The 72,089-nt window shown below is 42.0% G+C and overlaps 1 protein-coding gene across 1 annotated transcript; it reads left to right on the top strand.

The window, feature by feature from the left end:
• Positions 1-9,358: 9,358 nt before the first annotated feature.
• On the top strand, positions 9,359-56,719 carry LOC136886662 (hemolymph lipopolysaccharide-binding protein-like). The gene is made up of 6 exons (XM_068230518.1): positions 9,359-9,379; positions 17,950-18,075; positions 34,477-34,612; positions 37,927-38,052; positions 46,605-46,832; positions 56,545-56,719. Exons 1-6 carry the CDS (start codon positions 9,365-9,367, stop codon positions 56,688-56,690), a joined length of 777 nt encoding a protein of 258 aa, XP_068086619.1. The 5' UTR covers positions 9,359-9,364; the 3' UTR covers positions 56,691-56,719.
• Positions 56,720-72,089: the final 15,370 nt, after the last annotated feature.

Below are 72,089 nucleotides of genomic sequence, written 5' to 3' on the forward strand. Positions count from 1 at the left end.
GTCATGAAGCCGCGTGTAATGTAGCTTCATCGGGAACAAAATACAAAGAGCTCAACCATATTCCAGCGAACACTGATTTATATTTAAAAAGTACACCTCTGCGAGAGATTTTTAATTCTCCCTTGTTGTCTAGGCCGCTGCAAGTTCTGTTACTAAGCACAAACTTCAAGATAAAGAGAGGCAAGATCATGATTATGATAATAAGGATAATGATGTTGATCGAAACAGTAGTAAAGGGAAAGTAGAAGAAGAAGAAGAAAATCTTAATGTTTCATTACCATTACAGCTTGATGATTTTACTTCATTTCCTAAGCCTACTACACGTTCTGTCGCAGTGCAAACATCTCAAGAAGAGATGCAAGGTAAAGAAGAAGGAAATTTCAACGCTTCATCGCTATCGAAACAAGTTAAGTTTGTACCTAGAAACGCTACTGCTGAAGCACGTATTACATCAAAACAAGTCCCTACACATCAACTGTCTGCATATAGACTCAAAGTTCACAACAAGCCTCTGTTACCCTATGTAGATATAAGATACTGTAAAGACCCCAACGTACTCGTAAAACGTTTACAACTGCTAGAGCCTATCATGATGCTGGTTACACACAGTACAAAGAAGATATTTTTGAAATAGAGCATGAATTACGTCGTATAGGTATTATTAAGTAAGCGCTTACCCTCACCTAAGTCATCCATCTGTAGTATATAGTCGATCGAGTAGCTATATTCGTATAGATTATTTCCCAACATTCTACCTTCCTTAGGGTTTTAACTCCGCCTCTAGTTGTAGAGCCGGTCTCAAGCCTGGATAAAGGGAGGAGAGGCACCCTAGCCCTTTAGCCCTTTAGCCCATTAGCCCTTTAGCCCTTTAACCCTTTTTCCCATTAGCCCATTAGCCCTTTAGCCCTACAAGGAATGTACGGTAACCTAATCTTCTTAGAACAAAGGTATCCCCTGACATGTTCTAAATACATGTTGTATCGAGTACAGTGTTTGGTTCTACTTATTTAGTGTTCTAAACACTTCAATCAATGTTCCGATCACATGATAAAGTTAACGGCATAGAGTGCAGTGTTCGATTCTAGTCTTGTTATGTTTCTTTAGTGATTTGCGAGTCTAAACATGCATAATGACGTCATCACTGCAGCACGTGCTTACTCTAGCTATCCCGATGCAGGTTTAAACTTGACATCAGAGGAGGCCTTAACAGCTTATGTATAGCCCCTACTGTTTAAAGATAGCTGCTGTTAAGAGAAAATCACGTAGAATTTTTCAAATTACCCGCCACCACATTTCAAAGGTATGAGGTTTAGTGCTGTAAAGATACCTGCACGATGCAAAGCTAGCTTTCTTCATCAGATCAGCCACCATCTTGTGTGAGCACCTCTAGGCCGTATCATAAGGAGCTGTGTATAGTCACCGTCTTGTCGCTGCTACCTTGCGCAAGCACCCCTAGGGCGTCTCATAAGAGCAGCAGCCATATTGTACAAGCGCTCTTAAGCTGTCTCATAAGAAGCTATGTATACCCGTCATCTTGTAGAATTAGATAGCTGCCAATGCCAAAGGGCCTAAGTAGGGATCGAACCGTCGATCTCATCATTAGACTATGTTTTTCTTGTTCCTGATACTGCAAACCTAGGTATCAGGTGGAACAATTTTATCCGTTTTGCTCTACGATGCACCGTTTTCGAGATATTTAACATTTTGTATTTAAGCCCCAAATTTAATGAATCGAACCTGCACGGCACGTTATACTCTCTACCATAGCTAGACCTGATCATGTTGCGAAGACTTGCTTCAATGCAAACTAAAACAGAGCGAATGCCAAAGGGCCTAAGTAGGAACCGAACCGTTGATCTCATCATTAGACTATGTTTTTCTTGTTCCGCATACTGCGAACCGAGGTATTCGGCAGAAAAGTTTTTGTCCGTTTTGCTCTACGAAGCACCGTTTTCGAGATATTTAACATTTTGCATTTAAGCCCCAAATTTAATGAATCAAACTAGCATGACACGTTAGCCTCTAAGCTAGCTTTCTTCATAAGAGCAGCAGCCATTTTGCGCAAGCACCCTTATGGCGTCTCATAAGGAGTCGTGAATACCTGCCATCTTGCGTCCGCCATCTTGCGCAAGCATCCTTATTGCGTCTCTAGTCATCTTGTGCAAGGACCCTTAAGCCACCTCATAAGAGCAACCGCCATCTTGCGCAAGCATCCCTAGGGCGTCTCATAAGGAGCCTTGTATAACCGCCATCTTGCGCAAACATCCCATGGGCGTCTCATAAGAACCTATGTATAGCGGCCATCTTGCATAAGCACCTTTACGGAGTCATGTATAGCTACCATCTTGTGCAATTAGCGTCGAGAGATGGCTCCTGTACAATTTTTCTTTTTAAATTATCCGCCACCATATTTCAAAGGTATGTACATAAAGAGTGTAGCACCGAGGTTTGCGATGAAAGATGGCGGATGACAGCTGACAAAAAAGCGCGTGAGTTTGTTTACTAAACAAGAGCACGTGGAATTTTTCAATTTGCCGCCACCACATTTCAAAGGTATCAAGCTAAAGATGGCAGCACGGTGCTCTCTTGATTAAAGATGGTGGATGACAGCTAACAGAACTTTTCAAATTGCCCGCTACTACATAGAGGGCAGCACGATGCTCTGTGGATTAAAGATGGCGGATGACAGCTAACGAAATTGCCCGCATGATAGCAGCACAGTGCTCTATTGATTAAAGATGGCGGATGACAGCTGTCAAAAAAGCACGTGCTTCGTTTACTAAACAAGAGCACGTGTAATTTTTCAATTTGCCGCCACCACATTTCAAAGGTATCTAGCTAAAGATGGCAGCACGGTGCTCTCTTGATTTAAGATGGCAGATGACAGCTAACAGAACTTTTCAAATTGCCCGCTACTACATGTCATAAAGAGGGCAGCACGGTGCTCTGTAGATTAAAGATGGCGGATGACAGTTGACGAAATTGCCCGCATGATAGCAGCACAGTGCTCTATTGATTAAAGATGGTGGATGACAGCTGTCAAAAAAGCACATGGCATTGTTTCCAAACAAGAGCACGTCGAATTTGCCACCACCACATTTCAAAGGTATCTAGCTAAAGAGGGCAGCACTGTGCTCTGTTGATTAAAGATGGCGGATGACGGCTGTCAAAAAAGCGCGTGAGTTTGTTTCCAAACAAGAGCATGTAGAATTTTTCAAATTGCCGCCACCACATAGAGGGCAGCACGGTGCTCTCTTGATTAAAGATGGCTGCTGTCATGTGGAATTGCATGCCACCACATTTCAAAGGTATCAAGCTAAAGAGGGCAGCACGGTGCTCTCTAGATTAAAGATGGCTGCTGTCAAAAAGCATTTTTCAAATTATCCGCCACCACATTTCAAAGGTAAGTAGCTAAAGAGGGCAGCACTGTGCTCTATAGATTAAAGATGGCGGATGACAGCTGTCAAAAAAGCACGTGGATTTGTTTATCTCGCGCTACTGAGGTTAAGTTGGTAGCACTGAGTTTTAGGCCCGTTAAGATGGCAGCAATGCGGATGACAGGTGACGAATTTGCAGCTACTGCGATATAGAGGGCAGCACAGTGCTCTGTGGTTTAAAGATGGCGGATGACAGCTGTCAAAAAAGCACGTGGCTTTGTTTACCACGCGCTAGTTAGGTTAAGTTGGTACTACTGAGGTTTAGGTCCGTCAAGATGGCAGTACTGAGGTTAGCGATGCGTTGTTGTCTGTCAAAAAGCACGTGGCTGTCAATAACACGTGGATTTGTTTACCTCGCGCTAGTTAGGTTAAGTTGGTACCACTGAGGTTTAGGCCCGTCAAGATGGCAGCAGTGAGGTTAGCGATGCGTTGTTGTCAATGACAGCTGTCAAAAAGCACGTGGTTTTGTTTACAAATTCAAATTTCCCGCGGGAGGCGGAGGAGGCCTCTGGGAAGGACCCCCGGGAGGCGGAGGCGGAGGAGGCCTCTAGGAGGGCCCCCCGTGAGGCGGAGGCGGAAGGGCCCCTGGGAGCCATGAGGCGGAGGCGGCGGCAGAATCCCTGTATTATACTACTTAGATAGAATTTCAAATTACCACCACCACATGTTAAATGTATGTAGCTAGAGATAGCAGCACGATGCTCTGTTGAATAAAGATGGCGGATGATAGCTAACGGAAGGTTCTTTTCAAATTAACCGCCACCACATGTTAAATGTATGTAGCTAAAGATAGCAGTAGGATGCTTTGTTGATTAAAGATGACAGATGATAGTAGACGGAATTACCCGCAAGATACCAGCACGGTTCTCTCATGATTAAAGATGGCGAATGTCAGCTGTCAAAAAAGCATGTAGATTTTAGATTTCCCACCACCGCCACCACGATAAGGTTCAGTACCGTAAAGATAGCAGCACTGAGGTAAGCGATGCAAGATGGCAGATAACAGCTGACGGAATTTTTCAAAATTATCCACTACCACATGTTAAATATATGTACCTAAAGATTGCGGCACGATGCTTCGTTGATTAAAGATGACAACTTGTCAAATATAATTTTTCAAATTGTCCGCCATCGCATTTCAAAGGTATGTAGGTAAAGAGGGCAGCACGATGCTCTGTAGATTAAAGATGGCAGCTTGTCAAATAGAATTGTTCGAATTGCCCTCCTCAGAGGTATGTAGCTAAAGAGAGCAGCACGGTGCTCTGTAGATTAAACATGGCTCCTGTTTTCCCGCTACTACGATAAAGTTAGCAGCACGGTGATCTGTTGATTAAAGATGGCTGCTGGATAAAATTTCAAATTGCCGCCACCACATTTCAAAGGTGTCTAGATAAAAGGGTGCCGCACTGTACTCTATTGATTGAAGAGGGCAGCACGGTGCTCTCTAGATTCAAGATGGCGGATGACAGCTGTCAAAAAAGCCCGTAGCTTTGTTTCCCAACAAGAGAACGTGGAATTTGCCGCCACCACATTTCAAAGGTAAGTAGCTAAAGAGGGCAGCACTGTGCTCTCTTGATTAAAGATGGCGGATGACAGCTGTCAAAGACAACATGGGTTTGTTTCCAAACAAGAGCACGTGGAATTTGCTACCACCACATTTCAACTAAAGAGTGCAGCGCTGTTCTCTCTGGATTAAAGATGGCGGTTGACAGCTGTCAGAAAAGCACATGGGTTTGTTTCCAAACAAGAGCGCGTAGAATTTGCCACCACCACGTTTCAAAGGTAAGTAGCTAAAGAGGGCAGCACTGTGTTCTATAGATTGAAGATGGCGGGTGACAGCTGTCAGAAAAGCACGTGGAATTGTTTACCGATTCAAATCTCCTGCGCTAGTGAGGTTAAGTTGGTACCACTAAGGTTTAGACCCGCCAAGATGGCAGCACTGCCGATGACAGGTGACGAATTTGCAGCTACTGCGATAAAGAGGGCAGCACGGTGCTCTGTAGTTTAAAGATGGCGGATGACAGCTGTCAAAAACACGTGGATTTGTTTATATCGCGCTTGTGAGGTTAAGTTGGTACTACTGAGGTTTAGGCCCGTCAAGATGGCAGCAGTGAGGTTAGCGATGCGTTGTTGTCTGTCAAAAAGCACGTGGCTGTCAAAAAACACGTGGATTTGTTTACCGATTCAAATCTCGCGCTAGTTAGGTTAGGTTGGTACCACTGAGGTTTAGGCCCGTCAAGATGGCAGCAGTGAGGTTAGCGATGCGTTGTTGTCGATGACAGCTGTCAAAGAGCACGTGGCTTTGTTTACAAATTCAAATTTCGCGCCAAAATTCAAATTTCCCACCAAAATTCAAATATCCCGCCAAAATTCAAATTTTTTGCGGGAGGAGGAGGAGGCCGCCGGACTGTCATATTATACTATTCACGTCACCATATCCAATTTCTATTCGATGCACCACCATGATCTGTTGATCATATCCATCATTTACTCATACACATATTCGTACTTCAGGCATCATTTAAAAATATATTTCTCTCTATGTAATTATTATTCTAAATTACCACACACAAGGTTTCACCTTACGTGGTATTTTACTGATATATACTCGACTCTGTTGAAGTTGGTGTGATTTTGTTATAATAATAATAACAGTAATAATAATAATAATAATAATATTTTATTTAATGTGTGCAACAGATAGTTACAAGTATAATTTATTTTAAGTATTAATATGTTAACAGTAATCCTACTATTTCTGTAATATATGTGGTTTAGTTTCAAGATTAATTTTTCTCAAGTAACAATGTTATTAGAAGAGTTATGTATATAAGACACAGAGTTCTGTAAATATGTTAACAACATAATGAGTGAATAAGTACTACTACTACTACTACTACTACTACTACACAGTTCTGTCGCCGAGATCTTACTGTTTCAGTGCCCCCTCAGCCGTTCGCCGCCGCACTGCAACTGAAGTGGGGTACGGGCCCTCTCCACTCCCGTGAAGGCTCCTTCTGAACGGCGTGCCAGAGTCCATCTCCCGGCAAATGCTGAAGTCGATGACACTACCGCCAACTCATCTGGGGACTGCACATATACTTCTAATCTGCGGCGAACATCACCACAACTACCCCTCTCATAGTAGCGGGAGAGGTGTATCTGAGGGTACCTGAGGGGTCCGGGCGACCTCAACTGGGTATCGGCAGCGGCGGAAGGTCCAGCCTCAAAACTGTCAACATGTTGTTAATATTCTAGAACAACAAGGACACTCTATAACTGAAGTTAAACAAGTTTCCAACTATCTACTTCAAAAACAAAAAGACTTAGAAATTTTCTTCAACTGGAAATAATTTTTTCAAAATAATTCTGGGTCACCCCAAGGAAGGACACTTGGGGGGGGGGTGGAGGTCTGTACCGGGAGGTACACCTCAACGGCGAGTATTCAAAACTAGAGCCTAAATGAACTTCTCTATTGGAAACCAGTGAAACTGAAACTACACCAACTTAGAACTTTACTCAGATGTCACCAGTAAAATAAGAATTTTGTTATTGTGCAATTTCCTTACCTGTGTGAATTTCTACTTGTTTGGTTTGCCATTCATCAAGAAGTTTGGACATTCTCCCATAGATGACACTACCCAAAAAACTATGATCATGCACCCCGGTGCGAAGTGAAAGAACTTTTGATTTAAATAAGTTATGTATTCATAAGTTTTTTTAATGGTTGATGGTCATTTAGTTTTGGGTTAGCAATATTTACCTTTTCTTTCCGCCAGTTTTTAGTCCAACCAATCACTAATTTCTGTAATTAATTTTCTACCAATCACAATCTTCTTCTTCGATTTTGAGTGTAACTTTTAAATTGACCAATAAATTGAGAGGGTGTGGCAGGGGTCATTCGTGAAAGATCTCGAACCTTCCCTGGGGGTTTATAAACTGCGGCTTTGCACGTCTCTTGGCCAATTGATTGTCATCTTACTAAGAGTGTGTGTCAAAGCAGGAGGCAGGAGGCCTCTTTCGTCAGGCAGCAGTACATCTACCAGGTAATGGCGATATAACATCTTTCTTTCTTGTTAACTCCGCAGCTTAACCCGAGGGAAAGTTCCGAATCATTAACTACGTAACCTTCTTTTCTAAAATGTAACTTTCTGCCGGCTAATGTAAAAACTTCATAAAATCTTCGACTGTAAATCGGGGATATAGAGTGATGTACCCTCTCGAGCTCCCCTTCATCTTGGTTTGAGGTGACTACGTTTTCTAACTGTTTTTCTTCCTTTACATAAGATATTAATATATCCTTATACGAGTCACTTCAGTAGTTTGGGAGTAGCCCATGTTTCATCGGCCTAGTGCCCTTTAGGTTTCAAGAGTTCATATCTAGGAGTGCAAGTACACGCCTCCATTCAGTTTGTGTTTCGGACCATTAACTTAACCTGTTCTTTTCCGCAAAGGCCCAATAGGTTGGGTACAAGATAACCCCGTTTCAAATTTGTAAGTTGTACCTTGATGGCGAGTGATTGTAATTTTCGGATATTGCCTTGAATAGGCTAGGAGAAACTGAGACCTGTTAGCTCTTGTTCAGTTTTGTGATTGTAACGAGTGCCTCTGGAAGGCTAGACATTGTATTTTGGGAGCAAGTGCTCCATGAATTTGGGGGATTTCTGCCCTTGAGTAAATTTGTGCTCTTTGTAAATTTGAGCTCGTAGCTCAGGAAATGTAAAGCTAGGGGCTTAAAGCTCAAGGTGTCAAGGTTCTGAATCTTGGATTTTTTCACAATCTTGTTTTATGTTTGCTAGTTGTACCTGTACAAATTGTTATTTTGAGTTCTGAAAATATAACCTTCAGTTTAAGTTCTAAATTCAATTCTTGACATTGTAGTTAGATCCATTCACCCCAGCACCTTCTTTAACCTCTTTCTGTTCCACGGGTATTCCCAATAATAATAATAATAATAATAATAATAATAATAATAATAATAATAATAATAATAATAATAATAATAATAATAATAATAATAAATCGAACCCTCCTCTGTTGCTGTGGTTGTTGTCATTTAAACGCGGCAGTCGTACCTCAAAAACCTCGCCGAGAATCTCGGAAATGACATCGTCGGGCACAAGGGTGATTTTTTATGTGAACAAAATGAATTTAAGCCGCAACACGAGTACAACGGTCTAACCGAAATATATGAAAATGCTATCAAGATTTACACACGTAGAGAAAGCTTCAGAAAGTATTCACGTCTGTCGTAGCAACTGATATCATTATTACAGCCCTAGGTCTTCCCGTTTTGTGCCGTTGAAGATTCTCATCACAGGCCCTTCCGTTTTACGTGTAATATTAGCTACTAAACTCCACACGCACCTCTTCCTGTTAATGTTCCATAAACAGGTAATCAAGTCTCCAACTTCTCGTGGAACATCGACGACCTTGGTGCTTGTACCTGAAACTTACTTCACAGACAAAGACGCTGTTCGTTTAGGGTACAAATATTGTTTTGAGCCGCACTCTAAAACTCGTTAACAAGGCCACAAAACAGGAAATTTGCGAAAGAATGTCGACATTGAATAATTTTCTACCTCCTTTTCAGCTCACTGGAGGCCTACACAGTTATCGAACCAAACACAAAGTTCAACTAACTGTTACCTCATTATTTAATAAATGTAACATTTCTGGTCACAAAATGCAAGAGATTTGTTAAAATCTGGTCTTTATGCATAGTTTTTTGTTACAGGCTCGCACAGATAGTTTTTTTGCGTGATAAATCTCCGCTCGGTTATCGGAATATGACGTCGAAGGTTGGAGAGGTCATCCAGTCGGCCAACGAGCTCTCTGTATTCAGCATGCGGGACTTTCTTAACACTCAAGTCAATGAAATAAATAGCAAGCCAGAGCGAATGATATCACTGTCAGAACTCGTAAGGATGTCGCTTCTCTTGGTGAGTGTTTGTTTATTTCTCTGTAGCTGATAACAAGGGGTCAAGGGAGAGTTGATGTCAGGCTTGGAGTGGAAATTTAATGATAATAATAATAATAATAATAATAATAATAATAATAATAATAATAATAAGAGGACGCATCGTGGCCATGATCGTTAAGGCGTTGAAGTCTAAATCGCCCTGACAACGTGGTTACCGGGTTCGGGTCCCGTTGGTCGAAAGAACGTTCACCATCAGAATGTTGGCCGGTAGGGTAGGGGAATTGCTGGTATCCTACTTTTATCACTAGATAAGCCTTGATTAAATTCCAAACGTCTCCGCAGTGCTCATACGGAGTGAGAGCATATGACGCCGCTGCTGGTGATCCGACCGTCGGATGGTGACGTTAAGCCATGAGCAGTCACCTTGCTGCTGTTCGACAGGAGGAAGCGTAGGCTATGTGCCGGCACTGGGTCTCACCCTCTCCTCTCTAACTATCATATTTCATCTCATTAACTTTTCTGATAAGAAAGGGCATTCGGTCATAACAAAACCGCCTCGACAGATTCATCTCACCTCATACACGACCCCGTAGAGAAAACGGTACAGGGGTTGGACTAATAATAATAATAATAATAATAATAATAATAATAATAATAATAATAATAATAATGGCGAATGTCCTCCGAGCAGCCCTGGGGTAGGTCTTATAGGCGACCTGCATGTCTCTGTGGATGCGGCTCCTACTTAAGAAGACATCACAAACACACGGCCCCCGATTAACCAATTAACGTTAAAATCCCGACACGGCAGCTAATCGAACCCAGTACCTATTGTACCAAACCATTTCACCACTTAAGGAAGAAATATCTCAATATAGTAGTGGAATTTTCACAGAATTTGAGTGGAATATTTGTGATTGATGAATGTTTAAACAAGGGAACGTGATGTAACACAAAGGTGTGCTGTCAGTGGTAGAGACAAGTCGAGGGAGAGAAAAGAGAGACTTTCAGGAGCTCATTTGCAGCAGGCACCAAGCTATACAGTTAAGTGCGGTCAGTAGGCACCAAGCTATACAGTTAAGTGCGGTCTCTCCACACGAGCTATAGAGAGGCTTTCAGGAGCTCATTTGCAGCAGGCACCAAGCTATACAGTTAAGTGCAGTCTCTCCACATGAGCTATAGAGAGGCTTTCAGGAGCTCATTTGCAGCAGGCACCAAGCTATACAGTTAAGTGCGGTCTCTCCACACGAGCTATAGAGAGGCTTTCAGGAGCTCATTTGCAGCAGGCACCAAGCTATACAGTTAAGTGCGGTCTCTCCACACGAGCTGTAGAGAGGCTTTCAGGAGCTCATTTGCAGCAGGCACCAAGCTATTCAGTTAAGTGCGGTCAGTAGGCACCAAGCTATACAGTTAAGTGCGGACAGTAGGCACCAAGCTATACAGTTAAGTGCGGTCTCTCCACACGAGCTGTAGAGAGGCTTTCAGGAGCTCATTTGCAGTAGGCACCAAGCTATTCAGTTAAGTGCGGTCAGTAGGCACCAAGCTATACAGTTAAGTGCGGTCAGTAGGCACCAAGCTATACAGTTAAGTGCGGACAGTAGGCACCAAGCTATACAGTTAAGTGCGGTCAGTAGGCACCAAGCTATACAGTTAAGTGCGGACAGTAGGCACCAAGCTATACAGTTAAGTGCGGACAGTAGGCACCAAGCTATTCAGTTAAGTGCGGTCAGTAGGCACCAAGCTATACAGTTAAGTGCGGACAGTAGGCACCAAGCTATACAGTTAAGTGCGGTCTCTCCACGCGAGCTATAGAGGAACAATCCGTTATTAATAGTACATTATTCTATGCAAGTAGTTCCACTTTTATCCTCCCGTCTCTTTGGCCGCTCTGCCTGCCGAAATATTTAAATCACACTGGATAGAAGTGCCGTACCCGTCATTGGACTCTGGATCTTAGTTTTGCTGTTGGCTGAACTACAGTCGAAGGTTCCCCTTAGCCAACACGTGCGGGGTCTAGCAGATCCCCTCTTTTCTCGATCTTCCCTTGTATAAACATTTGGAGGCGGGAGCCTAATGATATGACCGGAGTAGGAGAGCTGCACATTTCTATTCATCCTGGTTAATACAGTAGACCCGCATTTCAAACGCTCCTAATCTTCTGACGATGGCTTTCCTCACACCAAGATATACTGCACTTCGGCAGTCTATTTGTACAGCATTCTTTCCTCAAAGAATATGCGTGTAAAGTGTACTAAGAGGCCACAGAACCAGGACTGTGATGGTGCTTAGGTCATGCGGACATAAAACTTGAAAGTATATCCCTGATAATGTCCATGTATAGAGTATTGTGTGTGTAGTATGAGTGTCCGTGAGGTGACGCATTACAGCTCAGCTGTTTGTCTCCTTACTCCCAAGTCTTCCCAGACCGAAGTTTCCAATATTTTCATTACACTATTCCTTGACAGAAGCCACCCAGAGCAAATCACGCTGCTCTCCTGTGGATCTTTTCATGTCGTTCTTGAGTCAAGTAATCTTGGTGAGACCGAGCTCGATAGCTGTTGTCGCTTAAGTGCGGCCTGTATCCAGTAATCGGGAGATAGTGGGTTCGAACCCCACTGTCGGCAGCCCTGAAGATGGTTTTCCGTGGTTTCCCATTTTCACTCCATGAAAATGCTGGGGCTGTACGTTAATTAAGGCCACGGCCGCTTCCTTCCCATTCCCAGGCCCTTCATCTCCCATCGTCACCATAAGACATATATGTGTCGGTGCGACGTAAAGCAAATAGCAAGGAAAAAAAATTCCTGGTGAGTCTCTCACACGCTGAAAGGGTCTTACCAATAACTTATACGGCTCTGGTTTACATCCTTACTGCGACCCCTAAATACACCCATAACTATATGAAGAGATCTGTAAAGCTCACGTAGGTACTTGCAGTGAACCACATGTACTACTTTCACAGCATCGACAGAGTAATTAATATACAAGGAAACACCGCCGTCCAGTAACACTGCCTTGCAGAATTCGCTCTTAATCATAACATGACGAGACAATGCTTCACCTGTTCCATTGCAATGGTCTTGCTTTCTTGACCTCCTATTCTAGTCCAAAAGTCCTCTCTTACCTGTACCGCCCTGTTGATACGCCCTGCAATGGTAAATAGCGATGCAGTCCATTTGGCCTCCTGAATATAAAATATCTGCTCTATCTTGCTTGGGCCCTGCTAGTTGATCCTCACGGAAATGAATTTTCCTAAACAAAAATGTTCTTCTATCAGAACAGTTTGATATTTTGAAGATGTGTCCAATATAGCCATAAAGAATACTTTCCTCAGTTTCCGCTTATCACATTTCATGCCGGGGATACTATAGACTCTGAATTAATTTGGTACAGCTCCTTCATGCAAACAGCCAAGTAACTGGGGAAGTGCTCAGAGATAAATAGGTAGTTATGTCCAACTTTGTCACATTTAGAGAATATGTATGGTAGAATACTAGAGAAAAGTCGTAGGTATTTTATGTTCACTGTATCGTGGCCTCGTAAAGTTGTATATGCTGTCACCTGTGTGAAATACCTTGAAATGTCAGATATTCTAGTAGTTTGTCTTTCTGGGACAAATGTCCCTATCATCGATTTTGTATTGCTCCCTGTTGTTGAAAGGACATTATCAACCTGAAGGAAAATTGGTATTTGGAGCTTGGGTGAGCTATCGCCAGTCAGTTTTCGTTCAATCATTCAGTAGTTCAACAATTTAATCAGCCTATCAATTCATATAACATCAAATAGATTGTCGAATCGAAATGTATAAAAATAAATCCTTCCAGAAAGAGCAGCTGTTTCTCTATTTAAAGAGTGAATTTTTGAGCCAAGGTTTCTTGTACTGATTGACTTTCGTGTGTATCATCTGATGGCGGATTAAGGGAGAGGAAGCGACTCAGTACCCTGAACATGAGCTAATAGGGATGTATAGAACTAGCACCGATAGAGCGCAGTGCTGTTGTACTGGGTAAGCGCAAGGCGCTCTTCATTTGTCTCCTGTGTACTCATGCCGCTAATATCCACGAATTTAAGTTGTTTAAATTGTTATTTTCGTGACTATGCCGAGCTATTGCAGTGTTCCTCTTTGTAAAAATCAGGGAAGATCGTTTTCGTTTCATCAGTTTCCACAAAATAAAGAAATGAGGAAGAAATGGTTACATACTATTAGAAGGAAACATTTCAGTGAGAAGAATCTGACCGAAAATATTAAAGTGTGTTCCCATCATTTTCAACCCGGAGACTTCACGAAAACTTTGTTGGGTAAGTGCGACTTACGAACGGAAATAATTCGTATTTTCTACCTATAAAGTGATTAGGCATTTCGATAACAACCACAGAATTTATGTTTCTATTTAAAGGTGAGAGAGCAAGATTAAAACCGGGCGCTGTTCCATCGCTTTTTCCATGGACCACGAACACAACAAAAAGAAGGAAGAGGCCATACACAAGAAAATCGCCGGATTACCACGATAAGCTTACAATATTGGAATCTTCAGAAATCATCCCCAGTGAAGTACGGGAAGAAATCGTGAATATACCCGAAGAAGTGAATGTAACATCTGTGACTCCCATTTTCATAGACGTCAGTACTCAGACAAATACTACAGGTAATTTGGTTGTTGAGCAAATAATGAATAATCCTGATGCCGTATTGCTTTATACAGGGTTTGCAGACGTCCAACATTTTAATTTGGTGTTTGCTGTTTTGGGAGAAAACAGATACAATTTACAGATATTCCCTCTTGAACCCAGACTGTGTTTCTTATTGACAGTTATGAAGCTAAGGACTAACAAATCTGACCAGGAACTAGGCCTTAACTTTGGAATCCATAAAACTACTGTTGGAAGAATATTTAATGTTTGGATTAATTTCATGTACTGCCAATTTAAAGAGTTGAACATATGGCCTGATAGAGAAACTGTCCTTGAAAACAGCCCCCTTGCTTTTAGACAGAAATACCCCTCGACTAGAGTAATAATTGATGCAACTGAGATTACAATAGCAAAACCTAAGAACCCTACAGCACAGCAAGCTACATTTTCTACATACAAAAATGCAAACACAACAAAGGTATTAATAGGTATAAATCCATCTGGTTTCATAAGTTTCATATCTGATGCATATGGTGGGGCAATATCAGATAGGCAGTTATTTATCAGATCAGGAATGTTGGATCTCTTGGAAGAAGGAGATTCAGTTATGGCAGATAGGGGGTTCAACATTCAGGATCTGTTATGCACTAAAGGTGTAACATTAAATATCCCACCATTTCTGAAAGGCAAAAGGCAGTTTACTCCATCAGAAAACATTGAAACAAGGAGGATAGCCTCTAAAAGAATACACATAGAACGGGCTATAGGACTTGCTAAAACATACAAAATACTGCAGTCAAAATTGCATGTCAGTAAAATTCGTCTTTCAGGGAGGATAATATTTGTATGTTTTATGTTATGCAATTTCAGGAAAACCATTATGTCAGGTTAGGATGACTGGAACAAAATATTCATGGTAAAACTTGTCTAATTTTGCCGCCATTTCATGAATGAAAATGTCATCTCTCTCTATTTCCAACACTAGCATGTCAATAGCAGTGTACACAAGAAAGCTACAATAATATCTGCCTGTAACAAACAGCTGGCCTTGCACTTGGAAGTAATGGTTGTGATTTTTCTTGAGTATCACTGCACCACTGCTCTCACCCAAGTATGGAACACATTTGATTGAAATAGCTTCATTTTTATTACTTGGCAACCCTTTAAGTTCCAAGACTCTATCGTGTCCAATTAATCCATCACAAGATGCTGCCAGATAATGTCTGATAGGATGAATAATGAGGCCACACTTTTGGACTACATGGCCGGTTAGCTGAGAATATCTGTCCCTTGCTGAGTCTTCCATTTGAAGTCCCCATTTCATATCACTTCCCTTGAATAAGGATTTTGCTAGGGCTTTAGGTGTTTTTGAGTGACAGATTTTCCCAAAATTACTTGCTGTCAAACGATATTTCCTCTCTTTGAACCATAGACTTTGCTGGGATTGTTGTCTAGTATTTTCCTCAATTTTCTTCCTTTCCTCATCATTGACTCTTACAAGATTTTCAGCTTGTGTCGCACATGGATCCACACCATAATGGTGGTCATGAATGACATCAAAGCAGCTGGTCTGTTCTTTTTTTAGAGCAAAAGAAAAAGCAAGCTTATGTTGGGAACTTTTCACAATACCTTCAACATATTGCTGATATCCAGGCTGATTAACTCCTGACAATGGCCTAACATCATGGCAGGGTTCCTGGAAAACTTGTTCCAAGGGCAAACATTCCACTTTCATAGGGCTAACTGGCCTCAACCGTTTGGAAGGGGGATGGTGAAAAGTTTGTAAATTCTGGGTGCATGTTTCTGAACACTGAACAATACCAGTCTTGGAGAAGTGCTCTAATGCATAGCTTACAGCAGCAATATGCTTACAACATGCCTTGGGGCCTGCTCCAGCAACACATTCACATTCCGCTCCTATAATGTCACCAGGTACTCCTAAAATAAGCTTCACATTATAGCTCTTATGTTTTGTGTACTCGGATTTCACAGCACTGCATATTAGAATTTCATTCGATTGAAAAAAAAAACATTTTATAAACAAAACAAACTTTTCCCTGAAAAGTCTGTATCCAGCATCACACAATGATTTGTAGTTGGAAACAGGTGCTCCATCTATTTCCGATTTTCTAAATACAAAATAATCCATCAAATGCACATTTGTGATGGTGATCTTCACCTTATGGCTGATAGTCAATTCTTCAAAGGAACCGGTACTAGGAAACTGAAGAAATTCACATGCCTTTGGTGGTGGACAAGGCTGTACCTGCAGTTTCATGTAAGCCATCAACCTAAAAAAATACGTGAATTGAAGACTATATGCAAGTAGAGTAAATGCGTATTTAAATCTCTATTTATGATTTAAGTCTTGTGGAGGTATATTTATATATTTCTCAATGTACAATAATCAAGTAATTGTATTCTTTAGGAAAAGGCATGCTGACTCCTATTTATTATTTAGATAATAAAGCGTGTTAGAATTTTGTAATTACCGCTGTACTAATTCTTCCTTCCTCCCGCTAGTTTTAGCGCCTCTGGTCCGTAGCTCATTTTGCAGATGTTTAACGCTTAAACGCTGAAAATCGTCCATAATATACTAGGGGATATACCTGTACAAATAATTAATATAGTCTTGGAGTAAAATTATAGAATATATAGTAGGCTTTAGCTTAGGAAACTCGGTCACAATCTGTATATTTCTCGCAGCTGACTGGGAGAAACATAAGACGATCGCCTTGCGCTTACCCAGTAGTACACGAGCGCTATCTGGCGCGAACTTTCTCCGCCTACATCCCTATTAACAACGTATGGCAGAACTTTAACTATGTGAATTTCGGGAGAGATTTCGATGTTTTTAGTAAGCACGCGACAGTTAGGGTGTCCGCATTTCTGTGAAATGTATGTAGGGCTTTCTCTGGTGTTTGGTTTCCTTAATATAGAGAGGGTAACCAGGTAATACTAAACTCGTGGGTAAAATACCCGTTCTGCGTTAAGGGTCTGTGATGTCAGGCAATCGTAAATAATGTATTATACTGCCCCGAAAACAGGCGTATATTAAAAACATTGTGAACTACAATCGAGGGTTCGAGCCCAGTCTGGTGTAAAACTAGAAACCACGGTTCCTTCCGATTCGGTTTACGTTTTGCAAAACCATTTACGAATTGGATATCAGAGTTCGAGGCCCGACCAATGTAATGTGCTCTGGAAGCTGCGGCTTCTCTACGTGAATTATGAGTTTTCCATTTGTAAAGACTAGCACGGGTCATCAGACTGTGACAGACGCGAGTCCTCTCCCCAGATATGTTGTTAAATATCAGAGCTTTCGAGATCCTAATTGTACATTTCTCGAGCGTTGAAATTCCATTTCTTGGTTCACGTTCAAAGAGAAAGGAAAGAAAAAACAATTCCGAATATATTGTATTGGTTAATATTACCTGTGCACCTCACGCTCTCTGCCCCGTGCAAGTAACTGCAATCAGTGTTCAGTGAGAAACTACCACAGGACGAGTTCCCCGCGCAATAGTTACTTGGACTAGATGGGGCTGTAGTCTTACTCCAGTATATAAATGTAGGCCAAGACAGGGAGAAAATGTAACAAGGGACGTGGAATTGTCAGATAATTTAACATACGTATATTCCTTTAACAAAGTTCATTAAGCTCTCATGATTATAATTAAAAAGTAGTTTGGATCAAGTTCATAAATCTTTCCAGAATACATAAAACTGCACGGGGAAACAGACGATTACATTACATAGGTAAATACTGCGCGCTGTTTTGTTAACTGACCATCAAAGTTGTCAAACTGGGCTGACAACTAAGGTAATGTGTTTGTTTGACTGACGTTGGATAGATGGAACCGAAATCAGTGTTCTGCATTGAACTACCAACTTTTCTGTCACAACCTCCTTTAGAATGTCACTTCAGTCATAGTTAACTGTTGAACTCTGTACCTTTTCCAGGTTCTCTTGCTCCTGATGCTAGCAGTTTCACTGGCGAGCGCAGATCACTGTGCATCGTCCGTTGGCTCTAAGTTGGACGTGTCTGTGCATGGCCGCAAGAACGCCAGTGGACATTGGATGATAACGGTACCGTGTGTTCTCAATTGCAGAGTTGTTCTTCTGTGTTGGACGGATAATATTTTATGTTTATGTTATAAATACACGTGTTTTATTTCTTTATATTCAAAATGTTTGCATGCGCCATTCGAATTTAACACAACTTTTAAAGTACAGTAATACGGTTTGTGGAATTAATCTGATAGGTACTTGGTATCGAACCGCTGCCTTCGTGATGTACAGGTTGTTCTGTTGCTCTTATGACGTCACGCAAAGAGGCAACGCAAGGACGTAATATTATGTCTCTACTTCTTAATTATGAAATATTCACAAATGTTGATTTAATATAACAGGCAAGATCATTACCAACTGTAATCGCATCACAATTCGTAAGTCAGGTCTATGTAATTTTATATAAGTAGGTTTGAAGTGTGATTTACACGTTCGAAGCTTGAGAGTTTTTCTCTTCAGTTTACCCAACAAAGAATTATTATACATTAATACAAATATGGAGATTATAAACGCACAAATGGTTCAGGGAGGACACGAAATGAGGAGTGAGGTAGTTTGATTATTTGATTATTTTTTATTCTACCATTAATCAGAGATATCAGGGTTCGAATCCATGTGTTGCATGTACTCGAGATATTTTATTCTAGAACTGAACAGAGAGAACAGGGAACGAATTCAAGACTACATTTTTTCTGTTAAGGTGACTGTTGTGTTTGCGTCATAAAGTTGATGTTATATTCGAGAAATAAGGAAAGAGAGGTACATTCCCGTTCAGTTTTTTCCGTGCAATCACCGTCTGAATGCGTGTCAATTTCTATCTTTTTTTACCAACAAGTTATCGCGCTCCTAACATATATTTAAAACCAAGCCAAGTTTCCCTGTTCAGAACACGGGCGAATGTATGCTGACTATTCAAATCGCTACAAACATACATTTATATCTGGAATGTATGAGTAATATAAGGTAGCAACAGACTGTATATGTTGCTCTTGGTAGAGGGCACAGCACAATGCATTGCCGGTCCTCTGTAACGGGGGAGGTCACGCGTCGGATGGAGACGTTAAGACTTGCACAAGATGGCGACTGGAAGGGGGCGCATATCACAAGATATGTAAGGATAGACCCCTCCAGGGTTCACATCGGGAAGGGGATCTGAAATATGGATTTGGGAAGGGGCATCTCTCCAACCTGTGATGTTAGATCTCTGTAAGGTGATGTCAGGAAAGGGCATGTCAAGAAGGGCAGCTAGCCTTAAAACTTGGGTCCTTTGAATTTAGGTCTCTCTAAAAAGGTGTCGGGAAAGGCGTATGTTAAGAAGGGCAGTTAGCTTTCAAACTAGGATCCTCTGAGGTTAGGCCCTTCTAAGGTGGTGTCGAGAAGAGTTACTTGGCTGTAAAACTAGTTTCTGTGTAGTTACGCCCCCAGTCGTTTTCTCTTCCTAAAATTCTGCGCCAGCACGTGGCTAAGTCCCGTCATGATAGCAGCTGTGAGGTTAGGGTCGTTCAATATTCCGCGCCCAATACGAGCACGTGGTTAGGACTTTTCAAGCTGACAGCAGTGAGGTTAGCCATGCACACTTATTCAAACTCCGCGCCAAACCAGTGCACGTGTTTATGACCTGTTACGATGACAGCAGTGAGGTTGGAATCGCCGACTTATTCAAAGTCCCCGCTATAACAAGTGCACGAGGTTAGGACCAGTTAAGATGTCAGTAGTGAGTTTAGCCATGAGCACTTATTCAAAAATCCGCGTAAGAAAACAAAAGTGTAGTTAGTGTCTGTCAAGATGCACGAGCACGTGGCCGTGACGTCATGGTCACATGACCGTGACATCATGGGTTCAATGACCTTGCCAGGGATAAATGACCTCGTGGGACATTGCTGACGCAGCACCCATTGTTTTTGAATCCGCGTTGTCCTACTACTACCAATAATAATGGTCATACGTACAGTAGCTTTCTTGTTTCGTTTTTTCCTTGACACTTGTGGCACTACCCTTCAGTCCCTTTCTTCTACACAACATTTGTATCAGTTTTTGATTAGGAATAGCCATGTTTTCCCAAATATTAATACGCCGACTTGTAAGATCTGTTAGTTACTTCCCACATTCACGGAAATTGCCGAGGAATAACTTCTTAATTAATACTTAAGTGTTAACTATTAAGTTACATTGCTTCAAACATCTAAACATTATCTACCAGCATTGATTTAAAGATGTTGAAAAGTATGCATAAAATGTTGCCGGGCTGAGTGACTCAGGCGGTTGAGCGCTGGCCTTGCGACCCTCATATTAGTGTGTACTTACTTGTATAGTTGTGTGGCAACTGCGAAACTCCATACACTTTTTTAAAATTTGCAACACATGATACTTCCGCCTAAAAGTGATGTAAGATAACAATTAAATAAGAAATTCCACGGGAAGTGTTACGTCCCTTGAGTTGATATTACTCAGCACGAGAAGATACCATACCTAACCTAAACTATGCGGTCTCAAGTAGAGGAGCAAGGACAGTTCAACACTCGGAAATGAGTCAGCACCCGAGGTCTAGTAGTGTAGCAGTGCAGGTTCCAATGCAAGGTCATTGAACCCCAGTATAGTAGATAAGCAATGTCGATTTGCGCATTTTGCATAAGAGAGCGAATCTAACCTTACAGTCGCTATGTTGAGGGGCCTAACCATACTTTAACGCCTAGCTGCCCATCCCGACGCCTAAGAGAGAGAGCCTAAACTTACATCCACCAACTGGAAGTGACTACCCTTAGTTTCACGTCAAGAGCCCTTCCCGACGCCAACTGAACAAGATGGCGCCCATACACATCATCTAATGAGACGGCCTAGGGGCGCTTGCGCAAGGTGGCACATGTTCTTATGAGACGGCCTAGGGATACGTGCGAAAGATGACGGCTACACATAGCCTCTTATCAGACGGCTTAGGGGCGCTTGCGCAAGATGGTGCCTACACATAGATGGCTTAAGCGCTCTTGCGCAAGATGGCGGCTATACAGAAGCTCTTATAGAGAAAGCTAGCTGAGAGGCCTACTGCTCAAGATAGCGGATGTACAGAAGGTCTTATGAGACGGCCTAGCGGCGGTTGCTTACGATGGCGGGTATACACCGGCTCTTAGGTCGAAAGATGATTGCTATGGGTGAATGCACAAGATGGGGGCTATACAGGGGCTATTATGGAGAAAGATTACGGCTATGGACCATTGCACAAGATGGCACACATGGGCTGCTATAAGAACGCCTAGTGCCATAGGAAATATATTGGTTACATTTAAACACCTAGCAGTCGATCAAATTATCGAATAAACAATGTAACTTGAAATTATGTTTGGGAATATACTAATTGAATCTGTTGGCATTGCTTATAAAAGCTTGTAGCTAATGCAGGAGCGATAAAGCCGAATAAATCGTGCTACACACATGATAGGGAAAGGAACTCAGGGGCCACATCTTAATAGAAGGACAAAAGGGTAAAATGACTCTTCCTCCTCCTCCTCCTCCTCCCCTTTCCTAGAGATAAAGGCCTAAATGGCTAATGGTCTGAAGGGCTAATGGGCTAAAGCGCTAATGATATCTTATTAGAAGTGCAAAAATGTAAAAGAACACCTTCTCCTCGTAGGCATAAAGGTCTCAATTTCTAAAGGGCTAAGGGGCTAAAGGGCTAATGGCCTAAAGGGCTAATGGGATAAAGGGCAAACCGGCAAAAGTTCTAAAGGGCAAAATTGCTTACATTTTTATAGTATTTAGGGAGCCTCTCCTCTCTTTATTAGGGCTTGAGTCCGGCTTTAAAGCTAGAGCGGAGTTAACACCCTGAGGAGGGGAGAATGATGGAAAAGAGTCTGTACCAATATAGGTAATCGTTCTACTATATGCTACAGAAGGATGACGTAGATGAGAGTGAAGGTGAGGGATGGGAATGTAGGAAGGTGTTTAGGCTGTTGTGCTGTCGGGAGAGAGCTTGCAGGAAAGTTCTTCACTTTGAAGAGCTATTAGTCAATAATACCTGCACAACGTAATTCTTGTTGTATTTCAAAAATATTTTTATACTCTGAGTAACCAGCATCTTGACTGGCTCTTAGAAGTTGCAAACGTTTTACAACTACGTTAGGGTCCTTACAATATCTTACGTCAACGTGGGGTAAGATAGGATTGTTGTTAATTTTGAGCCTATATGCAGACATTTGATGTGTAGGGACTTGCTTTAATGTAATACGTGCTTCATCAGTAGCGCTTCCAGGTACAAAATTAACTTGTTTCCATAGCATGAAACGTTGAAATTTTCTTCCACTCTATGTTGCATCTCTTTATTGGGATGTTTGCACTGCGACAGAACCTGAAGTAGACTTAGAAAATGAAGTAAAATCATAAAGCTCTAATGGCAATGAAATATTGAGATCTTCTCTTTCTTCTTCTCCTTTTCTTTTATTATCACTATTATTACCCTTATTTTCATAACTATGACATTGCCTCTCTTTATCTCGAAATGTGTGCTTAGTAACAGAACTTGAAGCATGCCAAGACAGCAACGGAGAATTAAAAATCTCACGCAGAGGTGTACTTTTTAAAAATTAATCAAAGTTTTCTTGACTACGGTTGAACTCTTTATATTTTCTTCTCGCTGAATCTACATTACACGCGGCTTCGTGACGTTGAACGTTCTATGCGTTCTTGAACTCTCTTCTACAATATTTACATTGGAAAATTGTCCTACGTGATATCTCCTGACGTTTCTTGTGTTAATCTCGGGAAATATTTTTCCACACACTTTGCAAATATAGCTAGAAATAGGTTTTTCAACGAAGGACTTTAATTTTTTGCTAACAGATTCTTCATTGAAAGATACAAGTTAAATCTACTAGACACTTGTTACTCTATACTTCGATGATGCGAACAGCTTAACGATTACCAGTAACCTAACAGAAAAGCGTATAAGCAAGGTAGTAACAGTGAGGTTTAGCCCCGTCAAGATGGCAGCAGTGGGATTAGCGATGTTCTGTTGTTTAAAGTTCGGTGCCCATGTGGTTAAATATGGCAGCTGTTATCTTGACAGGTGTCAAAAAGCACGTGGATTTTATATTCCGCTCCACGACGTGCATAAGATGGCAGCAATTAGGTTTAGCGCTATAAGGAGGGCAGCAGTGAGGTTTGCGATGCTATATTGTCCTTAAGAGTGAGGTTTGGGTCCGTTAAGATGACAGCTCTTACCCTGGCAGTTGTTACAAAAGCACGCGGCCAACACGTGAGTTTGTTTACACACAGGAGCACGTGGTCGCGACGTCACGGTCACGTGGTATGCTGCGCCTGCACCCGTAGTTCATAATCCGCGCGGATGTGGTTAGAACTTGTCAGAAAGCAGGTAGATTTTATATTTCGTACGCCTTCGTCGTTAAGATGTCAGCTGTTATCTTAGCATGTCCGATCTATGAGCACTACAAGCGCTACAAGTTCTGTTACTAAGCACACATTTCGAGATAAAGAGAGGCAAGTTCATGATTATGATAATAAGGATAATGATGCTGATAATAATGGAAAAGGAGAAGAAGAACTCAGTGTTTCATTACCATCAGACCGTATGGTTTTATTTCATTTTCTAAGTGTATTACACGTTCTGTCGCCGTGCAAACATCCCAAAAAGATGTCTGTCTGTTAGGTTACCAGCCCAGAGGCTGGTTGGATCCTCAAATAGCACTACCAAAGGTTATGCATTTATAAAGAGACCCCAAAAGCCAATGGCAGCACCAAAATGAGGCGTACTAGGCAAGATGAGGAGTGAGGTGGTTTGCTATTGCTTTCCTCACTGGGTCAGAAAGTACTACTATTGCAGCACGACTGGCCCTGTGAGCAGCACCTTTCATAACACTCAGATGCACCCTAGCAGCTTCCATATTGTCACAGCCATGGATGTTGACTGGGACTTAGTAGGAAGCTACATTTTACTCTGGCCTGTGCCAAGAGATGGATGCAAAAGTACTGTATCCATAAAGAAATGACAGAAGGCTACCCAGAAAGATATGCAAAATAAAGTAGAAGAAAATTTCAACGCTTCATTGTTATCGAAAGATGTTAAGTTTGTACTTGGAAACGCTGCTGCTGAAGCACGTATTACATTAAAACAAGTCCCTACCCATCAAATGTGTGCATATAGGCTCAAAGTTAACAACAATCCTACGTTAGCCCATGTAAGGACCACAACCAACTCGTAAAATATTTGCAACTTCTAAGAGCCTTACATTGCATTGGAACCTGCATTGGTACACTACTAGACCTCGGGTGCTGACACATTTCTGGGAGGTGAACTGTCTTTGCTCACCTACTGTCTCATTATCTACATCAATTCTGATGTGATAAGTGTGAAGAAGGAACATTCAATATACTTAAATTAATGTTAAGTTATGCCTTTCAACAGTCACAATTATCCATGGAATGAATTTCAATCGCAACTTGTAGCATTCACTTAGCTCATTAAATTGATCAGCTGATGGGTTTGGCGCGCTTTCTACAGTACGGCCTGTTTATTACGAAGGCAGAGATCAAACCAAAACCTCATTTACATGTGCTAACCACTAACGGCTTTAGGAAGAGACAATAAATAGCAGTGAGGTATCCCATAGCAGAAGTAATTACATACATGTGTAGTGTTATCGCTGGGACTTGGGCAAGCGATTTAAATTATATCTGCCTTCTTCCTAATCGGCTTGCCCCAAGACAAGCAGTCTGCTTGTTCGCGACATGGTCACCGGATGCGCTAGGACTTAGTAGTTAGCAGAATTAATACTCACAGACTCTACTCTAAGGAGGCTGTGGATTTGGCCATTGATTTCAGTTAAGCAATCTCCGTATTGATTGTGCTTCTTTTGGGTTCGCCGACTGTTTGCGAAGTTTGTTCGTGTGTTTTATATATGATTGTGTTGTCCTCCGTTGCTCAGGTTTTATGACAATGTTTCCCATAAATTCTTAAGTTTAGCTGTGAAGAAGACGACAGCCACCTTGTTATAGTTTCTTGTTTGTCGTTGATTGTAAAATTTCGCCTTGAAAGGTATACTGTGTTAGTTAACACCACCTATGTGTCCTTTACACCAACTAAGGAACGGTAGCCATGTTTTGTTAGTATTCAAGCATCGTACATTTTTCAGTATGATTTTCAACGTTTAAGTTACTTGTTCTTTGTTATTGTGTGTGTCAGACAGAAGATAACAAACAATTGTCTGTCGTCTATGTAGGAAACCAGGTGACGCTAGATCCAATGTATTACTTTTTCTGTGAGATACGTCATTCGAGGATTCACGGATTATGTGCTGGCATCTCTGATGTGGAAGTTCAGGATCTTACTTGCACTACTGACTCAAGGTGTGGGCTGCGGGTTAGAATTCACCCACGGTAACCTCTGTCTGTCGTAAAAGGCGACTAAAAGGGGACCGAGTGGCCTTCGATATAAGTGACCCGCCTGAATGTCAACAGCCTCCTCCGCGGGTGGATGAACGAATTGAGGTTACGGCACTCTCTTGTCCTTGGAGTGAGAAATTGCCCCTAAAGGCGGATGACCTACACATATTGGTCAACGGCATGGAATGGAGAAGGCAACGGGAAACCACTCCATTAAGGATCCTAAGGATATCCCAAGTAGAATGCAAACAATGGGAGCTGACATTAATGAGGAAACGTTGACTACTGATCATGGATTTCGGAACCCTAGATATAGCAGGAGAGGTAAGAGCGCTTCTCAGGTCATTAGCAAGCGAAATCGCACTAAAACCACCATGAAGATGGGAACATGGAATGTACGAACGCTATTGAAAGCTTGAAAACTGGTTGAATTGAGAGGCCAGATGAGGAAGTATGAGGTAGATATATTAGATATACGTGAAGCAAGATGGAAAGGAAATGGAGACTTCTACAGTGATGAGATTACAGTAATTTAAGTTGCGCAGAGAAAAGAGGAAAGCATGGAGTGGCACTTATAATAAGAAGAAAATGGTCAAATAATATTTTTAGTACCTACCATGGCAGCTACCGATTAAAGATGGCGAAAATTAATAGTGCACCTGAGGACTTGGTAATAATTCAGACATATTTCCCACCATCGGCTCATAATTTGGAAGAAGTGGAGACTATGTATGAGGTTACAGAAGTAATATTAAAACAAACTAAAGAAAAAGATAATGTCGCTATAATGGGCAATTTTAATGCAATAGTGGGATTCCGTACAGGCAACAAGACAGTAGGAAATTTTGGTCTGGGGGAAAGAAATGCAAGAGGTGAAACTTCGGTAGATTCCTGCAGTAAAAATGATATGGTTATTACAAACACATTATTTGAAGTTCCTCTTAGAAGAGGTACACGTGGAAGTCGCCTGACAAAAGACGATTTCAGTTAAGGGCTTAAAGTCAGATTAGAACAAAATACGGAAGAGGAAAAGAGAAATGGACCAAAAGCTTTGCTGAAGAGATAGAAGAAAGTATGGAAAAGGGAAAACAGGATCAAATTTATAAGAAAATCAGTGCCCTTCACTACAAAATTGGAACTAAATCTCCAGTAGTAAAAAATAAAGAAGGAATATTACTGGTAGACAACGATAAGATATGTGCTCGCTGGAAACAATACATGGAAGAACTGTACGGTGATTAGGACTTCAAGAATGAAAATAATCAAATTGAAGACATCAATTAGTGTGGAAGAGAAATGCAATGTCCTCAATCATGAGACATGAATTTTAACATGCCATTCGGGGTTTGAATGTAGGAAAACAATCGGTGTTGATGATATCCCTGGAGAATTACGGAAACATTTAGGTATCAACATAAAGACCAATTATTCAGAGTAATAACTGAATGCTACGAAAGATGAATCGTGGCAGAAGATTTCACACAATCCAGAGCCATTACCATACAGAAAATAGGAAGGGCAGGTGACCGCACCGATTAGAGGACACCATCAATATTAACACATGGCTCCAAGATACACATTCATATGGTCAAGAGAAGAATAAACAGGAGATAAGTATGTTGGAGAAGACCAATTTGGATTTAGAGAAGGCAGAGGAGCAAGAGAATCAATTCTGGCCTTACGCATGTTAGTGGAGAGAAGGATTGGAATGAATAGAACAACTTGTCTTACCTTCATTGACTTAGAAAATGCCTTTGACAATGTGAACTGGGAACTACTGTCTAGAACTATGAGCAAAATAGGACTGGACTGAAAGGATATAAGGGTGTTTAATCAACTGCATCTGAACCAAAGCACAAAAATAATCATCAAGCAGGCAGAAGAAAAGCCAGTATTAGAAAAGGAGTTAGACTACACTGGCCGCAGAAAAAATCTAACTGACTTGGAGGAAAATTTCTCCTCCAAGCCAGAGGAGGAACCCTTTTCACTGCTAAGTTGGAATAAAATGAATGTACAATCTAATAAAAGTAAAGAGGGAGAAGCTTTTCTTAAGAAACGGCTCTTTTCAGCGTTGAAGTTTGAGTTATTTAGTGAATTGTGGTGTTATAATTTGGAATAGGCCTAATTATCATTCTAGTCCAGGTCATACTACTACTGCTACTACTACTACTACTACTAATAAGTAAGCCTCTGCCTTAGGCCTAAGTGTGCAACTGCTCAATCAAAACAGCGCGTCATAGTAGAAATCGAACAGGTGGAATACTATGTTGAACCAGTGTGTTACGTATCAGCAGTATCAGAAAGGGGGTGATGCTGATTCCTCCCCGTGGTGCCCCTGGATAGGTACAGGTAACTGTGTTGCCAGTACTGAACTGAACGTCACCTTTTGGTTGCCAGACTATCACTTGTGATCTCCTGGCTAATGGTACACAAAACGAATGATACTAGCTCTTTTCAGAGCCAATCTGCAAAGCCCTTGGGAACTGTTCTGAGAGTCCTTCAAATCAACATCGAAGGAATCAGTAGATCTAAAAGTGACTACCTTTCCAAACTGGCATTAGAAAATAATGTTGATGTAATATGCATTCAGGAAACTCATGCCTCTGATCCATCTCAGCTTCGTTCAAGAGGAAACATTCCTGGATATAAGTTACTGGGAGCTACTTATCATCAGTCTTATGGAACTGCAACCTTTGTTCGAAATTCCATCGCCTGCTCTTATCTAGTCTCAGCTAATTCTGATGCAGGCATTTTCAACATCACTACAAAAGTTAATGATGTATCAATCATAAATATTTATAAACCTCCAGGAATTCAGTGGCCTAACAGTGTTCTTCAAACAATCTCTCACCCATCCATCTATGTGGGTGATTTCAATAGTCATCATACTCTGTGGGGTTATAGATATAGTGACCATTGTGGAGAAAAACTTATAGAGTGGGCAGAGCTTTGTAACATGCAACTGATTTTCAATCCAAAAGACAAACGTACATTCAAGTCAGGAAGATGGGACTCAGAAACCAACCCTGACTTGTGCTTTGCTTCATGTGATTCTCAGGGATCCAGCTTACCTGTGTTTCGTAAAGTTCTTACGAACTTTCCACATAGTCAACATCGACCTGTACTTCTGGAAACTGGAATGCAGATTCCTATTATAAGATTTTCTCCACTCCCTCGTTGGAACTTTAGTAAAGCTAGTTGGGAGAGCTATTCAGCTGATCTTGACAGTACCATACGATGGATTCCTCCTGAGGTTAGTAACTACTCTAGGTTTGTGAAAGCTACTCTAACATGCGCTAAAAGACATATTCCCCGTGGAGTGAGAAAGGACTTTATTCCAGGGTGGGATGAGGCTTGTGAAGTACTTTATGAGGATTTCCAGGAGAGTGGTGAAAAAGATGTAGCTGACGAGCTCCTTAATAAACTAGATGAAGCTAGACGAAGCAGATGGAAGGAAACCATAGATACACTGGACTTCAGACACTCAAGTAGAAAAGCTTGGAGCCTTCTAAAGAAGCTGGGAAGAATACCTCACAGTCCCCAGCTGAAACCAGAGGTTTCACCTAATCATATTGCCAGTCGCATTGCCAGTTTGTCCAAATCCAAGCCAGACAAATTACACAAAAAGTTTATAAAAAACGAACTGTTTCGTTTGAAAAAGGAGTACACTACTTCTTCCAACATTTCTGCTCCTTTTACTGAGCAAGAGCTTTTGCTTGCCTTAAATGAATTGAAAAATGGAAAATCCCCGGGTTTTGATGGTATACACCCAGAATTTTTGAAGCACTGTGGAAAAAATGTAAGGAACTGGCTAGTGCAGTTTTTCTCAAACATACTCCGAACAAGTCAACTCCCTTCAGAATTTAAACGAACTAAGATACTAGCTATCCTAAAACCTGGTAAACCTACGGATTCTGTCGAAAGCTATAGACCAATTGCCTTAATGAGTGTCTGCTTTAAGCTCTTGGAACGGCTTATCTACAATAGAATAAGTCCTCTAATTTTTAAAATCATTCCAATCGAACAGGCTGGTTTTAGACCTCAACGTAGTTGTGAAGATCAGGCGCTTGCACTGACAACACATATTGAGACAGGTTTTGAAAAGCAATTAAAGAGTGGTGCAGTGTTTATTGATCTAACAGCTGCATATGATACAGTGTGGAGAGAAGGTATTGTGTATAAGTTCTTTAAACTGACAAAGTGCAGTCAAATGTCGCGTCTGATTAAGAATATGCTCTCAAACAGAATTATCCAGGTAGTCATGCATACAAATCACAGCAAAATAAAGGTACTTAACAATGGTTTACCTCAAGGATCTGTTCTCTCTCCATTACTGTTTAACTTGTATATTGCAGACATACCTGTCACGAGCTCTCGTCAGTTTGCTTATGCCGACGATCTGGCAATAATTAGTCAGCATGTGGATGCTAATGTGATAGAGAGAACTTTAAATGCAGATCTGGATGTTTTGTGCACATACTTCAAAACGTGGTGCTTGCAACCAAGCCCTAGTAAAACGGAAACCTGCTTCTTCCATTTAAATAACCGGCAAGCGAATATCACCTTGAAAGTGTCACTTAATGGAAGTCTTCTCCCTCACAATGCCAACCCCAAATATCTTGGAGTTACTCTCGACCGAACGCTATCATACAGGAAACATCTAACCAACCTAGCAGCCAAATTAAGGTCACGCAACAACATCATTCACAAACTTGCTGGCTCCACATGGGGAGCCTCTGCATCTACTTTGCGTACTTCAGCTATGGCGCTGGTGCTTTCCACAGCTGAGTACTGTTCTTCTGTATGGATCAACAGCTCTCATGCTAAAAATGTGGACACGGTCCTGAATGAAACAATGCGTGTCATAAGTGGCACAGTAAAATCTACTCCTCTTTTCTGGTTGCCAGTGCTCAGCCACATAGAACCTCCTAGAATTAGAAGACTGAACAACTTGTTTAGAGAATACAGCAAGATATTAACCAATCCTGATCTCCCCATCCATGAAGATGCTAACGTCAGATTCAGCCGCCTCAAATCAAGATCTCCTCCTATTCAAACAGCACAGGAACTTGTTAGGAGGGATTTCAATCCAAAAGCAGATTGGCAACAAGAGTGGAACCGTGTAGCTCCGACTCAATGGCGGGCATTGTTCAATTATAAGAATCTTCCAGCTGGCTTTGATTTGCCCCGCAAGACATGGGTAGCCCTCAACAGAGTCCGTACTAACCACGGGAGATGTGGTTCAATGATGTTTAAATGGGGTATGAGATCTTCCCCAGCCTGTGACTGTGGTGCAGTTAAACAGACTATCGACCATATCGTCACCGAATGCATTGGAAGGGTATTCGCTGGATCTAGCCAGGACTTTGTGGTGGCTTCTGCTGAGGCCATACAATGGCTAGAGAATTTAGATCTAAATCTTTGAACCCTTTTGCTTGCATGATTGTTTTCAATGTTATGTGTATATCTTATAATTATGTATATAATGGTTTGTGCTTACTGTTCATTTATATTTAATCTTTGTATTGTTTTGTGTACGTTACCATACGCTAATAATAATAATAATAATAATAATAGTATCAGAAAATGGACGAACCAAAGGAATGGCATGCTAAAGGGGAAAGATTTCAAACTACCCAGCTATTTCCAGCCGATATTCAGTCAGTCTGTTATACTCGGTTCACAGTAGTAATCCCATCTATCGGATATGAGTGGCAGCATAAGAGACAAAGCAAACAATGGTCAATGTAATGATATTGCTGATCAATGTTATGCGCTTTCGACATTTAAGGCTTTCACATTTAGTTTTCTTCCGACTCTGAAATACCACTGTTATCACAGTCGGTAGGTAAAACTGAATGAAACATAAAAGATCGGAAATTGTACTCTCTATAACATTTCTTACGTAGTACGTTTCGACAGCAACAATAACATAGGTATTTAAAAATTAAATTTTAGGCACCTCCCCGTAGAATACATTTTCATCCAGCTTAGACTGTAGTTTTTTTATTCCCAACTATATATACCGATTTTCATTAAAATCTGCTAACCCAATTTCTCGTGGCTCGGCGTTGATATGGATTCAGTAACAAAAATACAAATTCATGAATATTTCTGTTATCACAGCGGGTACGGTAAAAATGTATGACAGAAATGATCGGAAATTTAATTCTATGAAACTTTAGTTATGTAGTATTTATCGATAGGACCAATAATAATATAAATATTTGAGAATTAAGTTTTGGGCCAACCCCTAAACTATCATTACTTTCACTCAGCGTGAATAAAATTATTTATAGCCTAGATTGTAGTGACTCATCCACGGACTTCTCGTGATGCGTCTACATACATACATACATACATACATACATACATATATGCATTCCTATCTTGACGAACGTCAACAATGTGTGAAAGCTAATAATGTAATCGTTCCCTCGTGGCGTTACGTGAATAGAGGAGTCCCTCAAAGCTCTGTACTCGGACCTTCTCTTATCGCACTCTTTGTGAATGGCGTATCATCGATTTTAAGACATTGTAAATACTGCATGTACGCTGACGACCTTCAACTCTACACAGACTGTACAGCGCAAGACCTTCAGGAAAATATAGACTTACTAAACATTGACTTACAGACTGTTAGTGAACGGTCTGCTGCCAACGGTCTTCCACTGAATCCTACAAAGTCACAAGTAATCCTTCTAGGCTATCAACATCAAATGGCAAGTATTAATAAACTTCCATTGCCGAGAGTAATCCTTCAGAATGTTGCAATTCCTTTTGTACCACAAGTGAAGAACCTCAGCGTTATCATGGACGAACGCATGATTTGGTCTGGACATATCTTACATATCTGCCAAGAGGTTTTATCTGCTCTTCATTCTTTATATAAATATTTATTTCCAATAAAACTGCCTGGATCCATAAGAAGTAGTCCAGCCAAGTCTTATCTATTACTACACAGCCTGGAGCCTTAAGAAGTAGTCCAGCCTGATCATATCTACTGCTACACGGAGCTGTAAGAAGTAGTCCAACCTGATCATATCTACTGCTACACGGAGCCGTAAGAAGTAGTCCAACCTGATCATATCTACTGCTACACGGAGCCGTAAGAAGTAGTCCAGCCTGATCATATCTACTGCTACACGGAGCCGTAAGAAGTAGTCCAGCCAAGTCATATCTACTGCTACACGGAGCCGTAAGAAGTAGTCCAACCTGATCATATCTACTGCTACACGGAGCCGTAAGAAGTAGTCCAACCTGATCATATCTACTGCTACACGGAGCCGTAAGAAGTAGTCCAACCTGATCATATCTACTGCTACAAAGCCTGGATCCATAAGAAGTATTCCAGCCAAGTCTTATCTATTACTACACAGCCTGGAGCCTTAAGAAGTAGTCCAGCCTGATCATATCTACTGCTACACGGAGCCGTAAGAAGTAGTCCAACCTGATCATATCTACTGCTACACGGAGCCGTAAGAAGTAGTCCAGCCAGGTCATATCTACTGCTACAAAGCCTGGATCCATAAGAAGTATTCCAGCCAAGTCTTATCTATTACTACACAGCCTGGAGCCTTAAGAAGTAGTCCAGCCTGATCATATCTACTGCTACACGGAGCCGTAAGAAGTAGTCCAGCCAAGTCATATCTACTGCTACACGGAGCCGTAAGAAGTAGTCCAGCCAAGTCATATCTACTGCTACACGGAGCCGTAAGAAGTAGTCCAGCCAAGTCATATCTACTGCTACACGGAGCCGTAAGAAGTAGTCCAACCTGATCATATCTACTGCTACACGGAGCCGTAAGAAGTAGTCCAACCTGATCATATCTACTGCTACACGGAGCCGTAAGAAGTAGTCCAACCTGATCATATCTACTGCTACACGGAGCCGTAAGAAGTAGTCCAACCTGATCATATCTACTGCTACACGGAGCCGTAAGAAGTAGTCCAGCCTGATCATATCTACTGCTACACGGAGCCGTAAGAAGTAGTCCAACCTGATCATATCTACTGCTACACGGAGCCGTAAGAAGTAGTCCAGCCAAGTCATATCTACTGCTACACGGAGCCGTAAGAAGTAGTCCAACCTGATCATATCTACTGCTACACGGAGCCGTAAGAAGTAGTCCAACCTGATCATATCTACTGCTACACGGAGCCGTAAGAAGTAGTCCAACCTGATCATATCTACTGCTACACGGAGCCGTAAGAAGTAGTCCAACCTGATCATATCTACTGCTACACGGAGCCGTAAGAAGTAGTCCAGCCAGGTCATATCTACATCTACGCTGCTTCGAGCCATAAGCCAGGTGATATATACTGCTACACTGCCTAGAACTGTAAGAAGTAGTCCAGCCAGGCTATATCTACTGCTAAACTGCCTGGAATGATAACAAGTACTCTCTGTTATCTGTGATTTGCTGCTGATTTCCTCCACTCCTAACTTCTAAAATTGGTATTTCCTGTGTTAAGGAGATATTATCGAGGACTTAGAGTACGTCTCCAGTCTTCTTGGTGAGCTTAAATATTTCACAGCTACGCAGAGCAACCGAACACCAAATGCTATTTAATGTTTAAAAGTTAATTCTCGACACAGTTACGAGTTACCTCGCAACATTGGTCATGAGACTTCAGAAGCGTCGTTGTTGGACATGTTATAAAATTTTACAGCAGGAGGATGATGCCCAGAAAACCCGACAACTCGTGCTTTATAAACACACGAACAATACACTGAATAAAATGACTCTGCGATTTTCAGAGTAATGTCTCAGAATAAGGAACAAACAACATGTCTCCAATTACCACTCTATGCTACGGCGAAACGTCGAATAAAACACCAGCCATCGTTGTGTGATGTGGTAGATGGGCATAATGGCATTTCATGTGACGTGCGAAAAAATAAAAAATAATCACGAGTGTGATGAGGCAGGATTGTTCCAAATGCGTGCTCCATATCCACCTTGGAATTACAGTGGATTGTCAACTAAGTGTAAGGTCTATGTCTAAGGTTTGCGATCTTCGTTACAGGTTGACACGCGGCGATTGACATCGACGGAGAACCAATGGGAATTAGCCGTGAATGTCCACCAAGAAAGAAGATCATGTGATAGCAGTGAAATTGAGCAGCTTGTTTCGGTGACTACTGTACATCGACCAGTACACGGTAAGACCAAGTGTTGTAATGAAACTCTCATACACACTCGGTATCCCTTAACTCAAAGAAGTAGGACCCCAGTGTTTGTGGGCGGTTATCAGCTAGGGAGCGTGCTCGTGTTAGTCTCCTACCTGTTCGATATAGGAGACTGGACCACGCGTTCTGATATTCCGGAGAGGATTGGAACTAATTACAGGGAGCGAAGAATAATAGAAACTGTACTGGTCAGAATAATGGAAGCAACAATCCGCCAGCGAGCGGGCAGGTGTGTAGTCTGCCTCTCTTACATCTTAATGTGTATATAGCGCAGGCAATAGTAGTCATTGTTCTGGAGGAAATCAAAGAAATACTAAATAAGAGCAGTGGAATGTAGTAGATAAAGTAAGGTGAAGCAGGTGATATTGGACTAGGGATTGTAGTGATTAAGGAGGTGGAGGAATTTGGGGAACTAGGAAGTAGAATAACCAATGACAGGAGAAGCTAGCAGGACGAAACCTTCTACTCACCATGAATATACTATCCAGGCCGTCGTTTGTGGAAGTATTTGTCTGAAACGAGAGACTGCATGGGATAGCAACATGCTAAGCAGAGAAAGTGAGTAGAGGCCTTTGAAATGTGGGGTTACAGAAGAATGCTTAAGGCAAGTAATGGAAACTCGTGTCCTTGCCTTGAGGGCGTGCAGTTTCTTCCAGCCGCACTCTCAATGGAGGTGAGCGTATTTAACTACATGCCTGTCGTCCTGCAAACATTAAGTTTCTCAAAGCAGTGGGTATAAAAGTGTGGACACACTTGAATTGCAAGTAATTGCGCTAACCGTTACACCACGGAGCTTAAGACGAGATTGGACGATCATAGCACAAACGAAGAGCAGGTGACTGGACGGCGATATGGGATCAGCTTAGGGTTTCGACGGAGAACAGGAACAATGTACAGGATGCGATGGGAGGGGAAGTTCCGAACGACAGGTACGCTAACTTTTTCAGGGGAAGGAAACTGAGGGAAAAGGGATCAAGACAAGGGGAATTTTCACTAGGGCATCCGTGAGGCACCGCTGGTAAAACACAGAGGGGAAGAGGGGGAAGTGAAAGTGTTACAGGAAGTAGGGAGATCAGAGAAAAGGGAAACGTAGAGTAGAGGGCGTGAAACAGGATCAATAGAAGGAGAAAATGGAGGATGAAGTAGGATCTGCGAACAGCAAAGAAGAATAGGGAGAGTAGTAAGGGAGGGGATCTAATGACGTGGATGGGGTCGAGGCTCTGGTCATTGAGGACTCTTTAGTTAGGCTCAGGAGAAGTGCGTGGAGGAAAGGGAACCAAGGTAGAGGAGTTACGTTAAGTCAGAAGTTGACGAAAGAGGAGTGTAAGGATTATGTGGTAGTTTCAATGCTGGTACGAACAACGTACGACAAGCAGGAATAACTACCAACACAGAGTGGGATCTTGTTATGAAGTTGAAGGGAGATAGGATTATGATTATTTGGATACATTTTAGGAGGGATATTGAATGAACGGATACTTTAGATGAAACTAAGGAGTAGGTATGTGTGAGACTGGGAGTGAGGTTTGTAGCTCATGTGTGTGTGTAAGTTAGGGGTTTGCTTATAAGAGATATATTGAGGACTAGGCAGCTGACGTGAGTGAACAGGGACATGGCAGTTGTAAGGAGAAGGATATAATGAAGTAAAGCAGTATATATTTGTTTATCAGATGTTATATAAGGAGTTGGATCGTGTCTAAGAAGTGACATAATGATGCGGAAATCTCTTCCGGAATTGGAGGGTTTATTGTTCAGATAGGATGCAATGGATACGAGGGGGAGTATTTATACGGATGAAAAAGTTAAACTTGAAGAACGTGTTCAGAAAGCGATATATTCGGGGTGTAGGCCTACTGACATGGTTGGCTTGATGCACACGAGAAAGTATTTGATCAGATGTGGATAACGACAGAGAGAATAATGTGATTGTAGCGAAAATGATAGTATGTACATTAATTGCAATTCACAGAGAGAGGTGGACCTCCATTGGTCTCTTGGTCTAGCGGGTCCTTCAGTTTCCTGTCCGTTGTGGCTCTTGCCTTCCTTTTGGCGGCAGCTGCGTTCGTTTTTTTTCCTTTGTGGTTAAAAATGAGCGAGGAGTGTTGCTCTGATGGAGAGCTGGAAGAAACAAACTGGCATATTGTTATCCCTTCGTCCCTGAACTTCTATACCCAGAAGTTTGAAATGAGCAGAGACCTTATTCCCATCTCATGTAAGACCACTCTACCGGAATTAAATGTGTTGAGTAAGATTTATTATTTCCTTTCACTTTAAGCTGTCCCTGACTTTCAAACAACGAGGAAGGTTTTAATATGGTACTTGGGCACTATCAAAAATTTAAATTCCTTTGAAGATGAAAATCTAAGAATGTTTCCTGTTTTTAGCATTCTGAGTATCCGTAAGCAACACTAAGTTGTGGGAGAGCCTTACATCTCGCTGCTCGGTGAATGCTGGGATGGTACCTATTTGTCAGGGTTCCCTCACCAAGTGTCAGTTCATACGGTGATCGTCTCACTACTGCAGGACAGCAAGAGCAGACCACATGTTGTTAGCTGTGTTCCAAACAGAATGGTTCACACGTGACTCTCCTACGGAAGACTTCCAATACACGCCACCACCAGCGAACCATGTCCTATAGTTACAGACATTTCCTCAGCTCAGAACTCGGAAATTTATGTTCCCATTTTCTTTCAGGCATGACCGAATATAAAATTTTTGATTTGATACTCATAACTTATTTACGTGGCATCAGTTATAACTGAGACGATTTAGAGCTTGCTGTAAAACCAAGGTTACTCTCGGTAAAACTGACAGCTGGAATGAATGCCCTGAGTGAAGGAGACCTAAGATGTAATATTCCCGTTGCTGTATAGCCAAGCTTTGAAAATACAGCAATATGTAGTGATATCAACTGAAATTACCTTCATTAGTAATCAAATAAACCTTATAGGTTTTAAGCTTGTCATTCTGTGTAGAAGGATCTAAGTTAAAATGTAACCTTCTTTCACCTTCAAGAATGATAAAACAAACCACATACACCGATCTGGAGCAGCATTATCATAAAGAGTAATGTTCCACACGATAACAACAAACCTTTAAAAGACAGGAGAAGCACATACTTTTACCAAAACTTGGTACAGAGCTGTTTTTATACATAACTGTATTTTGAAGCAGACATTGCTGTGACCGTGAAATAATTATGTCCGGATTTTACTTACAGAGACTCTGATAGATTTTCGGGATTTTCGTTTACCAGCAATTAATTAAATCGTGCGTTTTTGTTCCAGGTACTTCTTCGAATACTACAGCAGTTACTACTACACCAGCTATAGATACTACGTCCAAACCTACTACTACTACACCCACTACAACTACAACAACTACTACTAAACCAAAGTCATGCCCTCATTCAGGTGAGTTAAGCAGATTATCCGTGAATGGTGTAAGAGGGACCTACGCTCTCCTTGTAGTAAAGAGAATATGATAAACTTGTTGTAGGAAGAGAAATGAGAGTGAAGGCGAGACCCGGTGAGTGTTCCATAGCTGAGCGACGTATCGTAGCCCCACACGCGAACCGGTGATACTATCACGAGGAAACAACTGTAGGATTGTATTAGACAGGTCGTGGGTTCGACATCCCTCAAGGTGATTCCGTGGTTCCTTAGTTTTGCACGAGACAAATATCTGGCTGTGTACATTTAGTACCTTTTACACGTTTATGGCACTTTCCTATGGTGACGTTATCTGAGTTTGTGTCATGTTGTGTGGGAGGAAAGCAAACAAGAAACTACTCCATAGGAACCACCAGGGATCCATACATCCTTTCTTTTAGTTTCCAAGTTAAATGCAATACGTCCACAGCCTAGCAAACAGCCCCCATGATGTGCTGAATTCTGGATGTAGGCTCGTCTCTCTCTCCTCAGCTTCTAGATGATGTAAGGGAGCTGCTGACTCCAAGTATTTATTTACTAGCACTGTATCCGCTCCTCGAACAGCAGGTTGCAATGGAATACAAGTCTTCTCCAAGAATTTGCGGCTCCGTTCACATAACGGTGCTGAATGTGACAGAATGGTTATGGTAAGTAATTGAAACTCGTGTCCTTGCAGTTCTTTCCAGCAGAACTCCTAATGGGGGTGAGCATATTTAAATAGATATCGGCAGTCCTGTTAACATTTCATTTCTCAAAGCATGGGCACACTTGAATTGCAAGTAATTGCATTAACGCTACACTACGGAGCTTAACCCGGACAGAATGTCAACTACGGTACAGTAAAACACTGTGACTGTGACTGTAATATCCTATTAGAATTTAGTGTGCTTATTTTATTATTGTAAAATATTTGTGTAGTAGAGTTATCTGTAGAAACTCATACTGAAAATTCTGTTGTTGTAATTAGGATAGGCTTAATTGCAGTTTGGAATTGTGTAGTTCTTGTGTATCACTTTCGATATTCAGTAATTAACAGCAGTTTTTATCCTGTTACGGCTGTAGGATAAAAAATAGAGTAGTATTGTAGTGTAGTCGTAGATTAATTACCTTATTGTTGTGTGATCTTAGAGTACTATCCCAGACAATACATCCCTCCGTTCATTTATTTTTTGTAAATAAGTTATTTTAATTTTTAATTTCATTATTTTTACGTGAAGAATGGCTAAGGAGCGCGTGTGTACGAACTGTGGGTGTGGCGAGGCATTGAGGGGTATGAGGGAGGAGTTGGAAAGTTTGAGGGAGATAATTGGGATTCTCACAGAAGATAGGAAGGAAGATAGGACTCCCTCAAACAATGTACAGGTTACAGTAGGTGTACAGGAGGGAGGGGATGGAAAGGGGGAGTTGTAGAAGACAGGTGGTCTAATGTTCTAAGGGGAAGGAGATTGCAGGCTAAGGGCTCTATTCAGGATCAGAATTCAGGACAGGTGTCTGTGCGAAATCGGTACGAGTCACTCCAGATAGAACAACAGAGGGAAAATGACGGAGTGGGAACTGTTGGTGTGATGTGTTGAAGTAGGAGGAAGGGAAAAGATAGGAAAGGGTAATGTAGAGTAGAGGATAGGAAAAGACAGGTGGAACAGGGTCATGGGAAGGAGAAAAGGGAGGAGGAAGTAGCTTCTGCAGCTATCAGGAAAGATAGGGCTGACCAGGAGGGGAGGGGATCAAATGAGGTGGGTAGGGTTGAGGCTCTGGTCATGGGGTATTCCATCGTTAGACACGTGGGGAAAGTGTGTGCAGAAAAGGGAACCAGGGTAGAATGATATCCAGGAATTAGGTTGAGGCAGATGTTGAGGAAAGTAGAAGAGAGGGAGGAGGGGAAGGAGAAGGTGGTAGTGTTTCACGTTGGTACCAACAACGTAAGGCAAGCTTATATAAGTACCAACATAGTTGAAGATGTGTGGGATCTGGTAAATGCAGCACGGGTGAAGTTTAAGAAAGCGGAGATTGTTATTAGTGGAATACTGTGTAGGAGGGATACTGACTGGAGGGTGATTGGGGATTTAAATGAGACTATGGAGTGGGTATGTGGGAAACTGGGAGTGAAATTTCTAGATCCTAATGGGTGGGTAGGAGATAGGGATCTGCGCTCAGATGGCCTTCATTTAAACCACAGTGGTACGTATAAGTTAGGAAATTTGTTTGGAAGGGTAATAGGGAGGTATACTCAGGGAAACAGGGTGGCCTAGGGAGCGGTGATAAGGGAACAGGGAACTGTAAATCAAGTAGGGATGACATAAAATTGTTAGTGTTGAACTGTAGAAGCATTGTAAAGAAATGAATAGAATTAAGTAAATTAATAGATATATATTTACCAGATATTGTAATAGGAGTTGAATCATGGCTGAGAAATGATATAGTGGATGCAGAAATTTTCTCACGGCACTGGAGTGTGTAACGTAGAGATAGGATAGGAATGGTGGGAGAGGGAGTGTTCATGCTGGTGAAAGAAGAATCTGTAAGCTACGAAAAAGTTAAAGATGAGACACATGAAATTCTAGGTGTAAGGCTCATTTCTAAAGATAATAGGCAACTTGATATATTTGGGGTGTACAGATCGGGAACGGGTAGCACTGACGCGGATATGGAATTATTTGATAGGATAGTCAGTTACGGTATGTGGGAAACGACATGGAAAGAAATGTGATTGTAGCGGGAGATCTAAATTTGCCAGATGTCAATTGGGAAGGAAATGCGAACCACAGGAAGCATGACCAACAAAGAGCAAATAAGTTAATATGGGAAGGACAGCTGACTCAAAAAGTGGTGGAACCAACCAGAGGGAAAAATATCTTGGATGTGGTGCTGATAAAACCAGATGAGCTCTATAGGGAAACTGAAGTAATAGATGATATTAGTGATCATGAAGCTATTTTTGTGGTAGTTAAAAATAAATGTGATAGAAAGGAAGGTCTTAAAAGTAGGACTATTAGGCAGTACCGTATGGCTGATAAAGGAGGCATGAGGCAGTTTCTATAAAGTAACTATGATCGGTGGAAAACGGTAAATAAAAATGTAAAAAGACTCTGGGATGGGTTTAAAGAAATAGTTGAGGAATGCGAAAACAGGTTTGTACCTTTTAGGTTGGTAAGGAATGGTAAAGGCCCACCTTATTATAATAGAGAAATAAAGAGACTAAGAAGGAGGTGCAGACTGGAAAGAAATAGAGTTAGAAATGGCTGTGAAAGTAAGGATAAATTCAAGGAACTTGCTAGAAAATTGAATCTAGCAAAGAAGGCAGCTGAGGATAACATGATGGCAAACATAATTGGTAGTCATACAAATTTTAGTGAAAAATGGAAGGGTATGTACAGGTATTTCAAGGCAGAAAGAGGTTCCAAGAAGGACATTCCAGAAATAATTAATGAACAAGGTGAGTGTGTATGTGAGGATCTTCGAAAGGTAGAAGTATTCAGTCAGCAGTATGTAAAGATTGTAGGTTACAAGGATAATGTCGAGATAGAGTAGGAGACTAAGACCAAAGAAGTAATAAAATTTACATATGATAACAATGACATTTACAATAAGATACAAAAGTTGAAAACTAAAAAAGCGGCTGGAATTGATCAGATTTCTGGGGATATACTAAAGACATTGGGTTGGGATATAGTACCATATCTGAAGTACTTATTTGATTATTGTTTGGTCAGAGGAGCTATACCAGATGAATAGAGAGTTGCTATAGTAGCCCCTGTGTATAAAGGAAATGGTGATAGACATAAAGCTGAAAATTACAGGCCAGTAAGTTTGAGATGCATTGTATGTAAGCTTTGGGAAGGCATTCTTTCTGATTATATTAGATATGTTTGTGAAAATAATAACTGGTTAGATAGGAGGCAGTTCGGTTTTAGGAAAGTTTATTCCACTGAAGCTCAACTTGTTGGATTCCAGCAAGACATAGCAGATATCTTGGATTCAGGAGGTCAAATGGACTGTATCGCGATTGACCTGTCTAAAGCATTTGATAGGGTGGATCATGGGAGACTACTGGCCAAAATGAGTGCAATTGGACTTGACAAAAGAGTGACTGAATGGGTTGCTATATTTCTAGAAAACAGATCTCAGAGAATTAGAGTAGGTGAAGCTTTATCTGACCCTGTAATAATTAAGAGGGGAATTCCTCAAGGCAGTATTATCGGACCCTTATGTTTCCTTATATATATAAATGATATGAGTAAAGGAGTGGAATCGGAGGTAAGGCTTTTTGCGGATGCTGTTATTCTCTATAGAGTGATAAATAAGTTAAAAAATCGTGAGCAACTGCAACGTGACCTCGATAATGTTGTGAGATGGACAGCAGGCAGTGGTATGTTGATAAACGGGGTTAAAAGTCAGGTTGTGAGTTTCACAAAGAGGAAAAGTCCCGTCAGTTTTAATTACTGCGTTGATGGGGTGAAAGTTCCTTTTGGGAATCATTGTAAGTATCTAGGTGTTAATATAAGGAAAGATTTTCACTGGGGTAATCACATAAACGGGATTGTAAATAAAGAGTACAGATCTCTGCACATGGTTATGAGGGTGTTTAGGGTTTGTGGTAAGGATGTAAAGGAGAGGGCATATAAGTCTCTGGTAAGACCCCAACTAGAGTATGGTTCCAGTGTATGGGACCCTCACCAGGATTACCTGATTCAAGAATTGGAAAAATCCAAAGAAAAGCAGCTCGATTTGTTCTGGGTGATTTCCGACCAAAAAGTAGCGTTACAAAAATATTGCAAAGTTTGGGTTGGGAAGAATTGAGAGAAAGAAGAAGAGCTGCTCGACTAAGTGGTATGTTCCGAGCTGTCAGCGGAGAGATGGCGTGGAAGGACATTAGTTGACGAATAAGCCTGAGTGGCGTTTATAAAAGCAGGAAAGATCACAATATGAAGATAAAGTTGGAATTCAAGAGGACAAACTGGGGCAAATATCCATTTATAGGAAGGGGAGTTAGGGATTGGAATAACTTACCTAGGGATACATTCAATAAATTTCCAATTTCTTTGAAATAATTTAGGGAAATGCTAGGAAAACAACAGATAGGGAATCTGCCACCTGGGCGACTGCCTTAAATGCAGATCAGTATTGATTGATTGATAAACAATCAGGAAACACGTTGTTAATGATGTCTCCCTTTTTGCTGCGCTATCAAAAAAGTAAAATGACTGCTTTGTTCCTTCTGTAACGTCTCCGCGATGTGATATGGACATAGCATCTCTCAGGACTGCAACTAACAATCACTTCCACTATTATCCTTTGTAAGTTGTTAGCCCACCCACTGTGAATTCTGAATCCCCGATGTCTGTTTTAATATCCACAAACATTAGATTATCCCCGACGATCCTAGATGGAACTAGAGGCAAGTATTCCAATATGGTGTTTAAGTTGTTACTCTAGAGAACATAGCCCTTTGTCATGGCCAACCATGATGTTCCTTGGAGATGACATTCAGCTGTTTATCATGTGAAACTTACAGTGGCTTATAATCACAGCCGTCTAACGTTTTCTCAAATAAAATAACTCTTATTGAACGTAACGAGTATTTAAACTTAATGTGTTGCCTCCTGGACTGAAGTTGGTAAAAAAGAATGACATTTTGTCCCTGCTCAAATTTATGACTCCTGAAAAGTTAGAGTGGTTGAGGAAAGTTGTAGATGACTTTAGTGACTTAGAGGAATATGTAAGTGACAGTGGAGGAAATGAATCACTTTGTAGTGAACACTGAATCTGTATGATATATCATTTACAAACCAATTTCTCTATAATGTTTAAAAATCTATTTTAGTGGTTCGTTATTTCACGCACTGAAAAAGGAAGTAAATGTGAATGTCCTGCTGCAGAAGTGCATTGTGTTATGCTTTGAAGTTCTTTTAGATAAAATATGCAGTTAAGAGTTAGAGCAAACACACATTAACTCGGAACATAGGTTTGACGTGTCTTTTGTGATTAAATATATGTACTAAATAAACAATGTTTCGAGTTAAACTAAATACCTAATAACCCTAGGAAAGAATTATACTAGTGATATAACTTCAAAATAATAGCCGGTATATATGCGTGTTCGTTTGGCAGAGATTCTAAAACTTTGATCGTGTTTTTCTCAGAATTTCATTTTCTGACTTAATTCGTATGTGAACGAGTGGAACGAAACTTGTAATTGCTACAAATTCTCTTACATCTCATTTTTCAGTGAACATAACGTTAACGCGGATAACTGTTTACATCTCCCTAAAGAGAATTATCCTTTGTGAGGACCCTGAAGTCACATTTACCTTATCACAGAACTCTGATACTTTATTTCGTACAACTGAGGATGCGGTTCCGATGAGTGGCACAATATGTGCGGGTTTAGGGAATTCTAAGACGATATGACTTGGCCTTTGTTTTCTTTCACAGTATTCACATAATTCGTCCTGAGAACGACGGTTGTTCCAAAGAGTGGATGCCGTTGAGCAGTGCTGATGTTCTCAGTTTTACTGACTGTCATGAGAGCTCCTGTTTTCTTTAAGTGCTCGTTTATTCCACACTAATGTATAACATGGTCTTCGCAGGCCAACACTAAAAAGCTGCATTTTGTGACCAATCAAGACCAAATTTGGTAGAAATCCTCATAAATGCAGTGTTACCAATCGCTGAGATTTAACCTTTAAAATATTTCAAAATAATGTCTCGGGTAATTTAACCAAAAGTTGTACAATTGATGAAGTTAGTAATATGTCGTTCAGACTTGTGAAATGCAATGTAGACCACATTCTAGTGGTTCTATTGCTTGCAACTATTGGAAATAGATAGCAGAAACTTTGCAGTTACAGTTGTAGGCTGATCTAGCTTTGACTAAACATTGTACGTTGGAGAAAGACCACTCTAATGAATGATTAATGTAGATCTAGGCGGCTCCAGAGTTATTAATAGTGAGCAAATGGAGGTGGCAACAAAACAGGGGAAATGCAACTAAATTCAAGAGGAAGTCATTAATACGTAGTGCGTCTTGCGTTATGTCTTACTGCGCTTGAAGACACTGCCGCATGTTTCGTACACATAACCGATCATCTTCAGGTAGCCATTTACAGCAGTGGGAGAAGGCTGGCCGAGGAAATGACACACATCCGACTCATAATTTGTTTTTATGTGTGATACCAATGTTTAGCATTACTTCTTGATAAAAGTAAAGTAATTTACGGAGATCGATGAAATTTCTCCCGAGGACAGTTAGGAAACGTAACTCTCCAGAGAAGGGGCAATCCACGTGGACAGATGTCACTATAAAAGCCCGAATCTGAACATAAATGAACAAGAATAGAAAATTATATTCTATACAATGTAAAAGAAATTTCAACTGAAAGTTAAGAATGGAATGCATTGTCTTAGATTCTCTTCTTTTAAAACAAAATCACCCAGTGGTTTTCGGCACCGCTATCATCACCACGTACCGACACTTTGCCTTCCGCAGCTCATTTGAGAAAACTAGTGAAGGGCCATAAATGGAGCACGGATTGTTGATATTACACGAGCTAAACCTTGCAGAAGGAAGTATGTTTAACTCTGAATCGTTACAAGTGAAGGTTTTCTTATTAGGTAGCATTTACGTCAGAAAAAAATTATCAGTTGATATATCATGGTTTTGTTTCATGTTTGTTCCCTGTCTGTACAGCTGGATCCAGCCCAAAGCAATGCATGCTGGACTGAACGTCACCCCTGGTGATATAATTGCAAATATTCTAATTCATGTCATCATACAATTAGAGCAGGTGGGTGTAAGAATTATTGGTTTCACGTCAGATGGTAGCCAGTAGAATAAAAGGTTATGGAAATCCTTAGGAACATTCGGCAACAAAAAAGAATCTAATATGTCCAATTTCCAAGTAAGTCAGTAGAAAACTGTGCATTTTCTGATGCGCCTCACATACTTAACTGTCCATGACCAAGTAGAAGAAATACGATGGTGATCTTGTTGATTATACATTTCACAAATCTCCGGAATACGAAGACAGCTAAATCATCTCGAAAATACTCCGAACGGTCCAGCTCCTGAAATGAGCTGCACACATCAGTTTATCACGTAGACAGAAGCACTGGTCCGCCTGCTGGGCAAGATGCTTAAGGCGTCCCGTTGGTCGAAACAATTTTCACCATCACAATGTTGGCCAGCCGGGTGGGAGGGGTGCTGGTATACACTAGATTGCGTACACATTGCTCACATAGAGTGAGGGCATAGGACGGACGGCGAAGTTAAGCCATGAGCAAATCGCTTGCTTCTTAACGACCGAAGTAGGCTGCATGTCGGCAGCGCGTTTCACCCTCTCCTTTTACGCCTTCATACATCACGTCCTTCACTTCATCTCATTATCTCCTCTTCTGTAAGCTACGGTGTCTCCTGCCCATGTCATGCATCGAAGAGTACGACAAATAATGAAGCATCGTCATTTTCACTCGTAGGATGGTCTAAAATATAAAAGTGTGAACTAACTATTTAAATGTGATCTTCTATCTGCCCACAGGTTACCGACTGTTTGAAGGTTTCAACTGTTATAAGATGTACCGTGAAGAAAAGAGCTGGAGTGACGCCAGGGAGCAGTGCAAGAGAGACGGAGGTGATCTCATGGTACTGGAAAGTGAACGAGAGAGAAACGAGGTGTTCCCTACAATGTTGCCGAGTGTGGGGTACTGGTACCCCTGGATGGGAGTTTACAAGCCCGAAGGTGAAGATCGTTGGGTGTCTGTGAAAGGTGAGTTCTCTCTAGCTCTCTTCTCCTCATGAATTACCGAATGTCGGACGGAAGACATTTGTCTTATTAAACAACAGAAGCCGACATTTAGCTGTAGTTAGCGATGTCACTTGCTGACGACCACACCGTATTGCCTATAATCCGGGGAGGAATGAAGAAGTCCTGCCCTCAGTAGCCCAGGCTTTCTGAGACCAACTTGGCAGTTTCGATTCTCGCTCAGTCCGGTGGTACGACAGTCTCGTGTCGGTAGATTTACTGGCACATAAAATAAACCCTGATGGACAAAATTCCGGCACGTTGGCGTCTCCCAAACCCTACGAATGTAGTTACTGGAACATAAAGTGAATGATATCAGTTATGACTAAATGAACGGAAAGATTCTTAAAGAGAGGGTATGAGGAAATTCATCTGTCGGATGGAGACGTTAATCCTTGAGCAGACCTCTTGGTGTTCTTTGACAGGAGTAGGCTATGTGCCGCATCAAGGCGTGCAGGTTTATCACGGACGTCAACTAGAGAGTAGGACACACTGGGGTCGTGCTAGGGACATCATCATTATAGAATGTTGTGCCCTCGATCAGTTACACACCTCTTGTCTTTAAACAATTAGAAACTGAGTCCTGATCTCCTCTACTGCTCTTACCCTCGATGGCTGACTCAGTTATTGTCGCAGGTAACCCATCATCCTCCAATCACCTCACGCGACCCCAACACCGGAGTACCGCTTCATCCATGGAGCTTATGCATCACTTAGCATTTATCTTCTCATTCTGGGTACCTTCCTGTCATTGTTCCCACCCGGTGTTTCTAGACTTCATTCTCGTTATTTCAACGTATATTTCAACTAACGTATGGACGAGATATCCAGAGTCCACAGGGCTTGCACTCCCACACAGCGAAGTTTTCCTGAAAACAGACCGTTTCATCCCAGAGTTCACTGCATTAGCTTTGCTACACCTTGCTTCCTGGGAGAAATTCCAGTTTTGTATCTCCGGCCTGACATTCATTTCTCGGAACTTTCTTCCCCACTGACATGACTTTATTCTCGATAATAAAAAAAAGCAAAGACATCTCCGTACAGGCCATGAAGGGCATGGGAGTGGTGGAAGGTAAAGGCTTCCACTATTCGTAACCTCGGCACTTGATGGGGTAGAGTGGTTTGCTCTACGCCCGGCCGCCTTTGCCCCCAAGAATTAACCTGGTACTCATTTTTGGTGTAGGATGAGTGAACCTCAGGGCCATATGAACCTCTGGAAGTGGAAATCTCATTTCCTAAATTTTACGACTTTCTGACGGGTATTCGAACCCACGTCCTTTCGGGCGAACCGAGTGCGCATTTACTGCCTCGGCCAGGGAGCCCCTTTATTCTTGGTAATGCCAATATTAATGTCGTACTCACAGCACCTATTTTAAATTCCAAGAAATTAGACTGCAGGCTTTCAGCTCTGTCTGCCATTAACACCAAAATGCTTACGATATTTCCGCATCCCTGACGCTTTATACCTTCCAGCAGATGATCCTTGTAAACTATGAACAACAACATTGAAGATTGCAGCCGTATCCCACCCCTGTAACCTTGAACCAAGAACTCATTCTACCATTAACGTTCAGTGTCAACATAAGTGAGTTTTATTGTTCCCAATAATCTAGGCTTAATCCCATATTCTCCCAGTGTGGCTGACATCCCTCCTTGAAGTACTTTGTCATATGCCTTCTCTAGATCTATGAAGCATAACCACAACTATCTATTCATATCATAGCACTTTTTACTTACTGACGAATACTGAAGATTTGACCATGAAAACCCCTCTGAGGTCTGAAACTACACTGGACTCATCTAACATAGTATAAAATATTTATTGGTTTCTCCCTCCAAAAATACTAGTGAACACCTTGCCCGGTGCTCAAAAGAACCGCCATCATCAGTGTCGTTGAAATATCTTGATAGTTCTAGCAGTCCTTCCCTAGCTTACACATAGCTGCAGTTACTTCTTTCGTCAAATCAGGAGGTTCTTTACTAACTTTCCAGGCTCTCCTTATTACTCTGAGACCTCGGTTGTTCACAACGTCAAGAAAAATATTTCCTCTCACATTCCGTCCACCTGTACCGTGCTTTGCTTGGAAGTACTATGAGTTCAGCAGATTAACTCAGAACATTATTTATTTCCGTTTTCCCTCCGTACCTCCATATATTGCCCATCCCTTTTCAACACTTGTTAAAAGCATTTGATTTTCTCCTATCCCTTCCTTATTATCTCCCCTTACCGAACTATCATTATTTCCTAACTCTTCCTAACTCGCCCATTTCTACTTTATTTGTTATGTTTTCCCCATTACTGTGGGTCGATAGATTAATATCGAATACCATTTCGTTCACCTCATTGCTTCTAAAGAATCCTGCACTGTCAAAACTAATTGGAAATCCTTTACTCCCGGAGGCTTGCTTAAAATAATCTTCGCTCGGTAAATTATGTGAAGCAGGCTGCTAATCTACTTACACATAGTCCAAGCGAGAGTCTCTCCTCTGACAGGTTAGCGACCTACGGTTGATTGTATAGTCCTCGCCTCTTGAGCACAAGGAGGGCCATGACGCAGAATACATTATGTCCGAGGGGTCCAATACTACTCCCGACTCAAGGAGGACCATGACTCAGAATATCTACTCCTGACTCAAGGAGGACCATGACTCAGAATATGTCCGAGGTGCCCAATACTACTCCCGACTCAAGGAGGACCATGACTCAGAATATGTCCGAGGTGCCCAATACTACTCCCCACTCAAGGAGGACCATGACTCAGAATATCTACTCCTGACTCAAGGAGGGACATGACTCAGAATATGTCCGAGGGGCCCAATACTACTCCTGACTCAAGGAGGACCATGACTCAGAATATGTCCGAGGTGCCCAATACTACACCTGACTCAAGGAGGACCATGACTCAGAATATCTACTCCTGACTCAAGGAGGACCATGACTCAGAATATGTCCGAGGTGCCCAATACTACACCTGACTCAAGGAGGACCATGACTCAGAATATCTACTCCTGACTCAAGGAGGGACATGACTCAGAATATGTCCGAGGGGCCCAATACTACTTTCGACTCAAGGAGGACCATGACTCAGAATATGTCCGAGGGGCCCAATACTACTCCCGACTCAAGGAGGACCATGACTCAGAATATGTCCGAGGTGCCCAATACTACTCCCCACTCAAGGAGGACCATGACTCAGAATATCTACTCCTGACTCAAGGAGGACCATGACTCAGAATATGTCCGAGGTGCCCAATACTACTCCCCACTCAAGGAGGACCATGACTCAGAATATCTACTCCTGACTCAAGGAGGGACATGACTCAGAATATGTCCGAGGGGCCCAATACTACTTTCGACTCAAGGAGGACCATGACTCAGAATATGTCCGAGGTGCTCAATACTACTCCCGACTCAAGGAGGACCATGACTCAGAATATGTCCGAGGGGCCCAATACTACTTTCGACTCAAGGAGGACCATGACTCAGAATATGTCCGAGGTGCCCAATACTACTCCCGACTCTCAGTACAACTTACTCGTCCCCTCAGTCGTTGCCCATAGTTCAAGTACTAGGACATGACTGCAGTCACTCACACGACAACAGTACCCTGGGGTCATGGTTGGACACGAAAGAGGTTCAACAACGAAGCAGACGTCAAAAACGCCTTGGAAATATCTCTCACCATCAGACGGTCGATCACCTGGGATACGGGTCTGAATGCTCCTGCGTCGCGTAGTGGAAGTGAATTGCATTTAGTGATGCACATGCTATTTAATAAAAAATCCTCGTCATGGAGTTCTCGTTGTGAGAAGTGTCACTACCAACTAGCAGCATGCAAGGTGTTTCTTGATCACCAACACACTCATGGCGAGAAAGGACCCACATGTGCGACGATAAGTATTACAGGTAAAGCTCGTAGACAAACAGCCCGAGTAAATAAAAATGTGTCGCTTCCTGTTTGAATGTACTGCCTTTCGTCATATTGTATTATTCTCTTTATAACCATTCTTTTCACACACACTACCAATCAGCAGCAGCTGTCAGTTACTCTTATCTCTATTTATAGCTGACGTCGTGTTTTACCGATTTCTTACTAAACATTTCCTTATTTTCTGCGAATCACTTGAAGCAATTCGTGAGGCAGGGCCCAGAAACATGCTTACAATACCCATATTTCAATTTGCACGACTAAAATGTGCTTTTCGTTACTCGCTCAGATGGTCTCGAAAAAAAATATTTTTATATATAACAAACGGTTTTGAACGATGACGACCGTACGTAAATGCTGTCTCCGTTTCAGGATATATATCGCCGTGAATTACCTAGAAGGATACGCGTGTCACCGTTATCACCGTGATTGATATTACTGAGCAGAGCCAGAGCAGGAATGTCACTACTTTGACACGTGAACATGTTTGAGGAGCCCTCGTAGACTTCAACAGTTCTCACAGGCAACAAGCTACAACTTCTAGATTGGCAGATTACCAGGTCTCATTTACATCAGAGCCAGAACTTTATATACCTCCAAGATGTTGATTTATCTCAGTCTCAAGTGCAGAAACGCAGTCCCGCGTTTTGTCGCAGACTTTCTCAAGTCTGATTGGTAGAATGTGTGGCCTTGTTCTTACCGTTTGCACTCATAGACGATGTACAATTCCGTTGGGGATAAAACAGCACTTGTCTGGTTATTACATCCTCCTGAGACAATCAGGAGGTCATCTCTACTCTCTGGTGTGGCCACACAGCCGGATGGCCTCCCTGATGTGGGGAGAGGTGTTCTCTATTGTGTGAGCTGAGAACTTTCTTGTGAGGACAAAACGGAAACCAGATTTTGAGATGTACCGAATGCATCTCACAGTGGACACAGACCAAATGTTCGTAAACCTCCGCTGAGAAACTCCTTGGTGTGTTTTGTACTTGAGTTTTTCAAATTATTGATGTAAATAATGTAATCATATCTTCAGATCATCGCAATCAGACCTTGCAAATATATGAGTCTTATAGTTCAGCAAATGTCTACAAAGCGGAAAATTCTCCGAGAACTGGAGGAAATCCTGAATAAAGACATTATATAAAGGAAAGGACAACTGAAACTCATACCGAGGGATTGTTCTAGAGAATAATATATTCAAAGTCTTCTGCAGTGTAATAGCAGAAAGACTAGCGAAATTCACCGGCCATCAAATATAAGAGTATCACTTCGGATTAAGAAAGAAACGATCACCTTCACAGGCTGTAAAATGTCTACAAGAAGACATCTGGGTGGCTTAAGACTTCACAAAGGCATTCGACATGTTGGACAAGAACAGTATGGACTCCATGACAGAAGACAAGGCAATTGTAAAACTCATAGGAAGAATCGTATCACAAAGCAATGTAGAGATAAACGACGGGATAAGTATATCAAAAGAAATCCTTCAAACAAATTGAGTAATTCAAGGTGACCCAGTTAGTCCCCTCCTGTTTAACATTCCCACATCTGACGCAGAAAAGTCCATTGAAAATATGAAAACAGTGTCGCTCTATATGTATCCTCATGACAATGTCCTAGGTTCGCAGACAGAAAATGACCTTAAAGAGACCTTAAACAAACCGAACATTTGAGCTGAAAACAAAAAATTCGTCATAAACCAGGAAAAAGTATACATATGGTTTTTCGAAGAGGGGCAGGTTACCGACCGAAGACAAGATGTTACTAGGAACAAATACTTAGGACTAACTCTAGAGACATCAGGAACGTCATACAGGATCCACATCAGGGAAAGAGCGATAAGAGCTATGACTCTGTTCAGCGCTAAAATAGTACCAATTATCACGTCCGGCTTGGAACTGATCTAGGAATTTCTAGAGACAATAGAAAAAGTAAAAGACCGCTTCCTAAAATGAGCCCTAGGAATAGCAAAAAACGCGCCCTGAATGCTTCCCTATGAACTCGAAAAAGACACCTTCTTCATTGAAGACTTGAGATGTCACTTAATGCTGCCATCAACCTGTCAAGAGAATAATTATTGACACACCGACGTGACAAGCGGATGAAAATAGACGAAAATTTCTAATCTACTGACGCCATGATTGATAGAGGATGGACAGAAGAAACCACGAGTTGCGTTCTGCACTGACATGTCTGGCGATACGTGGATACCACCACAGAATATGCAAGAATACGAAATACCATGAACCCAACAAGGACTCTTCGTGTAGTTTGTGTGACAAATAATACTCCTCCTGTTGCAAGAATCGCAAGAGAACACTACTATATTATACCAGAGAATAAACACCCACACTTTCCCATGTGCATTTGTATGCTCTTATTAACTAATTAATTAATTAAAAGTGCCCACATGTCTCGTCGTGAAAGTGTAATAGACACGTAGTGTTCCTAACTTCGTCGTAATCGCCAAGAACTCAATGGTGTCTCTCTGTACTCGAACGTGAACAGTAATTTACAAATTGAGATGCTAACACTTCAGAGACATTGAATGAAAGTTGTGTGTCAATATCATCCATATCCTTGCTAACGACTACGGAACCTCCTGAACCTCAGACCAAGTAGTGACATCGTCGATAGTTAGACGACCAAAGCCAACTTCGCTGTTCTAATAGTCTCTGTGATGTGATCCCGGAAATGTTTTCTTCTGAACAGATGACGTCTAGCCGTGAACCGCGGTGTCTTCACTTGACCTCAGGTTAACTAATCGATACATATGTACTTGCTCTCTTCACCTTCACATCATCGACTCCCGAAGCAGTTTCTACTTCCTGGTGCGCTTGAATTTTCATACTATTTTGTGATATTTGAAGCCATCTCCTTCCCGTTTCTTCTCAGTTATAATAAAAGAAATGCTCGAATTTGTTGTGAATCTCACTGCGCTGTCTTTTCAGCTTCCTTATTGCAGCTACTACAATCTCCGTTTCTCTTTGAGTCAGCGACTTGCACGTTTCGGATCACTCTATTCCCTGCAGCTACCAACAAGTACAGTCTGACACTATCACTCCACTGGGGGTGATATTTGTACTGTGCCTTTGTGTATTTCGTTCATCGCAATTATGATTCTCATCGCTTCACTTTGGCTGACTTTTGGGTGGTTCACTGGTTTGTAATGACTTTAGATACGTTTGTGTCTGTTATAAAATGTGCACTACGGGTGACAGATCGGGATGGGCATAGTTTCGTCAGTGGGCGTGCTCAATGAAAGTAGAAAAATTACAGATGGGAAGGAACCTCCTAGAAAACCATCGCATGAAGGAGTCTTGTATATCTCTGATGTTACTCAGTGGAACACAGCATGGCACGTTACGATATCCAGGTGCTACCAGCACGCCGAGTGCTAGAGATCGGTGGCTGTAAGGATACCTTGGCCAGATCTTTCATGTATTAAATCCCTATTTTGTTTGTCATTCAGGACGATATTGAAATAATGAGAATGTTTCCCCAGTTATAGACAGACGCTCATTTCTGCGAAGTGATTGCCTCGTGTGATGATGTACATAGCTACAACGGCACTTCTGTTGCCTTACACAAAGTTTCTGAGGAAACGGGAATCATTGGCACCAGTTACACATTACAAGATCTCGAACTGTTAAGTGTTAAATACTATCTCTCAGTGAATGGATCATTTGCACTATGCAAACCATGTTATCTCCATAGTATGTATTAAAGACTATTAACATACATACATACATTATCATTATGGACTGTTATGCCTTTCAACGTTCAGTACTTCTAGGGGTAACGACTATCTGTCTTTTGTTTCATAAATACATTAACATGTGTGGTTCTTATTTCCAATTACTTGTCGTACAGCACTAGTCGTTTATAATGTTGTGAGTTTCTGACAGCACGGAGCGATTCTTACTAAGTGGACATTTTAGGTCAACTGATGTATAACAAGGCACTGTCACAACTTCTTCAGACGACAGTGCTCCAGGCATAGTGGATTTGATCTTGGTTTGAGGAGCATCAGCATGTACTTCAACTTCTTCTCTGGCCTATTCAATCACTCGAACCACTGTGGTACGTTATAGCGACAAGACTTCATCGTCTCTGAGGCAGCTCGGTCAATATTTCATGTCGGCATTTGTTACTTATTACTATTTTCAATTATCGGGTGGTGGTATGGTGGTATTTGTATTTTATGAGGAACTAAAATTGGGCAGCCATCCACTAATGGAGCAAAGGAATGAAAAGGTCTGACACTTCGAGAGGTGAAGGTATCGGCTAAAGAAAGGGAAGGGGGAGATGGAAGACTCCTCAGGTATCGAAAATGTAATATCGCCGTGGTCGGACAAGAACGAGAGTTAACCAAGGATAGATGAAAGTGAGGAGCCTGACAAAATTATGTGGAAGTAATGGCAGGACTCAGCTAACTTCCCCACGGTCACTAAGTCACGCTCCAAAATGAAGAGCTCCTGGGGCGCATTTTGTTATCCTCTTACTATTGGCAGGGAATACCATGGATGTATTATATGGTCCCTACCCACGGGGTCGTACTTATCGGAAAAATAAAACAACAATGTTGTCGCAACCTCAAAACACTCGGATAAGAATTACGAAACTTGAAAATGTTGAAAATATACCGAAAGCGATGACTGTGTCTTATAAGGGACGGACTATTTATTAATAGAATTGTAAGAATAAGTACATCAAATCAGAATAGAAATACCGCGGTGCGTAATGATAGGGAATACAATTAAATACAGAAGAGCGGAACAGAAAGTGGAAATGCACGTAATAGAGTCCAGGTGCAGGCAGAAGTTGACTGGCAGCGCACGGCGTATCGACATGAAGTACCAGCTTCGTACCATGAAAGTTATCGGATTGAAAACTGGAGCACGAGATAACATCCAAGACTTCTTTATAAATTTCCACAAAGTGCTTCAGCTGTCTGGTAGATAAAATTGACATCGCTCCAATTTGTGGATCTGTGAACATATTCCGATCTCATTTACACGGACCTGGTTGACTTCATGATAGCAATATGTAATACCAGTTTGACGAACCGCTCACGTGGTAAGTTGTTGCCATCAATAGAAATTATTTTTAGAATAAGATTACTGGTGGCTTCACAGTGCAGTCAAGTAGAAAATAAGAGAATATTGTTTTAATAGGAATACCACTGCGAGACCATCCTCTATTAACACCAATCAGAAGCGGTCCGGCAATTCTAAAAATTGAAGGTACCGGAAAGTCAGAGAAGCCCCACGACGGTCGTGATTATGCAAGACTCCCAAGGCCGTCGGTGTCGGACTAGAACAAGTGTTGACCCAGAGAGGTCGCACAAGAAAGATAAGAGAGAGGAGCCTGACAAGAATTTAGTGGGGAAAATGCCAGGCTCAGCTAGAGGAACCGTGGTCGTCAAACCACGGTCTCAAGTGAGATCCAGTGGCTGACCTTTTGGTGTCCTTTTACGAGAAACAGGGGAGAACGTGGATGCTCTTCTAACTCCCAAATCCACTGGTGGTCCTGAAGGCTGAGGTTCGAATCCCGCTGTATACTGGGTTGGTGTTTTCATCCAGAAATGCGCGTGTTGTCAGGAAGTCCATCTGGCCGTAAATCTGAGGCGAAAACCAAAATGAGCCTGGGGTGTTCCAGTGACCTCGGAAATAACTGGGATAATCTGAAGAATGATAAAGTGTTATGGATCGAGTGTACGACACTTATGTCCTGTGTTTCAGGTGAGCCTGCTCTCAGCAGTTGGTGGTGGCCTGGTGCACCGGATAACAGGGCTGGTATTATGTGCGCCTTTGCTGACGAGACAGGTCTGCTGTTCAACACCGATTGTGCACATCTCCTGAACTTCATCTGTGAGATCCCGCTGTAAACAGATCTCATGTACAGTGTTGGTATATAATAAAGATACTTGTAAATAAGTCGTGACGTTCTTTCTCCTGTTTCAACACCAACTACAGGGAAACTTTACAGAACAGCGAGGTCATCAGTCGTGTATGTACTACGTTCCATTAAAAACAAAAACGTCATCGGACATGTAATGTTCTACATTCCCTCAAAAACAACAAGGTCATCGGATATGTAATGTTCTGCCTTCCTTTAAAAATAACAAGGTCCTCAGACATGTCATGTTTTACCTTCCCTCAAAAACAACAAGGTAATCGGACATGTAATGTTCTGCCTTCCTTTAAAAATAACAAGGTCCTCAGACATGTCATATTTTATGTTCCGTTAGAAACAACAAGGTCATCAGACATGTAATATTCTGCCTTCCTTTAAAAATGACAAGGTAACCAGATATGTAATGTTCAACCCTCCCTCAGAAACAGCAAGGTCATCAGACATCTAATATTCTACCTGCCTTCAAAAACATCAATGTCACCAGATATATAATGTTCTACCTTCTGTCAAAAGTAACGAAATCATCAGACATCTAATTTTCTACCTTCCCTCAGAAACAGCAAGGTCATCAGATATGACATGTTCTATATTCCGTTAGAAACAACGTCATGAGACATGTAATGTTCTACCTTCCCTAAAACAACAAGGTCATCAGACATGTGATATACTATATTCTGTTAGAAACAACAAGGTCATGGGACATCTAAAGTTCAACCATCCCTTAAATACAACAATGTCATCAGGCATGCAATTATCTACGTCCCTTAAAACAACAAGGTCATCACACACATAATGTTCTTCCTACCTTTAAAATAACAAGGTCACTAGACATGTAATTTTCAGCCTTCCCTTAAAAACAACAAGGTCATCAGAAATGTAATGCTCTATCAACCTTTAAAAACAACATGGTCACCAGACACATGATGTTCTACCTTCCCTGAAAATCAGCAAGGTCATCAGACACGTAAAGTTCAGCTTTCCCTTAAAACAACAAAGTTATGAGACATGTAATGGGTTACCTTCTTTTATAAAATACAAGGCCATCTGGCATATGTAGTGGGCATTGAGGTTTCACGCCATTGTTGATAGAAGTGTGCAACTGTGGTTTTCTCTACTGTCTCTCGACTCGTTCGACACTTTACTCAGGGACCGTCATCATTCTGGAGCTCAAACGTAGAGCTGATAGTCTACGTACAGCGATGGAACGACTGCGAACAGAGCGGAATTCAGTAAAGATCTCCATGATTTTGAACGTGATACACGAACCGGAAAACGGATGAGGGACATGAAGTCCCCGCAATCTCCTCTGTTTTATGGTGAAAATACCACCAGGTACCGTTCTGAGACATTCCCAGGTAATAATAAAACACGGCGACTAAGTGCTACTGCCGAGGAGCAGCCTCCTGAATTGTGATCCACGGCAGACCGTCACACACGTCAAGAAACCTCGCTCATCGAAGGCCCGCAAAAGTCTTCCATTATCCATCCCTACAGGCAGCTTTCCGAGGCCATTTGTTGGGCATAATCTTTACCTGGCTTGGGAATTGGAATCCCAGTGCCCTTACGCCATATGCTGTTGATCAGTCACTCAAATGGTTATGGATTTCGAACGGCCCAGGAGACGCTTTGCTGCACTCCTCAAGTCCATCTCCATGAAGGGCGCCTGAGATGGTGTGCCACAACCTCGCACTTTATGGCCAAAACTGAACATACCTGCCGAAAGTGACGGGAGATGGAGACGAGTAGGTGAATTGTGTACTCCGACGATACGCGGGAGTTCTGCCCACACTTGCGATGATGGAGTATGTCCGTCACGGAAGACACATACTATACCTGCCATCTCGAATCCTTTAGGCCGTAGGTGTTTAATTGCTATATGTTCGGTCATCTGACTAATTGCGAGAGATGCCGGAGGAGGAAACACTTGTTTGCTCTGCCGCAGTCGCAATTCCCAGCGTGGTTTTCAACAGACCCGCAATCACTTGGCGTTTGGAAAATTACGGCCAGTTTTCCCATGAGGTAGGCCGTGTTTCGGCACTTCGGACTGTCTTTGTTATCGCCAAATGGTCACGATCCAATTGCTATGGTGATGTTATCTGAGTTAGCGTTACATTGAAGAGCTAGGGAAGGAACGCAACTGGAAAGTACTTCAGTGTAACTACGGGGGAACCAAGAAGACTTACGTACTTCAGGTTTCAAGTCAAAAGTAGCACAACCTAAATTCAGCAAATTGCCTAATCATTTGCTTGCATTACTGAAATCTGCAGGACTCCCAAAGTGAGGGCTGGTGCTGTTCAATGATGAAAAACATGAAATAATTCTACTTTTCTACTTAAAACGAAGTTAGAACTGTTGGTCTTGTCATTCCGTTTTCCTGCCACTTACTGACTCAGTTGGTTCCATGGAGCCTTGAGGAACCTGTGGAAGTCTTTCCTTGACCTTCAGGTAGACAGTAGTCATGCGGGAGAATTATGTTTCCTCTTTGGATTGATGTGGTTGGGCTTGAGTAAGCCGATGCTGAGATTCACAGTTCCACTGACCGAACTCTCGCAATGTTCTCGTTAGAATAATTTTGTACCGTCTTTTTGACATTGAACATTGCTGGGTTTAGGATGGTTCTCTATCAGTAAGCTGACAGACTTCCACTCTGCAGCTTTGCTACAGCCTCTTGAGCTTCTGCGGGGCAATGTACGTCTGACACTAAAAGGACACTCTTCAATTTTTATTGGCATAGCAATAGTCAAATGGCAGAATTAACGGCCTGGTTGAGTCACACCTCCTGTGGGTGGACGCGATTGATAGCAACCAAGTTAAGTCCTGCCTTTCGTAAGAGGCGACTAAAAGGAGCCATCGAGGTTCTTGATTTGGGATCGCTGGTTGACGACCACTGCACACTTACCTTCAACTTACTTGAGTAACGCTCCTCACTTTCATCTGTCTTACCCGACCTTCCTTGGCCAACACTAGTTCTTTTCTGACCCCTTATTTATTAGGTATCGGGGCTTGCGGTATCTTTCATTTTCAAAGCCTTCGTGGCCTGTGTCTTTTTTTCGCTGATGCCTTCATTTTTCGACATTATCAGTTTAACTTCTGTTGAGTGAAATAGAGGGTGGTTAAATTATAACCAACTCCACCTCCTCCTCCTCCACCACCACCACCACCACCACCACCACCACAGTAGTATAATTGGATGGTTCGGCCGCCACCTCCTCCTCCGGCTCTCGGGAGAGGCCTCCACCTCCCGCGGGAAATTTGAATTTTGGCGGGAAATTTTAATTTTGGCGCGAGATTTGAATTTGTAAACAAAGCCACGTGCTTTTTGACAGCTGTCATCCGCCATCTTTGAACTACAGAGCACCGTGCTGCCCTCTTTATCACGGTAGCTACAAATTCGTCACCTGTCATCCGCAGTGCTGCCATCTTAACGGGCCTAAACCTTAGTGCGACCAACTTAACCTCACTAGCGCGAAATTTGAATCGGTAAACAAATCCACGTGTTTTTGACAGCTGTCATCCACCATCTTTAATCAAGAGAGCGCCGTGCTGCACTCTATGTGGTGGCGGCAAATTCGAAGTGCTTTACAAACTCACGTGCTTTTGCGATCCGCCATCTTTAATCCAGAGAGGACCGTGCTGCCCTCTTTGTGGCGGTGGCAAATTCCACGTGCTCTTGTTTGGAAACAAACTCACGTGCTTTTTTCTGACAGCTGTCATCCGCCATCTTTAATCCAGAGGGGGCTGTGCAGCCATCTTTAGCTAGATAGCTTTGAAATGTGGTGGCGGTAAATTCCACGTTCTCTTGTTTGGAAACAAAGCCACGTGCTTTTTGTTATCCGCCGTCTTTAATCTAGAGAGCACCTTGCTGCCCTCTTGCGTCAGCTGTCATCCGCCATCTTTAAACTACAGAGCACTATGCTGCTCTCTGTAGCAGCGGGTAATTTGAAAAGTTCTGTCAGCTATAATCCGCCATCTTTAATCTAGAGAGCACCGTGCTGCCCTCTTTGTGGTGGTGGCGAATTCCACGTGCTTTACAAACCTACATGCTTTTTTGACAGCTGTCATCCACCATCTTTAATCTACAGAGCGCCGCGCTGCACTCTGTGGTGGCGGACAATTTGAAAAGCTGCCAAGAGAGCATCGTGTTGGCATCTTTATTCTTTGACATGTGGTGGCGGCAAATTCCACATCCGCCATCTAAGAGCAGCGTGCTGCGCTCTTGATCGTAGTAGCGGACAATTTAAAAAGAAGCGATTAAGAATATATAATCGAACACTGTACTCGATACAACATATGATCAGAACATCGATTTGTTCTAAGAGAAAACAAGGGTACAGTTTTGAACGGCTTGCGTATGACAGCGATTGTTTACTTAGCATAACTTGCACCTAACATGCTTGTTGTTGCATCAGGAATGTTAACTAGCTAAATCCCGGTCTTTCAGCGCTAGGAGGGGCATCTAGCGGTAAAACAATAGTTCAAGAAACTGTGATTTAAATTTCTAGCTGTAAAACAGATTCTTGCGTCAGGAAGGGCATCCGGCCGTAAAATAGGTTCTTACAATTTAAAATCTCATGTTAGGAAGGGAGCAACCGGTTGTAAAAACATGAGGAGAGCAGCAGCTAGCTGCTTCCTAGTGCATTTCAGGTGTTATGCCTTACGAGTAGCTATGTACTAGCACCGGATTTAGATTAAGCAGACTCTAGAACGAGAAAAAATATCTGGGATGTGTTTTTGAAGCATGCCTACACACACACACCCGCGCGCAAGTTGCATCCGGCTAGCGAGCTCCTACCTGGAATGTGTTTGCCTCAGCGGAGTACGAAGTCCACTGCACGCGTACAGTTCGCATTAAAATTATTAGCAGCTTGTAGAGCTGAGCTCAAACCTTCCCGTTTAATCGTAGTACAAATACGTCTGCTTGTAGAACTTGTATATTTCGGTATTTCAGCGTTTCGTGTTGTTGCTAACAGGTAGGGGGTACTGTGGATGTAGGCTTAGCTTAGTGCTCCTGAGGATTACTTCTCAGCCTAGCGCCTTTGAAAATCGCTTCTTAGCCTAGTCCTCTCTTTGTCTACTTACAGGTAGGGAATACCGTAGATGCAGTCTTAGCTCGGTACCTACAGGTAAGGAATACCGTAGATGTCGGCTTTTTGCTTAGCTGAGCACCCTTACAGGCAGGGGATACCGTAGATGTGATCTTAGCTCAGTATCTACAGGTAAGGAATATCGTAGATGTAGGCTTAGCTCAGCACCCATGCTAAGTACAGGTAGGGGATACCGTAGATGTGATCTTAGCTCAGCACCCTGCTACGTACAGGTAGGGGATACCGTAGATGTGATCTTAGCTCAGTACCTACAGGTAAGGAATACCGTAGATGTAGGCTTAGCTCAGCACCCTGCTAAGTACAGGTAGGGAATACCGTAGATGCAGTTCTAGCTCGGTACCTACAGGCAAGGAATATCGTAGATGTCGGCTTTTTGCTTAGCTGAGCACCCTTACAGGCAGGGGATACCGTAGATGCGATCTTAGCTCAGCACCTACAGGTAAGGAATAGCGTAGATGTAGGCTTAGCTCAGCACCCTGCTAAGTACAGGTAGAGGATACCGTAGATGTGATCTTAGCTCAGCACCCTGCTAAGTACAGGTAGGGGATACCGTAGATGTGATCTTAGCACAGTACCTACAGGTAAGGAATACCGTAGCTGTAGGCTTAGCTCAGCACCCTTACAGGTAGGGGATACCGCAGATGTGATCTTAGCTCAGCACCCTGCTAAGTACAGGTAAGGGATACCGTAGATGTGATCTTAGCACAGTACCTACAGGTAAGGAATACCGTAGCTGTAGGCTTAGCTCAGCACCCTGCTAAGTACAGGTAGGGGATACCGTAGATGTGATCTTAGCACAGTACCTACAGGTAAGGAATACCGTAGCTGTAGGCTTAGCTCAGCACCCTTACAGGTAGGGGATACCGCAGATGTGATCTTAGCTCAGCACCCTGCTAAGTACAGGTAAGGGATACCGTAGATGTGATATTAGCACAGTACCTACAGGTAAGGAATACCGTAGCTGTGGGCTTAGCTCAGCACCCTTACAGGTAGGGGGTACCATAGATGTGATCTTAGCTCAGCACCCTGCTAAGTACAGGTAGGGGATACCGTAGATGTGATCTTAGCACAGTACCTACGGGTAAGGAATACCGTGGATGTAGGCTTAGCTCAGCACCCTTACAGGTAGGGGGTACCGTAGATGTGATCTTAGCTCAGCACCCTGCTAAGTACAGGTAGGGGATACCATAGATGTGATCTTAGGACAGTACCTACAGGTAAGGAATACCGTAGATGTAGGCTTAGCTCAGCACCCCTGCTAAGTACAGGTAGGGGATACCGTAGATGTGATCTTAGCTCAGCACCTTGCTAAGTACAGGTAGAGGATACCGTAGATGCAGTCTTAGCTCGGTACCTACAGGCAAGGAATACCGTAGATGTCGGCTTAGCTGAGCACCCTTACAGGCAGGGGATACCGTAGTTGTGATCTTAGCTCAGTACCTACAGGTAAGGAATACCGTAGATGTAGGCTTAGCTCAGCACCCCGCTAAGTACAGGTAGGGGATACCGTACATGTGATCTTAGCTCGCTACCTACAGGCAAGGAATACCGCGGATGTCGGCTTTTTTGCGTAGCTTAGTAACCTCCCGTTTAAGTTCAGAGGTCGAGGATCGCGCGCTAACTTTCCCAGGTTCGATCCGCTGCAGAACTCCTAAATTCTAGCACCTCGGCATCGACAGCAGGTTCGATCCCGGCTTAGTGTTTAAATACATCAGCCTGCAGAACTCAGCGTAAGGCACTCAGGAGAGCTCTTGTTGCATAAACATTTAGTTCCAACTGTACTGCAGATGTCAGCGACTCTCATATCCGCTTGGTAACAAGCAGCATATTTACTCGCTGCAGTCTGCGTGAAGCGCTCACAGTTCTTTGTGTGTGTTTATTACGTGCACATCCCCGTCTAAATACTGTCTGCTGTGAATATTATTCTTCAGCCTTCAACTTAAGCCTGAACTGTTGGTTAGTGTTTGCAAAGCAACTTCTATGCTAGGTAATAAACATCTACATTCATATAATTTCTTTTCTTTTTTAGGTACAACTAGAATATTATCGTTCGAGTTACAGGCTTGAAAGTACGCATTTTATTCATCCGAGTAACAGTTTGCAGCGCGAACATTTTAACGCGAGAACTAAGATTTTAAATGATGTTAGAAATATTTTAAATAGCAAGAATCTGTTTTAAAACTAGTTGCCCTACTTGACGCAAGAACTAATATTTTAAATCGCAGTATCTAGCGTCTTACATCATAAACAATTGTTTTACAACCGGTTGCCCTTCCTAACGTCAAAGGACCGGGATTTCAAGTCGCAGGAATCTGGTTTACAACTAGATGCCCTGTTAACTCGAGAATCGAGGTTTTACAGCTGGATGCTTTTTTCGACGCAAGAACTAAGATTTTAAATCGCAGTATCTAGCGTCTTACATCATAAACCATTGTTTTACGGCCGGATACCCTTCCTGACGTAAAACCAGCATTTATACGCGATATGAAGTAAGATAAATCTCTTTTAGCGGGTTTTATAACCGGATGCCCTAGCAAAACCCTGTGCCGGTACATAGCCTACTCCTGTCGAAGGAGCCTGCACAGGGCTTAACGTCCCCATCCGACAGATGAATCACCATCAACATCTCGTACCCGCAATCATTCTCGCTACTTCTGTTACTTTTCGGGAGATAGCGGTTTCGAACCCCTACTGTTAGCAGCCCTGAAGGCAGCAAATGCTAGGGGGACGTGTAGCCGGCTGCTCCTAGCCCTTTCCTGCGTGATCGTCAGTCTTCCTGACAACGTGTAATCACATGAAACATAAGGATCTGACCGGATGCCCTTCCTGACGGCATAAGTTGCCAGGATTTGAATCGCGGTATCCATCATTGTCTGACTTGCGTGTAAGCAGGAAAAAGGTCATGCGTATTTTTTTGCTGAGATAACATGCCAATTCCGTTCACGTTCTAAGCAAGCAGGAACTCACAGTACTGCTTCCATTTGCTCTTACAACTTGGAGGAGACAAGATGCATACAAATAATTAATGATTTTTCATCCTCCATTTTTTTGCTAGGGCTTTACGTCGCACCGACGCAGATAGGTCTTATGGCGACGATGGGATAGGAAAGGCCTAGGAGTTGGAAGGAATCGGCCGTGGCCTTAATTAAGGTACAGCCCCAGCATTTGCCCGGTGTGAAAATGGGAAACCACGGAAAACCATCTTCAGGGCTGGCGATAGTGGGATTCGAACCTACTATCTCCCGGATGCAAGCTCACAGCCGCACGCCTCTACGCGCACCGCCAACTCGCCCGGTCCTCCCATTTTTAAACATGTAAGTATGTAGTATCTCGCAACATTCTTGTCCGTGTGTGTTTCGAAAAAAAGAGTAACGTGTATGCGAATATCAATGTTCTAGTCGTGTTGCAATTACTAAGCGACTGACCGAGTGAGTTGGCTACGCAGTATGGTTTTTTATTTTTACATAACGTATAATAGTGTTCTAGTCGGTTACCCGTGTATTTGCAATTACTGAGCGTCTTAGCAGTGCGATGAGCGAGTTAGCTATGCAGTATCGTTTCTTGATTTTCGCACAAGACAAGGCGAAATCATTTGAAGTGTTGCTATATCGTTTACTGAGCGAGCTAGCAACGCAGTATAGTTTTCTTGATTTTCGCACAAGGCAAATCATTTGAAGTGTTGCTATATCGTTTACAGAGCGAGTTAGCTACGCAGTATGTTCACTGTTTTTTATATTCGCACTAGGCAAATCATTGAAGTTATACTTTTGCTCTAGCGTTTACTGAGCGAGTTAGCTACGCGATATGTGCAAGTGTGTTTTTCATTTTCGCACTAGGCAAATCATTGAAGTTGTACTTTTGCTCTGAACACATCAAACAATCTTTTAATCACATGTTGAAGTTAAAAACATCGAGTACAGTGTTCGATTCTATTCCTGTTATGTTTCAATCTAATCTTTTTAGAACAAGGGTATCCCCTGACATGTTCTAAACACATGTTGTATCGAGTACAGTGTTCGATTCTAGTCTTGATCACTTATTTAGTGATCTGAACACATCAAACTATGTTCTAATCACATGTTGAAGTTAACAACATCGAGTACAGTGTCCGATTCTACTCTTGTTATGCTTCAATCTAACATTCTTAGTTCAAAGGTATCCCCTGACATGTTCTAAACACATGTTGTATCGAGTACAGTGTTCGATTCTAGTTTTGATCACTTATGTAGTGTTCTGAACACATCAAACAATGTTCTAATTGAAGTTATAGACATCGAATATAGTGTTCTATTCTAGTCTTGTTATGTTTCAATCTGATCTTCTTAGAACAGAGGTATCCCCTGAGATGTTCTATACACATGTTGTATCGAGTACAGTGTTCGATTCTAGTCTTGATCACGTATTTAGTGATCCGAACACATCAAACAATGTTCTAATCACATGTTGAAGTTAAAGACATCGAGTACAGTGTTCGATTCTACTCTTGTTATGTTTCAATCTAATCTTCTTAGAACAAAGGTATCCCTTGACATGTTTTAAACACATGTTGTATCGAGTACAGTGTTCGATTCTAGTCTTGATCACTTATGTAGTGTTCTAAACACATCAAACAATGTTCTAATCACATGTTGAAGTTAAAGACATCGAGTACAGTGTTCGATTCTAGCCTTGTTATGTTTCAATCTGATTTTCTTAGAACAAAGGTATCCACTGATGTTCTAAACACATGTTGTACCGTGTTCGATTCTAGTCTTCATCACTTATTTAGTGTTTTGAACACATCAATCAATGTTCTAATCACATGTTGAAGTTAACAACGTCATTTTTATCAGTTTAATATTTTCAATACTTTGGTACCATTTATAAGAAAACTATTAAAGATAGACCCACTAAATTTTGTTGGTGCATGAACAACATCCTAATTAACACTAATAAGAAGGGATATGCCTTTAAAATACTAAATGAAATGTAAATATTTTCCGACATTATTTTAGGTTAAAAATCGTATCTTAAGAAAAAATTCATACTGACGAAATTATTTGATTTATGTCAATAATCCTTCTTATTATTGTAGATAATGTTCTATCTAGTAAACGTTGAAAATTTCAAGCGGCTAACTAAAACAGATTTTGAGTAAAGTGCACCAAAAATTTGAAGATTTAACATGGGCGAGATAGGCAGGTCTTACTTACAGGGCATTAAACCGCAAGGTCGTATTACAATCAGTGCCCCTACCTGAACTTCATTCTTGTTTTTCATGTTTTCGCAAGGCTAAGTTCTTTACCATCTTAGATCTGAACCAAGCATATAATCAGATACCTCTGGCAGAAAAATCCAAATATCTAACGGATTTTTGCCACCGATTGGATTTTGTATGAATACACGGGCGTGGCTGTCTTTACTAGTCTGCTGGATAGGGTCTTCTCCGACATCAAATTTGAATATATATATCATTATCTCGACGATGTCGTTGTGCTGTCGGAGAACTTTGAGGAACACTTAGATCATCTGAAGGAAGTACTCAATCGCCTTCATAAGGCTGGGTTGATGGTTAAATTATCTAAGGTACCTTCTATGTCATTCATAAGGCATATCGTGTCACCTGCTGGTATTGCTATCGACCATTCCAGAACGCGGGCTATTCGTGACTTCAATTCACCTATGGACGTCAAAGGAATTGCTAAGTTCATCGGCATGGTGAATTTCTTCGGGAAATTTATTCCTAACTTCGCTAATAGGGCGGCGCCCCTAAACCAACTCCGTGGGAAAGGTGTCAAGTTCGAATGGAGGTCATCGCAGCAAGCTGCTTCTGAAGATCTTAAGTTAGCATTTTGTAATACCCCAGTATTAGCCATGCCCGATTTATCTCAGAAATCCATCGTTCAAACCAATGCCTCTTCACCTGCTGTTGCTGCTGTCCTTCTTCAAGAAACGGAACTCGGACGGCGGCCTATTTCCTTTGCGTCCAGGACTTTATCGGCTCAAGAAGCCAAGTACTCCATCTATGAATTAGAAGGCCTGGCGGTACTGTTTGCCTTGGAGAAGTTCCGCCTTTATTTCGAGAATGCCAAATTTGAATTAGAAACAGATAACCAAGATTTAAGTTGGGTTTAAGCTAGGCCTCGTCGTGCCGGACGTATCACCCGTTGGGCTATCAGAGATTCAGCCTTTCAATTCGACGTGTGACACATTTGAGGATCAGAAAATGTGCTCGCAGATGGACTAAGCCGCATATTTTCTAGTGATATTGAGACTAGTGAACAGAAGGAAAGTTCTCCTACTTCGATTCCCATACCTTCTTGTGTTAGTCTATTTTGAGGGATGCCTCTATGTTGTTTCGTAATATCGGGAATTGTCAAAGGGATGATAAAGTGCTGGCTCCTATAATGGAAACTCTTTCTTGTGGGGAACACGTTGTCCCTTACGTGTTTAGTAACGGGATTCTGTGCTGCCCTTCGAGGCACGATCAGAATATGAAAGTAGTTGTTCCAGCTGTTCTTGTGCACATGATCTTCAAATACCATCATGAGGCCTCATTAGAGGGCATTTAGGCATCTTCAGAACAAGAGAGAAAATCAGAGAAATGTTTATCTGGAAGCGTATGGACGGCGAAATCAGAGAAATTGTTAAAGCTTGTAAATCTCGCTTGCTTAGTAAGCCCACCTTCTCTACTAAGCTAGGGCTATTCTCATCCCTCCAAGCATCTCGCCCGTATATAGACTACGTCGGACCTTTCCCCCAATCGAAGGGGAACGGTAATAAGTTCATCCTAGTATGTGTATGTGGCTTCACTAGATTTTCACGGTTACTTCCGACTAAGCTGGCTACCGCTCAGTCTAACATTTCTTGTCCTGCTTCTTGCTTCTTCTTGCTTCCCTTGGTCCTTGTCAATATATAGTTTCTGATAATGCAAAGGCCTTCACATAAAACTTATTCCGAAAATTCTGTTTTGATTTATTCATATCCCATGTAACTACTTCTGCTTATTACCCTCAACCATCTGTGGCGGACCGCGTTAATCGTAATCTTGGATCTGTTCTGATAGCTCTTCATCATGAAGATCATTCTAGGCGGGATACTTCTTTATATTGGCTATCCTTTGCTCTAAATTCGGCCGTTTATGAGTCCCACAAGTTTACTCCCGCCTCTCTCATGTACAAATTTGTACCTAACACGCCGTTTTTAAACCTTTGGTCCATCAATGAGATATTGCCAGAGACAATAGATCCCGACAATATCAGAGACCTGTGGAAGAAAGCTAAAAGTAACCTTAAGGCCTCTCATGAAAAAAGTGAAGGAGAGATATGATCGTGGATGGAGGCCCACTAATTAATACAGCGGAGATCATGTCATGGTTAAGAATTTTGTACTGTCAGGCAAGCTTACCCCCAGATTTCATGGGCCATGTATTATTGTGGATTTCTTAACACCGGTCACTCGTTTGGTGAGCAATCCAGCCACTGAGAACATTTTTAGAGTGCGTATCTCCCAAATTAAACTGGTATAAGTTTCTTGCTTTGCTGTACAGGCCACTACGTTATGGCAGTGAGGAGGTAGTTATACTTCATTCCTTAGAGCTCATAATATTAAAATTTTAAATTGAAAAGGGGAGACATTCTGCACCACTAATCTAGTGTATTACCTTTTATAGTTCCACTTGTGTACAAACCTTCCCCTCGAATAATGTTTACATATCTCCGGTATCTGGCTGCCATTACCTTTCCCCCGCCTCCAAAACCAAGCCTGTATTGCACACAGTCATCCTCGATGCCGCACGCCTCATCTGTACCTGCAGATTAAACATAAACTCGTTCTCTCCTCAAAGCACACCAATGCCGCCCGGTAAATTATTGTTTCAGTACCCTCTTTGTCATCTGCGGTCGTGTCTCAACATCTGGCGAATGATGCTGGTGTGGCGTAAGGGCCCACTCTGCTGTGGCCCAGTCTCCTTCATAACGGTGTGCTGGAGCACAATCGTATCCGGCAAGGGCTGAGATGCGCTAACTCAACCGCCTACTTCATCTTGGAGCAGTGTCGGGATATCTGGTCTGTGGTGACCATCACCGTGGCTACCCTTCTCATGGTAGCGGGAGAGATGTATCTGAGCTTGGGGGGTCCGGGGGACCCCACAAGTTATCGGCTGCGGCGGCCAATGTTGCCGTTAAATTTGAACGGTTCACGCCGGACTTCTTTGGCTTCAGGAAGACTTCAAGACTTGTTTTCGACATGATTCTTTAATAATGAACTTTCATCAACATTTTCTGTCGGTAAACTTCAACTTTAATTTTTTCTGAAAAGCAAAGTTTCAAATAGTGTCACCCGAGGAAGAACTTAGGCTCGGGAGGTCTGTACCTGAGATATACCCCCCCCCCCGCACAGCGCCTTGCAGGATGCTATCTGTAATATAAAACTTGCAACAACTCGCACAAGAAGTCTGGACTTTTCTCAACAGAAGTCGCTACTATAAATTTATGTTATGCCCTCTGGTGTGAAGATGAACTATTAAAATTGTAGAGTAATTCTGTATGTTAAGGTTTACTAAACTGGAATGTTTATTCTTTGTTTTCGGCGTGTTTAAGTTTACAACTCTAACATCTCTTCCCGCCAACTGAAGATGTGGGTCAATGAAGCACTTTGCACATTTATTACTCTACCAATCAGAAATTTTCTGATATTTATTTGATTATCCAATAAGAATTAATGAAGCGCCGGGAATTAGCCCAGAGTTTGCGGAACTTTCCCGTCGGGTAAAATGCTGGCATATTTTTCGGACCGGGTTGTCTTATTCATCGCTCTAGTCTAGAGTGTGTTGATAAAGGAGGTCGGGGTGCCTCGTCCATATTCTAGAGGTCTACCAGGTTAAGGCAATTGGCAGTTCAAGCTTAACTATGTGATAGTCTTTGAAAGCCAGCTCGAGTGGAAGGTTTCCAATTTTTAGTAATGTATCTTTAATTTTCTAAAATGTAAATGTCAAACTTAAATGTAAATTTCAAACAAGCCGAAAGAACTTAGCCGATATCAGGGAATAGAATGTGAAGTACTACCTCGTGTTTTTCTTTCTATTTGCTTTACGTCGCACCGACACAGATATGTCTTACGGCGACGATGGGATAGGAAAAGCCTAGGAATTGGAAAGAAGCGGCCGTGGCCTTAATTAAGGTACAGCCCCGGCATTTGCCTGGTGTGAAAACGGGAAACCACGGAAAACCATCTTCAGGGCTGCCGACATTGGGGCTCGAACCGACTATCTCCCGATTACTGGATACTGTCCGCACTTAAGCGACTGCAGCTATCGAGCTCGGTCTATCTCGTGTTTCCCCTCAAGTTGATCATAAGGTGACTGTGATTTTGTAAGCTTTTATCTTGTAATTTCTGTAACTTAAATAATTTTCTCCATTTAGTCACCTCCATATTATAGGCTTAGCCTCTGTAACGTCGGACCGTAAGCCCAAATAGGGTTTTTTGCATTTAATGTAAAGTCCAAGGAGTGAAAGAGTTCGTCTCCTCACCATTTTGGTTTTTGGGCCAGTAACCTTAAACTTCTGTTTTTACCCAAAGGCCTCGTAGAATGGGTACGTGTTACCCCTGTTGAACTGAATTCTTTTCATGTAAAAGATGTTGGACTGTTGAGCTTTTACGACAGTGAATACTGTTGGATTTTGTTAAATGTAGGTTGTGCCTTCCATAGGCCTGAAAGATGTGAAATTTTGGAAATAGATTCCTGAATGCTGGTCTCCACTGATTAACATTTAACACCATCATGTTAAATTTAACATGATACAATTGACATGGATATTTTGATTGTGTCTTCCAACTGACTTTGCATGTTAACTCAGAATATTGAGGTTAACACATTTAACATGTTGGCGTGTCAAGTCAATTCATTGTTCGTGAGATGTCGGCACAGCTACGATAACTTCCGTGCTGTTTCCATACCAACAGATAGCCTGAACGACGCAAACGACGTGCCTCTCTTGAAGTAGGATTATAGTTACAACACTCCGCAACACTCGTTCTCTTTGTTATAAGCTACAAATACAGTACGCGCACGAATGCCATTCTCTCTGCAGAATACCGGTACTAAAATTTATAGTCGGAGTGGAGCAAGGAGATTACTCTGGACTAATCTACGATATAATTAGAAAGGCCTTGTTTGTGGGATGTCTCATCAAAGGAATACAGAGATAAAGCGAAGAAAGCCTACAGCTTCCACGAACTTGAAATAATCAATAAATGTTCCTGTGAGTGTATCGAAAACAAACTAG

The sequence above is a fragment of the Anabrus simplex genome, chromosome X (assembly GCF_040414725.1).
Source record: "Anabrus simplex isolate iqAnaSimp1 chromosome X, ASM4041472v1, whole genome shotgun sequence".
Classification (NCBI taxonomy): domain Eukaryota; kingdom Metazoa; phylum Arthropoda; class Insecta; order Orthoptera; family Tettigoniidae; genus Anabrus; species Anabrus simplex.

Excerpts from the sequence above, each read along its gene's own strand:
- LOC136886662 (XM_068230518.1), top strand. Across the intron at positions 38,053-46,604 it reads AAAGTCATGCCCTCATTCAG|GTTACCGACTGTTTGAAGGT; the intron begins GTGAGTTAAGCA and ends ATCTGCCCACAG. Across the intron at positions 46,833-56,544 it reads TCGTTGGGTGTCTGTGAAAG|GTGAGCCTGCTCTCAGCAGT; the intron begins GTGAGTTCTCTC and ends CCTGTGTTTCAG.